General features: G+C 47.5%; 1 long non-coding RNA gene across 6 annotated transcripts; it reads right to left on the reverse strand.

The window, feature by feature from the left end:
* Positions 1–10596: 10596 nt before the first annotated feature.
* LOC123615014 (uncharacterized) lies at positions 10597–59977 on the reverse strand. 6 transcript variants are annotated; one of them, XR_012507171.1, is made up of 8 exons: positions 57941–58265; positions 39216–39428; positions 37687–37811; positions 24738–24829; positions 18499–19843; positions 15851–15983; positions 14618–14695; positions 10597–10734 (listed from the first exon to the last, which is right to left on the reverse strand). It is a non-coding gene; the product is annotated as an uncharacterized LOC123615014 (long non-coding RNA). The 6 variants fall into 6 exon arrangements; XR_012507168.1 differs by having other exon boundaries at positions 18499–24829; positions 57941–59977; XR_012507167.1 differs by having other exon boundaries at positions 18499–25110; positions 57941–59977.
* Positions 59978–60948: the final 971 nt, after the last annotated feature.

The following is a 60948-nucleotide window of genomic DNA, read 5'->3' on the forward strand; positions in this document are numbered from 1 at the left end:
TTTGAAAAATAAGTACACACTGTTTCTTTTTTCCTCTCCAATATATATCATTCTTTAGAGACTGTAGCATATACAGAATAACCTTGATCCCTTGTCCAAGGGGAAAGCCCTTTAAATATTGCAATAGCTCACTGTCATTGCCTCTAAGCACCAGAATGGCTCTTGGGGAGCCTCTGCCTTACAGGACCCACACTCCAAGGCATCCTTTGCCACTTCTGTCCCACCCGTGCCAGTCCCAGGAGCTGCAGAAGAGGCTCTTTTGTGGTTGGTGTCAGCATCCTTCAATAACATCCTATCCACTTACTGGGAACCCTGAGAACCCCAGCACTCAAATGTTCTGGACCTTCTAGCACATTTTATTGTCAATTAAGAGAAACTGAAATATTGAGGTGAGGATAGTGTTCAAGTTACAATGAAAAAACTTAAGTCAATCAGGCTTCTTGAAGCCACTTCTGACCCAAATCTAAACAGCCAAAAGCCTCCAAAACAAATGTTCTTGTCAGGTTTCCAACAGAGCCCTGGCTCCATGGACCTCAGCAGTGGGACAGTGGTCAGAGGCTGCTGGCTTCCAGAATGTGCCACGTGGAGCAAACAGCAAATGCACTGAACTTGGTCTTCGGGTCTGATGGGGAAGGTCACCATCCCCACCACAGGAGATGGATCAGGCCAGTGGCAGCAGCCCCATTCTCAACCAGACACAGAGGGAAGTGGTGTTGTGGGCCATGGGTGCTATCTGTGGATTTTCTGGCAGAAAACTTTGCTGCAGAGTGTGCTGGTTTCAAACAAGCCCTTGCAGCTTGATTTCCTGTTTTTCATTTGCACTCCCCGTGTGTTACGGCACACTTATTCCGGGATACGTCCTCAAAATGGACCTGGTCACCAATTTTCTTTCCCTAATAACAGTGCAGGAAATAGGGGTGAGGGAGGCAGAGAGAGAGAGAAACCCCAAACCTCAGAAAAGGATGAAAACATTTCTCAGCTCAATTTCAAAAATAAGACAATTGAGTTCGCCAAGTCACCGTACACAGCCCTCTAACTCATTCAATTCAGTCCCCTACTCTGGGCAGATTGCAGAAGAGACTATTTCGGGGAGTGAGGAGTGTCCCTCTGCTTTCGCGGCATCAAGGAGATTTTGAAATTTCCTTCCCAGAAAGCCTAAAACTCATCAGTGTGGCATCGGTGACCACAGGGTCAAGTGGCTGGTGGCAGGACTCCTGGAAAGATGCCATCCACCAACAACTGTTTTTCAACCACCTAAGTGATGCTGGCCATGGCTCAAGACAGAACAAAGAAAGGAAAACTCTCTCTTCCAACTCTTTTCTCTCTTCCACCAGACAAATGTGTCAGCCTCAGTCTCTAATTCCATTCTGATTCATGGCCATGAAAGAAGGTTGGCGTCTAGAGTATGCATAATTTAATCGTCTTTGGAGCTGTCTTGCTTTTGGATTTTGGATTAAAAGATAAGGATACATGTGTGTGCGTGCTCCTGTGTGTATAAGCCTGAATGTATCTGTCCTTTTATCCACGTGTATGTGTCCGTGAGAGTGCCTGTGGGTTTACCTAAATAAATGCATCCAGAACACGCAAACTTGGTACAAATGCCATTCTGAGCCCATGAGTGTGTGCACTTGGAGGCATGCATGGAGCTGTTGTGTGTGCACATGTGCATGTGTGCGCGTGTGCATGTGTGCACGTGTGCTCATCATATATTTCACCCCAGCACATCTGAGGTATGTGTTCCAGGTAGGGCTGCATGCGTGTAAGTACGTGCACACCAGCCTGTGAGATGTGCATGTGTCCTCTACACAAGCAGGGACCCTCGTCAGCCCATCTCCTCCTCCCTTCCCACAAGCCCACAGCAGCCTTTGTCCACATTTGGGGTCTGCCAGCTGAAGGCAGGGGCCTCTCTCCTAGGAAACAACACTCCTCCCCCACTCACTTGCGTCCCATTGGAGGGCTCCAGGCTCCAACCCTTAAACTGCAGCCCCCGATCAATCACAACGGATGACTTTCTTAATTGCCATGATGCTTGCGGGCAGCACAAACACAACGGTAGCTATTAGGCTGCGCGAGCTGTAGCCAGACTGCGTTTTGGGCCTGCGTGAGTTTAGTGTTCCTAGGAGTTGAGAGCGGGAGCGGGTTAGAGCCACCACCGAGAGGCTGTTATTATGGCCTGGCATGAGCCTACTGTTAGCTTCTTGAGACCCTGAAGAGATTTCACCACACTCCAGAGTTGCGACCCACCTAGAATTTCCAAACCAGGGTACCCCCTTGGCAGCATCCTCCCCCACCCCATCCACACACTTTCTCTTTCTCTTTCTTTCCGTGTCTCTTTCTCTTCCTCCACTGCCTTTCTCTCTCCCTTTCCCTCACTCCCTTTTTCCTCCCTTCTCTCTTCTCCTGTCCTCTCCTCTCTCTCTGTCTCTCCTCCAGTTCTTAGCTCCCAGGAGCAGACTTCAAGCTGGACGATGACCAGAGCATCAGTACCCACCCCCACCAGCTGCATCTTCTCTTTCTCTTGCCCACCCCAGCACCCCCAGTCTCTCCCTGTGGTCCCCATCCAGCCGGTTCCTGCAGAGCTCCAGATCCCAAAGGGGAGATGTGCCACTTACACTTACTCCCACATCTTCCACATCTCTATGTGCGGAGGTTGGCGTGCCCAAGCAAAAGGGCTTTCTTGTTCCCTTATTTCCCTCTGTTCACCCCGTTGTAGGCACTTGTGACTGCCAAAGACTAGAAGCTCCTGGTCTCCTGCCTTCATGGCTTCAGCTCACACGCCTGAGCTCAGGGCTCCCAGGTCTGTAGCTGAAGGCACAGAACTGTCTCCCTAGGCACAGATTAAAAGGACATGGGTCTGAATCCTCCAGCTGTGACATTTGAAGGAATTGGGAGTCAACAGTAGCAGACTGCCCGATTTCATCCTAAGAACTGGGAGCAGTGAGTCAGGGAAGAGTCGTGAGGAGGCACTGTTTTATAAATGGCTCAAAATACACTCATTCAAACTGTTCTTCAGAACACGTTGCTTAGCTCAATAAATGTTTATGAGCAAGTGAATGAGTGAATGATGAGAGAGTGAGTGAATGAATGCGAGTCAACTAGGTTCCCTTCCCTAGAGATTCCTAGGACTTCAGTGATACTAAATGTGTGTGATGTCTCCTCAGAGTGAGACAACGTGTGCCGTGACATCAGCTAAGCTTTCCAACAGGAGAAGCTAGCAGTCCTTGGATAAGTCCCTTCCCCTCATTACACCCAAGTTTCCTTGTCTATAAAATGGGCCTCCATTAGTGATCTAATTCATCTTCCCACCAATAAAGTCTTGGAGTTGAAGGAGCTGTGGCATCGTCAGGATGAAGGAGTTTCAGGCTCACGATTTTGATCCCATGAACACAGCATCCTCTCTGGTTCTTATCCCAGCCAGGATCTCTAGAGGCTCCCCGGTGGCTCCTGCCCAGCCTTTTTGGCACCGATGGAAGAGCATGGAGCTGACAAGGCAGATGCTTAACCCTAATGCCCTTCCCGTTTTGCCCTCCTTTGCCCACCTTGCTAGGTGTGAGAGGCATTATCTGATTTACTGGAGAAGAAGTATGAAAGAAAGTCTGGGTCCCTGAACTTCAGTTGGGACAAACTCTGAGGCATACATCTCACTCCTTCATTCCTCGGAGGGAATCAAGCTAAATTCTCCCCCACACATCTTTGCCTGAAATTTCCTGCTTGCTTGACTCCTTCGTCTCTGTCCTGCATGCCCCACTCCCCCTCAAGTTTCTACTGGGAACCTTTTGTTAATAAATCACTTGTGCACTAATGCTTATCTCAGGGGCTGCTTCTGAAAAATCGATCTTGGACAAGAGCTACTCAAACTAAAATGCCACCAGTTAGGTGATGTAAATATGAGGGCTACTGAAAACTCCCGTCCACCTAAAGAGGGTGGCCACTCTCCAGCTGTTTGTCCCTAGCACGAATGGCAGCCATGCTGTAAGATATCCTGATTTTTTTTTTAAGGAATGCATGGTTTTACATGAAATCTCTTGATTCTTTAAGTGTAAGTAAGAAACACATGAGATCATTTTTAAAACACCATGCACAAACAAGACACTTCCACAAACTTGATTCAATATTGTGACCACTAGATACCAGCATCTAATCTATTGGCTCAAAGGCTCCAGTGAAGAAATGATTGAGGTGACTTCTACATCCACACATTCAAAAAAGCAAGAAAAGACTACTCATAATGAGATCTATCAACTTACCGAAACCTGTCTGGAACTGGCACAGATGTTAGAATTAGCAGACAAGGAAATTGAAGCAGTTATTCTAGCTTTAGTCCATGTGTTTAAAAACTTCAGCAGGAATATGTAAGATATTTTAAAAGACTGAAATCAAACTTCTAAAGATGAAAACAAAAATGTCAGAGATAAAAAATACACCAGTTAGTGTCTATGGGAAATCAGGCACTGCAGAAGATTAGTGAACTTGAAGACAGCAATAAGAACTATCCAAAAGGACACCCAGAGAGAGAAAAGATAGTTGTGGGGGGTTTGGTGGAAATTAAGCTCTATTAAAACATCATTCTTTAAGCAGGCCACAGACAAGCTGCACACCAGGCTTTGTCCCTTCAGTGACGGAACAGATAGGCAATAGGATCTATCCAGTCCACATGTCTTTCTGTGATGATATCTAGAGGGATTCTTGAACTTGAAGTTTTTAGGAGGATGACAATGACAACAACAACTTTACAAAAGTAGGACTGACTCCACATGATTGATGAAAACCATTTACATTTGACTATAGACTTAAATCTTTGTGTAGGATTTTCTGTTGGGTTAGTAGCCAAGAGTCCAACTCTCATCTATTCCCCCCAGTCTTACAGGGTCCAGAAGCCTGGAGGCTACATTTTCCAAACTGCTTCGTCATCAGGTGTCTAGTTTAGGTTCCAGGAACAGGAGCCCTCCTTGATATTTAGAACAGAACAAAAGGAGAAGCTATCATTGACACAGCAGCTGTAGGCAAGCATGTAAGCTTTGGCAAAGTGCAGACATGAGGCTTTTCCAGAAGTTTCTAAGTATTCTTTTGACAATCACTAACACTGGTGCTATAGGAAGCTGAGATCATTGGTTCAAGTTTGTTCTAATCCTTGAACTCCCTGATTTTCCGGATGCTATGAAAACCTACCCTGACCTTTATTCTCCTCCCACTTATAATGGTTTTGTGTAAGGGCTCTGATTCTCTGTATTACATCCCCTCCTGCTTGAAATATCTACAGTGCTTTCCATTTTCTTGACCAGACTCTGACTGATACAATCTATATAACCAAGTAGAAAAGATAATGAGGGCTAAAATGTGGTTCTTTGATATGAGATTGTAGTTACTACCCATAAAGGCTCAGATGATTAAAACAGGAATCATTTTTTTCTCATGCTGTCCAAACGCTGCTCATCCTCTAGAAAAGATAGTTTTAGAAAAATGAACAGAGCATCATGAGTTATGAGACACCTTCAAGCAGCCTAATAAATGTACAATTTGAGTCATAGAATTCAGGGCAGAGGAGACAGAAAAAATATTTGAGGAAATACTGGCTAAAGTTTTTCCAAATTTAATAAAAACTACACCCACATATACAGAATGCCCAATAAATAGGAAGCAAAAGAAATATGAAGAAAAATCACACCACATAATTAAATTGTTCAAAACTGGTGACAAAGAGATAATCTTAAAAGCAGTCCAAGAAAAAAAAAAAGACACATTATAAACAAAGGAACAAAGACCACAATGTGAGTAGATGTCTCATCCAAAACAGGCAAGTGAGAAGGCAGTAGAACATCCTCAAAGTATTGAAAGGAAAAACTGGAATTCTATACCCAGTGAAAATCTTTTTTTTTAATGAAAATGGTGAAATAAATATGTTTTCAGGCATAAAAAGCTGGAAGAATCCATAACCAGTGGACTCATACAAGGAGAAATGTTAAAGAAAGTCCATTAGGCAGAAGGAAAATAAAACTGGATGGAAAATGAATTTCCCATAAGAATAAGAAGCACCAGAAACAGTACCTCACACCATGCAAAAAGATTAACTCAAAATAAATTATAGACCTACATGTAAAATACAAAACTATAAAACCATATATAGAGAAAATATAGAAGAAAAACTTTATGATTACTTACATGCAATACCAAAACTACAAATGATAAAAGAACAAATTGATAAACTGGGCTTCATCAGAATTAAAAATATCTGCTCTTCAAAATCAGGATTAAAAAGATAAGCCACACATTGGGAGAAAATATTTGTTAATTATTTACCAGCTAAAGAACATCAGTACAGATTTATACCAAGAACTCTGAAAACTCAATCATAAGAAAACAAACAACCCAATAAATAAAACAGGCAAAAGGACTGAACAGACACTTCCCCCAAAGAAGACACATGGATGACAAATAAGCACATGAAAAGAAGTTTAACATCATTAGTCATTAGGGAAGTGCAAACTAAAACCACAATGACAATCACTTGTTATTGTCGTATGGGAAGTTGAGTCTGGCATGGAAGGAAAGGAGTCCACCAGACTATGGCGGCTCTAACACCCTAGAAGCCTATGCAAGCAAATCAAAATCTAAGCCTGTAAATGCCTCAGGGTCACGAATTCCAAATGCTAAAGGACAGCCAATCACACCAACAGCCAACTAGCGTTTAAACTATAGGCAATTCCTTTCCTCATTCTGCTTCAAATCATTTCCTCACTCTGCTTCAAATTTTTCTCTATAAAAGTCTCTCCCTGAACTCCTATCAATGGAGCACTCTGAACCACTTCTGATTTGATGCTGCCCAAATTCAAATCAGTTTTTGCTCAAATAAACTGTTAAAAATGATAATATATCTCAGGACATCTTTTAACATACCGAACAACTGTTAGGATGGCTAAAATCGAAAAGATCAACCATGTCAGGTGTTGACAAGGATGTGGAGGAACTGGAACTCCCCTAAACTACCAGTGGGATTGTAAAACAGGACGAGCACTTTCAAAAGCAGCTTGGCAATTTCTTCAAAAAATTCAATATATATACCCAGTGATCCAGCTATTCCACTCTTGGGTATTTACCCAAGAAAAATAAAAGCATATATTCACGTGGATTGTCCATGGATTTTCACAGCAGCTTTATTTTTAATAGCCAAAAACTTGAAACAATCCTTCAGCAGGTGAATGGATAAGCAAACTGTGGTATATCCATACAGCGGCATGCTACTAGCACTTACAAGGAACAAACTATTGATATGAAGTACATCAGGGATGAATCCCAAAATAAGTAGGCTGAGTGAAAGCAGCCAGACAAGAGTATATGTAATGTATTATTCCATTCACATAAAATTCTAGGGAATTCGAACTAACCTATAGAGACATGAAGCAGATCAGTGATTGCAGTGGGGAGAGGAGCCAGAGAAAAGGCTTGCCAAGGGCCACAAAGAAACCTTCAGGGATTATGGTCATGTTTACAACTCGATTATGGTGGTGGTTTCACAGGTATATACATGTGTCAAAACTTGCCAACTTGTACACCATAAATGCATGCAGTTGATTGTATGCAATTATACTTCAATAAAGCTATTTTTAAAAACAGTGTCTGACAGATGGTGAGCACTCAGTAAGTATTTGTTGAGTTAAAAACAAAAAGAAAAGCAGAAATAAGCCAGAAAGAGAAAGAAAAATACCGTATGATATCACTTATATGTGGAATCTTTTTTTTAAAAAAAGACAAATGAATTTATTTATAAAACAGAAACAGACTCACAAACATAGAAAACAAACTTATGATTACCAGTGGGGAAGAGGGTGGGAAGGGATAAATTGGGAGTTCGAGATTGGCAGATAATAACTAATATATATAAAATAGATAAACAACAAGTTCATACTGTATAGCACAGGGAGCTATATTCAATACCTTGTAGTAACTTATGTGAAAAAGAATATGAAAACAAATAAATGTATGTTCATGTATGATTGAAGCATTATGCTGTACACCAGAAATTGACACAACATTGAAAACTGACTACACTTCAGTAAAATATATATATGTTTATATATATATATATGTATATATACACAAAAAAAGAAAAGAAAACAAAAAGAAAAGCAATGGTTAAAAAGAGTGAAGGGTTTCTCACGCAGACATCCTTGTGGGGAGGGAGGAGTGATACCACTGCCCATACGCCAGCCCCACAGTGGTCCCAGGCTTCCTTCATCCCTCTCCACAGGCCTTCACAGGGAACCAGCTGACAGTACATTTACTCCAAGCTCATTTAATTAATATCCATGAGGAAATGAGATTGTATATGAATTTCCACCAGGGACCAGAGCTGCATCAACTATTTATTTTGTATAACCTGCATAAAAGTTAGCCTTCTATCAAGACATAATACCTTACTTAGGCTGAAAAATAAGTGCTTATCCTTTACAATAAATCTACTATAAGCCAAATGCCACATGAGTGAGACATTTGTTCATAATGGCTCTGCATCATCATCTCCCCGGCGTTTACTAATAACCTAATAGTGAGTGTTCAATTTATTTCTGTTAAACTGCCTTTTCCTCCAGGTAGAAACCCTCAAATGACCACTTGAGGGTCTAATTCACGACCCTGTAGCCAATGGCGACCTTATTTTTGTTCCTTCATATTTAAAGCATTTCCCATTCATCTGCACGTTTCTTATCTCACAAGGATTTCACGGTGTCCCTGCAAGAGTAAGTAAAGAGGACACATTATCCCCTCCTCACAGATGAGAAACCCAAGCACCAAGGTGAAGAGATCTGCTCACCAGGACACAGCCAGCCCTAGACAGACAGAGCTGCAGGCCGACGGTCCACATGGCCGAGCGGCAAAGTGAGGGAGAAAGCCCCATCTCCGGCCCGTGCCTCACAGAGGCCGTGACCCTCCCCAACCCTCTGGGGTCAGAGGGGCTGTTCTGTGAGGTCACCCCAAACATTCCAAGCCCTATCAGCCAGAAAGACTAACCTCCAGTCTTTACTCAGTCATCAGCTGAAAAAGGATATGAATCTGATGGCCAAAGGGGCCAGGAGATTCCATGGGTCTGGAAGCCAAAGTGGATGCCTTTTGTCCAACTCGGCTCTGTCCCCAGAGCCAACAGGTGATTTAAATAGATCTCAGAGCAACTGTGCTGGGAGCCCAAGGTCAGGGAAAAACGCAGCCACAAGACCTGTTGCCTGGGGCTGGGGTCTCAGAGATGGAGGTGAAGTGGAGCAGGAGTTCTCCAAGGAAGAAAGAGGGAAGAGGAGGGCTGATCTCACAGCTTGAGCCCTGGACACCTTGTCCCCAGCCTGGCCTTCCGTCAATACACACTCTCTCCCCTGCAGTAAGGCCGCAAGCCCAAGAAGTCGGCTAAAATGCCAAAGGCCAGCACCTTACATGCCAGAACCCTTATCTCCAAACGGTTTTAAAGTCAGCCAGCCAGACACCAGCAGGGATCTGCAGCTCCAGAACTCAAGATGGGGAAGTAATTCAGGATGTTGATGGAGTGTGGGGGACAAGATCACCAACTGTGATGTCGGACAGAACTGCTTTCAGACCCAGCTCTTCAGATTCCCAGCTGAGCAACCTCAGGCAAGTTACTTCACCTCTCTGAGCCTCCCGTCTTTATTTAAAGAGTGGGGAGGATGGAAAGGTTTACCTCACTGGGTTTCCATGAGGATTCAATGGGTTAATGCTTGAAAGAGCTTAGTAAAATGCAGGGTACACAGTCAGTGCCCACTAAAGGTTACTTGTATTATTGTAGCTCTGACTGGAGACAGAAGTAAAGGAAGGGGAGAGCCTGGCCTCTTGGAGCTTTGCTGGATGAGTCCCTATGGAGGAGGGAGGTAGAATGAGGACCTAGGAGACGTAAGGCAAAGGGAGCCGGAACAGAGCATGTGGATGCTAAAAGTGGACATGGGAGGCCACCAGATCCTCTGGGTCCTGTCCTTCTTCTGTTGTCAAAGTATTATTCTCATTTGACAGATGACGAAATTGGTCTCAGCTGGTTGCATGGCGCCCTCCCCTCTCTTCCCAGCAGCTCCGGTTTCATCATGGGCCCCATTCCTATGGTCTCTCCTCCACGCTTTGTCGACACTGGGTCTCTTCCCATCTGGAGAGCCACCGGGGACAGGATGTGCCTTTCAACAAGCCTCTTCCAGCGCAGCTCAGAAAATAGCTGACCTGCCCGGGATCACTCCTGGCCTCCATGTCATGGCACCTGTGGATGTGCGCTGGTGCTGCACTGTGAGGCCCCAGTGAATATCCCCCTGCCATCCATGGGGAGAGCCCCACACCCCAGCAGCCAACCCACCCTGCGTTAGAAGCACAGGACACAGACCTTCCAGCCTTCATTCCACTTACGTGCGCTGCAAGCCAGACCCAGGCAGCTCAGTGCTAAATAGGCCCTTGGGATGAGAGTGTAGAAAGGTGCACAGAGATAAATCACTGTGGCTCTACTCACCAGGAGAACAAATGTCGCCCAAGTCACAAGGTTGGCTGCGACAAGTGTCTTAGAGGCAGTGGCACCAATAAAAGTCTCCAGGAGTTCCAAGAAGGGAGTAGAGCCTTCCAGCTGGAGAGCAGGGAGCAGGCATTTGACCCAGGTGGCATTTCTGTGTCCCAGACAGCCAAATCCATGGGGATTTAGCTCCTGACTTTCCCGGATGAGACGTGGAAACAGGTGACAGAGGCGGCTAAGAGCATTTCTCTGAAGACCTTGAAGGGGAGCCAGAGCTAAAGCGGGGGCCTGCCTCCTCCAACCCTGCTGCACCCTCCCGCACCCCTGGGAGCTCCCAACAGAGCCTGGCTGGATTTGCACACAGAAGGGGTCTCACTCAGCACCTGCAGGTGACTGTGCAGCCAGTGTGACTAGGAGGGAGCTCTGAGATCTTCTCCCCCGCTGCCCTCAGCTCACCGCGAGGCCCTCCCTCGTCCCTCCCTCATCCCTCAGCCATCCAACAAGCATGAGCGACACTCCTCTACTCGAGCCCTGGGATAAGTGCTGGGAATTCATTTAGAAGGTGGGAAGAGATGGAGGACACAGGACTGAATGGGAAACAGACTTCATGTCTCTCTAAAACCTCTCCTGGATGACTCCAGGCTTCTCAAATCCTCTCTTTAATTCATTCACACCTTCATTCATTTAGCAGCTATTTCTTGAGCCCTAGCTCCCGGTTAAGGCTATGACCTCCCCCTTCCTTACAGGTTTGCTTTCTTTGCAGCAGCGCTTCTCAGATTAAGACGGGTTGACCCTCTGCTGCAGAAACACAAGGGGGTTATAAGATAAGGACTTCTGAGGGTCCCTCTCATGCCCACCCCAGGCAGCATCAGAACCTCACCCATAAATCTGGGACCCCAGACTTACACAGTGGATCCCCTACGTCCTGGGTGTGTGACCTGTGCAAGCACATGGGGGTCTCTGAGCTCAGCTCACATGGGCTCCACAGAGGGTCTGATGCTCTGCTGTCAACTTCTTAAAATTTTTTTTGAAGTATAGTTGCTGTATGATATTATATAGGTTAACAATATAGTGATTCACAATTTTTAAAGGTTATACTCCGTTTATAGTAATTATAAACTATTGGTTATATTTCCTGTGTTGTACAATATATCCTTGTGGCTTATTTTATACTTAATTGTTTGTACCTCTTACTCCCCAATCCCACATCACCCCTCTCCCCACTGGTTACCACTCGCTTTTTCTCTATCACTGTGAGTCTGCTTCTATTTTGTTATATTTACTAGTTTGTTGTATCTTTTAGACTCCATACAGTAAGTGATGTCATACAGTATTTGTCTTTGTCTGATTTACTTCACTTAGCATAATGCCTTCTAAGTCCCTCCATGTTGCTGACAATGGCAAAGTTTTATTCTTTTTTATGACTGAGTAGTATTCCATTGTGTATATATACCACATCTTCTTTATCCATTCATCTGTTGATAGACACTTCAGTTGCTTCCATATCTTGACAATTGTAAATAATGCTGCTATGAACATTGAGATGCACGTATCTTTTCGAATTAGTGTTTCTGTTTCTTTTGGATATCTACCCAGGAGTGGGACTGCTGGGTCATATGGTAGTTCTATTTTTAGTTTTTTAAGAAACCTCCATACTGTTTTCCACAGTGGCTGCACCAATTTACATTCCCACCAACAATGTAGAAGGGCTCCCTTTTCTTCACATCCCCACCAACATTTATTATTTGTGTTCTTTTTGATGATAGCCATTCTGACAGATGTGAGGTGATGTGCTTTTGATTTGCATTTTCCTGATGATTAGCCATGTTGAGCATCTTTTTATGTGCCTGTTGGCCATCTGCATTTCCTCTTTGGAAAAATTCTTAATTTGAAATTCTTAGTAGTTTTATGTTTGGGTTTTGTAGTTGAAGCCCAGTGGGACACAGGGGTGTGCTCGTGAGTGGATCAGATATGGGTATAATGCGTGTCTACTATTCTTTGCCTCCCCGTTTGCGTATAGCATTTGCAATTCCTATGAGCACAGAACTCCAGTGGACTCACCCTGCATGGCAGCTCAGCAAGACTCAAAGCAAATACAAGTAATCGAATTACGCTGACAGCTAAGTAACATGGGAGCTGACAGCCTTGACAAGCTACCTTTTCCATTCAAACCAGAACTTGCTTTGAATACAGAAAGAAGGAAATGGCTTCTAGGAAACATGAACAACCCAGAAGCAGGGAAGACAGAGGAATTCATAGACCTCTTTCCTTTCTGCCTTTCCTTCTTCACCAGTAAGAAGGTAGAGAGAGCTGGTAGAGAAGCAAGAAAAACAGTAGGTTTCATTTTGTGAGAGTTTCCACTACCCACATATGAGCTAAGAAACACAATTGTGTAACTGTGTTGGCTCCACTAGTTAAACACTCACACCTTCATCCCAAACTGGCATTATACAATATTAATATAAAATTCATGCTAATCTTTTAATTTTTAAATTGGCATTTAGTTAGAACTATATAGCAAATTAAAAACACCTTGATATATATGCAATGAAATACTACACAGCTATAAAAAAGAATAAAATAATGCCATTTGCAGCACCATGGATGGACCTGGAGATTTGTCATACAAACGAAGTTAGCCAGAAAGAGAAAGAAAAATACTATATGTTATCACTTATATGTAGAATCTAAAAAAATGACACAAATGAACTTATTCACAAAACAGACTCACAGACAGAAAACAAACTTATGGTTTGGCCTTTGGTTATGGGGTTTGGAGCAGGGGTGGAGGGATCAGGATTTGCAGATACTAACTACTATATAAAATAGATTAACAACAAGGTCCTATTATATAGCACAGGGAACTATATTCAGTACCTTGTAATAACCTATAATGAAAAAGAACGTGAAAAGGAATCTATATATATAAATGAATCACTATGTTGTACACCAGAAATTTTTAATACAACATTGTAAACTGGCTACATGTCAATAAAAAATAAATTTTTAAAAATTAAAAAATTAAAATTAAAAAACACCTTGAGAGCTTTATGTTTTAGTAGCTCCCCTGGCATGTTTTTTTCCTGCTGTTTGAACAAGGGGCCCACATTTTGCACTGGGATCCACAAATTATGTAGGCATCCCTGGGTATACTGCACACGTGCACAGCAGATGAACGTAGGGTAACATGCCACTGGATAACAGTGGCAGAACTCTGTAGGTGCCAGAGTCAAAAGCAGCGATGTGCAGGGCTGGCTCTCACAGCTCATACCAGTTATCAACAGTCCATGCAGCATCTCTTCCCAAGTCTACATTCAATGACGTAACATTGAAATCTGCCAGAGTGGGAGTATTTTCATCACAGAAATGAGCAGATGCTGTAGATCCGGGCTTTTTCCCCCCAAAAAGCTAGTGCTAAACTTTCACCAGTACACAACTGGTCAACCTCCTTATGCTACTGAAATCATAGGGAATATGATCATCCAAGGTACCACTGTTCCAGCTGAGGAGCCTATCATATTCTGTGTCTGAGGTCTTAACATGGAAAAGAGTGATACCAGAGAGTCCATTGGAAACCAAGGGCCAAAATCCTGACAGATATCCCAGTGCCAGGGATCGTGCAGGCTCTCCTGAGATACTATAGGAGCTAACTAGGATTGATGGTGGCCTCCCTGGGCTGTCCTGTCACCAAGCAGAAAAGGTAACCTTTGCTTGTAAATGCTGAGTCTTACTCCAGAACATGCCCCCCAGCACATAATTACTTTCAGAGCATGCTGTTTCCACTTAGGGAAACCTGAGCTTCCTTCCAAATGGCACCGGGCATGACCTGAAATTACATGTTTGCCTTCTGAAATGGACACACAAGTCAAGCCCACTGTCCCAGAGTCACAGCGGACCGGGCTGCAGGAGATGCTGGAGGGAACTGGCTGGAGCCCGAGCAGCCATGAGACCACTGAGGCCAAACTAGGAGCAGGGCCTCCTGCAGGTTCAGCTGCAACTCAAAGACTGAGATCCTTGGCCGTCTCCACCCAGGCCCGGACCCGCCTGAAGCACGGCTCTGCAGCACAGGCTTCTGGGAACAGACTGATGCCACACTCTGCCTAAATTAAGTCTTCATTCCTTAATGCAAAATACACTCACCAATTGCCCATCGTGTCCCAGGCGTTGGAGAGGAAATCCTGAAGGAAATATTTATCCTGTGCTTACGGGGCTCAGATTCTGGTCAGTGAAACAGAAGTGAAAGCAAATAATTACATTTTAAAGGAGACTGTGATGTGGTCCTTGGGAGAAGGAAAAAACATAACATGATTACTTCCAGCCTGGAGGAGGAGGGTGGGGTCCAGGGTGGCTGGACCGAGGAGATGGTATCTGATCTTGACATTGAAGGACAGATAGGATTGAACCCTTCATGGTTTCAAAGTACTCACTTGAACTTCAGTTAATTTGATCTTCTTAACCATGCTATCAATTAGAATAAGAAAGATAGTATCCACTTTGGACACGTGGAAATTGGGGTTCAAGGCGACTTGCCCATGATCAAATGACTGCGAAGGAGATTAGACATTAGTTCCCACATCTAACAAGAGGAGAAGCTAGTCTTCGAATTCGATGTGGGAGGGGGCTGACTCTCTTTTCCCCGGATCCTGATACAAAGTCGACCTCCATTTCCTTCCCGTGGGGTGTTATTGCCGCTGACCTCTCTGCCCCTCTGGCCTCTCTCTTCCCTACAAAATTTTTGGCCACCAGCAGCCCCTGACTCCTGGGCTCCTTCAGTCCCGATTGTGCCTCCAGCCCCACCTCATCCCCACAGGCCAGTGCCAGCATGTGGAAATGTGGAGCTGGGGGATGCAGGGCTTGGGGGCTATCAGATGTAACCCCAGCATTGGCTCTGTCCATAGGTGTGCCCCATCCCTCCGGCTGCACAGAACCATCTGGAGAACTGGCAAAACAGAGTCCTGGGCCCCACCTCTGGTGATTCTGGTTTAGGTGCCTGAGTGACGGCTGAGTTGCCTTGCTGAAAATGAGAGGAATGCATGGGTGCTTTTAATTCTACCAGGACTGTTAGTAATATCTGTAAGTACAAAGATGCTCACTATGGCGTTTTGCAATTTCATTAGCATAAAATGGGGAGGAAAAATTTTAAAGCTCTCCAGGTAATCTGATGTAAGCAGATATGGGGACTAGCCTTCAAGGCCCCTGGGAGTCATTTCATCAGCTCTGTCTTCAAGTAGAACTGCCTTCTTGTCAAGCCTTAGAGACTGTAGCCCATTTCTTACCCAGATTTCTGGGAAAGAAGTGATGACATCCCTCTTTCCCAACTGTCCCCACTGCCTCACCTCCCTCCCTGACGGACAGCCCCTCCCAATGGCTCACCTCCATCCCGCCGACTGCACTTGTATCCCAGTGGTTAACTGAATCCTGACGCCAACGAAGAGCCATTTCCCTTTTACACTCAAAGGGGATGGAGGCTTGCAAAGTTGAAGGCATACAAGTGATGATACGTTTTCTAGATGAAAATAATACAGATCTTTGAATTGAGCTTGTTAGGATGATAGAAGAATGGGTGTGGGGAGACAAGAAGGGGAAGACAGAAGGGAACAAGGATTCACTGACACCTCCCGGGTGAGAAGAGACAGGAGACAGTGAATCACCTTCCTTGGTCTGGAGGCTAAAAGTCTAGGTCCAGGTGTCAGCAGGGTCAGTTCCCTCAGAGGGCTTCGAGGGAAGGATCTGTCCAGGCCTCTCCCCTTGGCTTGCAAGTGCCCATCTTCACATCAGCTTCCTTCTACTTGTGTCTCTTGCCCAAACTGCCCCTTTTTATCAGGACCCCAGTCACACTGAATCAGAGCCCCCTCTAACGGCCTCACTTTAACCTCATTGCCTCTATAAAGGCCCTAATTCCAAATAATAACTCATATTCTGAGGTCCTGGGGGGTTAGGACTTCAACATGTGAATTGGGGGTGGGGACACAATTCAACCCATAACATCAAGTTAAAATTACATCTGTTCTCACAGCGCCCGATGACCCCAGCCCCTCCGCCTGTTTCACAGCAGCAGGCTGCCCATCCATCGGAGCTACAGTGAATCATCGGCGGGAGCCAGAAGCTGACCCAGCAACCCGGACTCCCAGCCCAAGTGGTCACCACAGGCTCCTGTGAAGCCAGAAAGCAGAGGCTTCCGAACTGGAAGCTGAGTGCATCCAATACTGTGTGGTTTGCTCGGAGAGCCTTTTATTTACTTTAAAATACAGACGTATAGGGAGCTGCATGCCCTCCAACATATGTGCAACCACCTCAGTTCAGATGATCTGCAAAACCCCAAATTGTCCCCGTTAGGTTCCCAGGAACCTCTTTGCTGAGCACAACGGGACCTCAAACCCCACCACCTGGACAATATCCAGTTAGTCATTCCGGTCACTCTGGAGCCTGAAAATCCCTCACATGACCCCCGTCCCTGCCCCTCCTTTGCCACATCATGAGTTCACTAAGTCCATACTCAGTTCAAATTCAAAAATCTTTTTTTTTCCTTTTTTTCCATATCCTGAATTATCTTCTAGATCACAGGGGGTAATCATCTCCGAGGTCTCCCATGAGTCATCTAACAAAACAGGGGAAAGGATTCAGACTGGACAGTAGAGAGAATTTCCAGATGCACCCAGCATTGCCGAGACAGCTCTGATCAGCCTCTGAACTGGAATTCAGCAGACTCCTAGCATAGCTGTGCTGGAAGGAAATTATTGGCGGTAGAAATTCTGAAGGTGTACCTAGTTCTCTTGGGAGCTCAACCGAGTCCCTAAATAATGACCTCAGCTTCCTGTGGGTTCCCCATGTGGGCATAAAGGCATTGAAACATGTATGGGGAGACTCAATTCATTCTTCCAAGAAAGAAGAACTCCTCGGGGATGGCCACCGGAATCGCTATCATCACCAGTGCTCTGCAGGGAAATTTTGGGGTATGGTCCAGTTCTCTACCTGCAGCTGGGGACTCTCAGCTACCTGGGGTTCACAGTCAAAAGCACACACAGTGGAATAAACTTACTCTCTAACCACCAGTGTGTCTGTCCTTTACCTGTTCACTCCGCATTCTCTGTCTCCTTGCTCTAGGTTGCAGGAAACCATGTTCCCAGGCTCTCTTGCCCTCTGACTTGGGGACAGCTTTGACATGGGAGGCAAGGCAGTCTGAGGGGTAAGAGGAAGTGGGGGACCTCACTATTTCTGCACCTCCCTTTCTGCTTTGGGTAGATCTCAAGCAGCCTCCACCCCACATCTCCAGCTCCCACCGCATGGGCTGCCCATGGTTTCAGCTTCTGCTGGTGGCCCCCATCCTGGCTGCCAGTAATGCCACCCTTCTCCCCCTCCAGCCCCAGAGGTGTTAAAAGCTTCCTGGTGTCGCTAATTCCCATTTGGTTTCTCAACCCTCCCATCTCTGTGTAACTGATTCCCTGTGCTCAACTCTCTCTCTGTACAGTAAGCAGAGTGGTTTCTGTTTTCTGTCTGGCCCCTGACTAATACAGCAGATGGCAGATATCCAATGCAAACCAGCCAGGAAAGAGGAGGAATGTCCTGCCTCACAGAAGGAAACCGCGGGCAGGGCAGGGATGCGTCTGCATCTCAGGAGCGATGGGATCCAGAATCCTCTTGTGGCCCCTCTGCTCCTCCCTGCAAGCTGGCTCCCTTCCCCTAGAAGCATTTCCTCCATGTTCCATGGGAATGGCCCCCAGCAGCTCCCAGACTCACATCTTCAGGTTCATGGCCACAACAGCTGTTGATCCTTCAGTCTGAATTAAAAAGACACCAGGGAAGGGCTTCTGTTGGCCTAGCTGGGGACAGGTGTCCACCTCTGCGGCCAGGGACAAGAAGCTGGTTGGCAGAACCCACTAGAACCACACAACTGGAGGGCACCTAAGAACTGAAGCCTGAGGCACCCCTTACAAGATCAGGCTGATTGGGAGGTGTAATCTCAAGGAAATGAGAGGTCAGGAAAAGAGAAGTAAAAGAAGCAAGTTCAAGGAGTGTGTTACCAGATAGTCCACAGCTTCATGAAAGGCCACGCCAGCTTCTCATTCACACAGGATGGCTTGACACACGCGAGGCATAATCACTGTACCTGAGAACAGTGATCAGGTGGAGGGTGGGAGAGAAATGTGTCTGCTGGAGCCCTCTCACCTCCTGTCCCTTGTAGGTCAATGTTGTCCACACAGGGCATCACCTCCCCCACATCACTGGGATGCTGCATCACTTGGCCTCTTGGGGGAGCCCGTGGCAAAGCCAGATGCCATGCTCTGCTGTGTGACACTTCATCAGGAACCAGAGCTGGGGAGATGAGGGCCTCTGTGGATCAGGTCCACCATGGCAGGACGAGGGAGGCCATGCTGGAGCCCAGACTCATCCCAGGGGAGGGGACCACTGGCAGTACTTGTAGTGTGGCTGCAATGGGTGAGGATCCCCATGGGCAAGCGGTGAGGGCCTAGGAGAGACGAAAGGCCCTGAAGCAAACTTCAGGGGATGCAGGCAGCAGGGATTCAGGGCACAGATCCCAGGAGAAGGAAGCACTGTCCCAACAAGGAAGGGGTCCTGGAGGGACAAAACAACAGGTTTAGGAATAGGAGATGCTAGGTTGGACCCATACAAGGTATTTCTATTCCACACTCATCAGGGTAAACAAAAGAGGTGTGGGAGATGCAGAGAGAGGCTCAGAGGCGAGCTTTCTGGAGCTGTGCGCACTCTGAGCTTCTCTCCTGGCCCCTGACCTCCCACAACGGTGCTCCCCTCTCATTCCTTCCCTATCTGAACACCTGCCCTGTGCCAGATACCATTTCAGTGTCTAAAACACGGTCTGTGCCACACACAGACACCCTAAATGTAGGCATGTCTCCCCTCTTCCACTCTGACCGAGCCAGCATCATCTCCCTTGGGTTTCCCATACTAACCTCCTAACTGGTCCACCTGCTTCTTTGTCTTTGCATCACTTCACTCTCTCCTACCACAGCAGCCCAATGGTCCTTTTAAAACCCAAATCAGAGCATGTTTGTTTTACGCCGTTCTTCAACCCCCCAAAATTTTCCATCCATTTCAAACAAAAGCTATACTCATCAGGCCCGTACAGGACCCGCCCACTAGGCCTCGGGCTGCCCACCTGCCATCACCCCTTCTTCCACCCTGGTTTCAGTGCACCTGCCGTTTGGCTGTTCCTAGAGCCCAGCCAGCATGCTCCCACGTTTGGGCCATTGCTCTGGTCGTTCTCCATCCACAGCTCTCCATCCAGGTAGTTTAGTGAGCTGATGGCCAAGCCCATTGTGATGGATTTTTAGACACTCTCGGTCTCTTAGTTGTTTAAAGGCATTGGTCCTGGGGACGCATCTCCTCCTATCAGACAGAAGACTAAGAAATTATCACTCCAGTTATTACTAAGGGGATACTTGGCTATTAAAAGAAGCCTCACTGTATTTAAATTTAAAGCAATAGAATGCTTTGCACTGAGATTGAGCACTCTCTTACTCTTTAAAAAAAAAAAAAAAGATTTTGTAAATATCATGAGGGTCAGGACCACACCTGTCTGATTTCCCCCTTGCACTCCAAGTGCCAACCAGGTGCCCGGCACATGGTCATACTCAATAATTATGGTTGATGTAATTGGCTAAGGAGACTGGAAAGTCATTCCTCTGGAGGAAAAAAGCCAGGCACGAAGTTTGGAATTCTCTTCATTTTGCATCCATATAGGGGGAAGGTGCCGAGAAGCTGAAATTTCAGGCGGGTGCTGAGAGTGTTAGAAAGACAAACCAAGAGATTTCCCTGATTCAAAAAAATATTCAGTTATGGATTAAAAAGCAGCAACTTTCACCAGACCTCATGGTGTTCTCTTCTCAACGTAGGGAGTAAGAAGAGTTGGTGTGAAACTTGCAAGTCATTCATACCCTTGTAGACTTTGACTGCACTGGGCGTGTCACAAGAAATGTCCCACTAAAGCTTTAATTATAAAATTATCAACATTTTCCAGTTGCCATCAATATCAGGGAGAAAGCTACCTTACTGTTCTTAGGGATCTACCTCTTTTTCAACTTGATTTTCAAGAGTTCAGTTTACTCATAAATGGCTTGAATGAAGAGTTTTGTTGATTTCCAGCACATGGGAGTCAATCGCTGGGCCATCACAGCCACGTGCCCAAGGATCAGCTCACTTTGTTTTTAAACAGGAACAAACTCTTACAAACTGAGTCGTCGAATCTGAATAGATAGCCAGACAGCGAGCAATCCAGTGGAAGCTGAGGACAGCACCACCCTCAGGGCCAGGCAGGAGGGGACCCCGCTCTGGGCCATTCTTTAAAGGCCCTCTGGGATTCCCCAAGGCTGGGTCGGGCGGGCAGGACCAGTACTCCCTGCTCTGAACTTCCCAAGTACTCCTGAGTCTGAAGCTCTAAATTAGAAGCTGATATTCTAGATCGTTATAAAGGGATTTTTGTCAAGGAAGAGGGAAAGAGCATACAAGTTTGCAGCTCTATTTGCAACTTTTGAATATTAGCCATACACTTGGTGGGCCTACCCTGTTTCCCACTGATATTAGGGCTAGGCTTGGCTGGGAAGGCGTCTCTCCCCATCAGGGCCCTGGGTACAAAGCCTGCAGATGGGGGGCTGCACTGGGCATGCAGGAGCAGCAGGGCCCCGGGGAATTCTAGGAACACAAGCCTGTCTGGGCCGCCCCGTCACTCACAGCACAGCACTCAGGGCCAACGTCTCCATGAGGCTCCGTGCCTGGGGCCCGAACTATTCTGGGGGCCCCTCAAAAGTGTTTTTGTTTTAGCTTCTTTTTAAAATCACAAGAAGAAAATGAATATCATGAAAATGAATATGTAAGCACGAATCCAGTCTCAAGTATATTTGTCTTTATACTGATGTAGTCATACAGTATAATTTTTAACGTTTTTCTCTGGAGGAAGGGGCCTTCGAGGGCGAAGTGCCTCGGGTCCACAGAAATCATACTGGGGCTCTGACAGCAAGGGGCCCTGAGCGGGGCTGCAGCTCCACAGGATGACGTGGCTAGGATCTGAGGACCAAAGTTCTCTGTGTCGATCAACCAAAGCTGGGCACAGAGCAGAGGCAGATTGAATGTGGGGTCCCAGGTAAAGCACTTGGCATCATCACAAGCCGCTAGGGACTACTGGTGACTCTTCTGACCACTGACGCCCAAGAAATGGCTGACCACATGGGTTAAGATCATAGGCTTGGGGTCAGAGAAATCTAGATCCCAGTCCCCACTTGGCATCTCACCAAAGGTGTGGTTTTGGGCAGGAACCTCAGTTTCCCAAGCTGTCAGATGTGCATAATACCCTGAGGGGGCAGGACTGAGCCCCACACGTAATAGCTGCTCAGCTCACAGTAAGGATGAACTCTGACTGTTTCGGGCCCAGGGGACAGGCAGGGACACACAGGGTAAAAGAGAGGCACCTTCCATTCCAACATATCTCCCCTTAGAGCTTCCAATCTGCCATTTAAACTCCAGTTTGCTAAAAGGTAGACAAGCATCTCAGGGGCCAGGTAAGCTCAGAGGGAAGAGGTGTAAGAACAGTCATGGCAGAGCCTCCCAGTGTCTATCAACTCAGCATCCAAAAGGCATACAAAGCACTGAGTGAGGGTCTCTGGGATAATCTGAACGGAGTCCCAACCTAGGACTGGAGAGAAAAGAGAAGGGAAGGAAATAGTGGAGCCCCCGCCCGAGGGAGAGACAGGTGGGAAGACATCCACTCCAGCAAGTGGGGGCTGTCATCTTGCAGAGTCACCAGAGGGGCTGGTCAGCCTCCCTGTTGGCATCAACATGCTCTCCCGAGGCCATTTCATCCACCCCTCAGCCTCCAGGCAGGGCCACTAAGAAACCCCAAGGACACCAGGGAACCTTCTTGCTTTTAAGGGATCTAGGGAAGGGGGACTTTGCAGCCCCTTCCTCTCTCCCTGAACATTTTAGACAGGTTACAAATAGGTCTCAGAAACGAGGTCAAAGCCACAGAACTTTCTGATGATCTGAAAATCCCACACTGGGCTCTGCCCCCTCCCCCTTTCCCATCACCCTCCTCTCATCTGACTTACAGCTTTGAGCTCCCACCTACAAAAGACCCTCTTGGCAAGAACTTAATTCATAGAGGTCATTTTACGAAACTTCTTTTTCATATAATGGCTGATATTTTTAACCTTTTTGTGTTAGAGTAAAAAACAGAAATCAGCTAAATGCAGCCCAACAACCTGTCTTTCCAAAAAATTACTTTGTTGGACAAAAGTCAACCAAATATTTTGTTTTTAATTTCCCAAACCAAACAACACGTGTGGATCCAGGCTCTAAGTTTCATACCCTTCTCCCAACCAACTCATTCCTGACGCAGAACACAAGTCAAACCAAACAAACGAGAGAGGAGGGGTGAGCAGAACAAGACTCATTCCTTCCGGGCCAGCTGCCTGGTTTCCATCAGGCCAAGCCTGAGACCTCTGTGGCCTAGCCACGTGGTCGATTGTGATCTGGAGGCTTCCAGGGCTGCAAGGGCATCTGCAGAAGCTAGAACCTTCTGATAACAGCCCACACATGGAAGGAAGCAGGACTCGTTGCAAACAAAAATCGTACCAAGAGACTAAAGCATCAATCAGCCAGCATCAGGGCTGTGCACCAGGAACCTTAGAAATGATTTATTCGAAAGAGCCAGCTTTAGAAATTAACAAACAGGTTCAGAGAGATCAAGCACCTTAACCAGCAGGGCGGCAAGGCAGGACTCGTCCTAGCTAGGGCTGGAAGCCGAGGGGTCTTGACCCCACCCCCACTATAAACTGTTTTCACTACCCCATTTTCCCCCATCATCCCAGCTGAGACCCTGAGCAGCCAAGAGGAAAGTTCTGGGTCTCACAGAGCTTTCATTTGATGTATCCAAAACCAGCAGGGCCCAGAATGTCTCCCCCACCCACCTTCTCCCACTCAACAATAGCAAAAGGAGCTCAGCTGAAAGTTTCCAAAGAATTTCACTTTGGGGCCAAGCCCAGAGATGGAAACTTTTAGCCTGGGAAGGGAATTTAGCAGGAAGCAAAGCAAGTGAAAACATAAGGCGGAATTGGAGGTGACAAGAGAGACATCACAGCTTCCGCTTACCCGGCCCATGTGGCCCACTGCCCAGCCTGGCCCAGCCTGTGATTTGCCCCCAAGTAGGGCATCCAGCTGCTGGTTGCCGGGCGTCTATACCAGGCCTTGCCTTTGTCCTCTGGACCTAACCAGCTCACTATCACCCTGGACCTTTTCCTTCGGAGATATCACTGAGGGCTCTGAGCTGGGCTTCCTCTGGGGAGGCTAACTGGGCCTGCAGGGTTTCTCGCTGGCACCAAGAGGAGTCACTCAAGTGACCAAATTCTTTCAGGGGCAGGAAACCCCAGTCTAAGTGGAAGGATGGAGACTAGAGGGGGAGTCTCTCATTACTGGGGCCTCCAAATCTCCCTCTCATGTCCCCAAATAGACATAGGCATCTCCCCATCATAAAAATGTCTCTCCGAAGAAGGGTGAGAGCCCAACAGCACTCACGACAGCTGCTGGCAGAATTAATGAAACTAATGCACAGGAAGCTTTGAGCTTGGAGGCTGGCACTCAAAACTGACCATTGGCTATTAGAACAAAAGCCCCTTGGAGGCAAGGCACCACCTGCCTCTGTATCCCGAGTGCCTGGCCTCTACCTGGCACACAGCAGTGCCTTGTTAATCCCAGACAATGCCCAGACCCTCACTGGGAGCAAGTGGAGTGCCTCGGGGACCCGGAGGGCCATACACACACTTCACCTGCAGCCAGGCCCCCAGGCAAGGAAGGTGGAGGAGACAGGGCATCTCTGTGACTTGAGGCTGCTTCCTAGAATGGCTGTGGACTCCAGTGAACTCCCCTAGAGAGGCTGGCCAGGGAAGAGGGTTAAAAGCAATAAGGTTGGCCATTTACGGGTTCACTGCCAGGCCCAGTTCCAGAAGTCAAACTGAGGTTAGGAGCTGCTCTTCCAGCCACACTGATTTGCCTCAAACATCCCCATCTCAGCCTCCTCCTGGGGAAGCTTGGAAATACCCAGCTGGGGGAGTTTTCATTCACCAGGGCCATTCCGGACACGACCCATTCTGTGGCCTGGAAACAGCTGTGTAAGCACAAAGCATCATAACACAGTGGGCAGGGGTTGTTGCCATCAGTACCACTGGCAAATGAAGTGTGATCTGCACTTTGCACATGAGGAAACTGAGGCACAGAAGTTCCTCCACTTACCCACCTTCTCGTAGCTTCTGAGTAGCAGAGTTTGGATTCAAGCCTATCCAGCCCGTCGGCCCAGAAGTTAGGCCTCTCATGACCACGCTCTTCTCCCTAAGAGAATGAGAGCTTAACTTGATAGGCGTTAGATGGATTCAGTGCCATTGGCTTAGCCCAGGAGGGCATCCTAGAGGAGGCAGGCCCTGCTGCATTCTGAGAAAGCAGAGGTGGGTCTCTCAGGTGCCAGAGAAGAACAAGCTTTGTGGAGCAGGACTGTCAGAGGCAGTGGCCCAGCAGGGAGTAGACAGCCCACGACCACCTTCGAGGTGAGAAGTAACAGTCTTGAACGTCCTCCAAGCATCACCCACAAGCTGGTCCCGGGACCTGGAACTGGCCTATTAAAAAAAAATAATAGTAAATCAAACAAAAACCAACCTTGCATTTTTTTGGCTCCAGAGCAGCAGTGCTCTTGGATCTGAGGAGAGAAGAGGAGTCTGCACATCAGCCATCAGTCTGGTCCACAGACCTTCAGAGATGTCAGCTCCCCTGGCGTGGCCCCCAGAGGTCTCACAACCTGACCCCAAACTCCCTTTCCAGTATCACCTCCTCCACCTCCCCCAGCTTCCTACTGCCCAGCCACATGAACGAACTGATGTCCCTCAACCCTTTAACTTCACACTCCCCAGGGCTTTACTCATCTTTCCCATCAGCCTGAGCTGAAAACTCCTATTCATCTTTCAAAGCCCAGCTCAAATGTCACCATCCTGCTCCAGGCACACTTTCTAACTTCCCCAGGGCTCCCCAGAAATTAGTCCTCAGGACTAGAATGTGTCTTTCATGTGTTGCACGATGGTTATTGTCTACGAATCTACCTCTTGCCCTAAATTCCCTCCAGGAACACTATCTCACCTTCAGGGCCCCACAGGGATGAGCCCCTTACTTTGAATGTCCCTGTCAAAGGGTATTGAAAGGGAAATTTTTAAAATTATTATTGACATATTTTTTTATTTCTGCCTTTTTTATTGTGGTAAAATATACATAACATAAATTTCCCCCTTTTAACCATTTGTACGTGTATTAAGTACTTCACATTGTTGTGCAACCATCACCATCATTCTTCTCCAAAAGTGTCTCATCATCCCCAGCTGAAACTCTGCCTGTTAAACAATAAACCCCTCATTCCTCCCTCCCTCCCAGGGAGCCCCTGGTAACCACCACTCTCATTTCTGTCTCTGAAGGTGACAACTCTCAGTACCTCGTATAAGTGGAATCACACATTAATTTGTCCTTGAGTGTATGGCTTATTTCATTTAGCATCAATCACGTCTTCAAGATTCATCTACATAGCAGCATTGTCAGAATGTCGTTTTTTTAAGGCTGAATAATATTCCATTTGTGTGGAATAGTAAGCAAATGAGGTACCATATAATATGTATAAATAGGATAAATAACATACCACATTTTATGGGTCTGTTCATTTGCTGATGACATGTGGGTTGCCCCCACTCTTGGCGATTATGAAGAGCGCTGCTGTGAACATGGGTGTGCAAACAGAAAGGCACTTTCTGGGGCGGATGAGAAAGAGCTCTGGGTCAGGAGGAAAGGAAGAAAGCTGAGGAAAGGAGCCCTGAACTTGCAGGGACGGGGTGAGAAGCAGCCACGACTCCCTCATCCTGTCTCAAACCCCCACTGCCCGCTAAGAGGGTCGGGCTGGGCTGACAACTGGAAGGGCTAGAAGCACTTGTCATATACATGCACAGGAACACAAGGAAACACGCTGTGACGCTTATTCCACACCAGATAACGTTCTAACCACGCCACATATGTTAACTCCCCAATTCTCACTGCAGCCTTCCAGGCAAATACCGCTAACATGCCCATTTAGAGGAAAAGCAAACAACGCAGGGAGAGGGCACGAGACCTACTCACATCACAGCAGCCCGCAAGAGGCAGAGTCAGGATCAGAGCTTAGAAATCCTGCTTCAGGTCCACATGGAGACCCTCACAGAGACCTCCCCATGCTCCGGGGAAGGCAGGGGAAATGCTCTCAGGCCCTGATTCTGCCTCAACATCTTCCCCAAACAGAGAGAAGTAGGAATTGAAACCACAGGAGAGGAGGGAGAATCTGGTGGTGACACGTCTGTCCCACCTGGGCTGAAGTCTGTGGGACTTGAGAAGCTGAGGGGCACAACAGGGAGCTGGGGGCAGTGGATGGTCCCCAGAGGAGGAAGGGTGTAATTTTGAGGCCAAGAGGACTCCTGCACAGGGAGCCCTCTTGGCAGCCTAGGTTTCTGCAGGCCCCACTTGCCTTGGGAACCACAAAGCCAAAATGTAAAGGAATCTATTTTCTAAGCAAAACACATACTTATACATTCTGAGTAATTTCCCGTGGAACTAGGAAAGAATAAACACAACACCCCAAATGGTTTTTTGCTTACAAATGGTTTCAAGCAAAGAAAAGTGGGAGAAGAAAATATAGGGTCGGGGGAAACTCTCCGCTGGTTCCAAACCTCAGAAACAGCCTGGAGGCTGGAGGGGCCCGGAGGGATGGGGGGGATGGGAGTACAGGAGAGCCAGGCTTGGGGTGAGGTGCCCAGACCCAGGGGCCTGCTGGTTTCTCTCCAAGAACCCCTTGCCTGCCTTCCGAGGACTGGTGAGTCGCATCTCACACATGGAAGAGGGTTTGCGGGCTAGAGAGGGAGATGGTGGGACCACGTGCCATAGCTTCACACTGGGTTCAAGGGCCAGGTGCATTGAGCGAATTAGCCAACCAACAGTGGTGCAGACAGGGTTACAGTGAAAGCAGGGGCCGCTTTGCCATAGACTGGATGGTTAGGGAAGAACAGGCTGGGGAAGGCCCTGGGACCAAGAAAGGACAGTTACAAGGGGGGCTGCAGATCACAAGCATCATTCCAAAGAAACCCGGAAAGAGGAAGTGGGTGGGAGAGGACAGTGTCACCGTGGACACACCACTTCCTTTTCCTGGGCCTCACTCAGTCTCCCCTATAAAACAATGGGTGCACTCTGATTTCTAACATCCCCTCCATAGAATTTGAAATTAGACAGGGAGATAATTGGGGGGGGGAGGTTATGGAATTGGGGTCTTGGGGTGGGGTCCTGGAGAATGGGTTCTTGAGAGCCAAGAGGACTTGGAACAGCTAAGAGTCGATCTGACTGTAAATCCGACCCAGGGGGAGCACCCTGACTGGCAGGAGTCCCGGGTTATTGAAAGTTTGGCAGCTCAGCATTCTGAGACTCTGGCCTGGATTTTTCCTAGCAGAGGATTCATACCACATGAGGGTCTCCAGGTCTCCAGGGCCCCAAAGGCCCCATTTTGCCCAGGGGTAGCCTGAGAGTTTGCGTTGCCCTCGCCAGCAGTGATCTACTTGCTCCATCTACACAGCACTTCACTGGCGACAAGTCCTCTGGTCTCTCCTACCTCACGTGACCCTCACAGTAGCCTGGTTAGGAGGGATGAATCCTCATTCCCACTTTACATATGCAGAAACTGAGGCTCAGACCAGCCGCATGCCAAACAGAGCCAACAATGACTCCCAGGACTCCTGCCACTTTCCGAGAGGAGACACCATGTGGGCCCATGAGGGGGTGTCATTGTCCCCCTGATGAGGGGGAGAAAGAATGCTGAGGACAGGAACCCATCTTGTCCTCTGCACATCTCCCACCTCTCTTCCCCAGGGCCCACTGGAAGGAGCTGGAGGCAGGAAGATTCAGTGGCAGGAACATTAGACAGGAGCCAGAGACTTATGTTCAAGGCTACCTGCCCTTGGGCAAGTCACTTTGCCTGCTTGAACCTCAGTTTCCCCATCTTTAAAAACAGAGATTGCACAGGTTAGCAGTTTGCGGTATTTTAGAGTCAAATCCTTGTTTTTCCCAAGTGAGTCTTACTTTAAACCCCAACCTAAAAACAGAAAACCAGGGCCATTCCAAAATGAATCAGACCTGAGGACTGGCAGGGCCAGCTGCTCACCAAACCTCCCTCATCCCCCAAGGCCACCCCGTAGACCAAAGACAACGCGGAATACAAATGGAAACCACTTCATGGTTCTGCACAAGGGCACTGAGGGACAGGACTCCTCAAAGCCCAGCCTGGGCCCCCTTCTTTTCTTACATCTTCCTAAGTGTCAACCACCATCAAAATGCTGTCAACACCCACATTTTAATTTCAGATCACTATAGATGCTTACCAAACACCCACCCTTTGCTGTCTGGACCAGTTGTTTATTTCTGCCTAACACATTACCTCAAAACTTAATGGCTTAAAAACAACCACCATTATCTCACACAGTTTCTAAAAGTCAGGAGTCTAGGAAGAGCAAAGCTGGGTGGTTCTGGCTGAAGATCTCTCGTGAAGAGGCAGTCAAGATGTCCGCAGGGGCTGCAGTCACCTTGAAGGCTTGACTAGGGCTGGCGGATCCACTTCCAGAATGGTCCATGCTCACAGCCATGGGCTGGAGGCCCCGGTTCCTCGCCGTATAGACCTCTCTGGACATGACAGTGACGTCCCCCAAAGTGAGTGGCCCAAAGGAGAGTAACAAGATGGAAGCCACAATGCTTGTTATGACCTACTCTTGAAAGTCACACACTGGCATTATCGCCATATTCTATTTATCAGAAGCAAGTGACTAAATCCAGCCCACAACTAAGGGGAGAAGATTCAAGCTCCATCACTTAAAGAGAGAATATCAGAGAACTCACAGGCCTATTTGAAAACCACTACACTGTCTAAGACCAGACGTGTGAACTCCTCTCCCAAACTCAGTCCCATTCAACTGGTGCCTATTAGAGTAAATAATACCAATTCAGCAAGCCAGGAGCCTCTCCCATGCTAACGCCCCCCTACATCTAATGGAACACCAAGTCCTCCCATGCACACCTCCTAACAGCCTAGCCACTAGGTGGCAGAGCGTGATGGTTAACAGTGTGGGCTCCTGGTCCAAACCCTGGCTCCACCTATGACTAAACCTCCATATGCCTGTTTCCCCATCTTTAAGTGCAGATAACAGTACCTGCCATATTGTAAGGATTGAACATTCCATTTAAAGCCCCCAGAAAAGTGCCTGGCATATAGTAAAGACTAAATAAACATTTGCTATTATATTTCTCAAATTTATATCTCTCTCCTTCTGCACTGGTCTAAGCTAGTATCACCTTTCGCCTGGAGGATTTCCATAGCCTTCTATGGTCTCCTTAAATACACTCTGTTCTCAAATCTGATCTCCACGGAGCAGCCAAAAGGAGCTTTGCAAAATTCACTGCTGATCATGTTCAACAACCACCCTTCACCACCCCTGCATAAAAATCTTCAAGTTTCCCATTGTTCTCAGAATGAAGACAAAGCCTGACTCTGGCCTATACGGTCCTGCACAGCCTGGGCCCTTGCTTGCAGCCCCAGCCTCCTCTCAGGCAACGTCCCCCCTCTCTGCTTTTTAGCTATTCCTTGAACATACCATTCTCCTGCCCACCACAGGACCTTTGCCCATGCTGCATTTTCAGCAGGAAAACACATCCCCCCTCATACCATCAGCCCTCACTAGACAGAGTCTAGCATTTTTCAAGTCTCCACTCAAGTGCCGTTTTCCAAGGAAACCCCCCCGACCTCTGAATTTCCTTAGAACACACATCCCAGTCTGTGATTCCCGGATCCATCCCCCTCTCTCCCGCTTGACACTAAGCTCCACAGGAGCAGAGACCACACCTGCCTTTACTCACCACTGTTTACACAGCTCCTAAGCCAGTACCTGGCACAGGGTTGGTTTTCAGTGTTTGTGAAATGAAAAGCTGGAATGTTCTCTCAGGTACATGCAGCAAGTGTTCCAAGACCCAGGGGTTGGCCGACGAGAAACGGTCCGCCCTCCACTGCTCGCCTCATCCTTCCTCACCCCACCCCCCCGAAGATGCTGACTCACCAAGTCGCCCTTTCACTGGACCACTCCTCACCCCCACAGCCTGTATACAAGTAAACACATTCTGGACCCCTCCTGGGAGCGCCAGGACCAGGGCTTCCTGCCTCACCCGCAGTCTGGTGGGGGTTCTCCACAATTCCGAGAAAGTGATGGATGGCTTTCATCCATGGCTTACTCAGATGCCTGAGAAAGGCTCGTCTGTGTGCTTTGCTTCCCTGAGGCTAGAGCTCCTGGCAGCCCAAACCCCTGACCTCCCTGACTGCCCTCCCTGAAACAGAGATCGGGAAACACATTCACTCTCCACGTAACGGCCTTCTTTGCTTGACTTTAGCCCCAAGATGGGGACTCTCTCTTCCCAACTTTTCCACCCATGTTCTTGGTGAGCCAGCATAATAGGGTGACAGAAAGAGACTGTCACCTAGGTTTCTGCCACCAACTTGCTTATGGCCTCGGGAAAGTCACTTTTTAAGTCTGAAAATAAACTCTTGCCTGCTTCTTCCCCATATTCACTTACTCCTCCTGCAAACGCTCAGTACACAGCATCTGCAATTATCCCCAGGTCACTTCTCTCATGTCTTTCCCCAGCCATTCTCTGATGCTGGGGACACTCTTGGTCACACAGAGAGGACTGCTCCTCCCTGGAAAGACTGTGCCCTCATTCCAAGCTGAGCACAAGAATCCAAGACTAACCCACAGAGAGAAGACAGCCCTCTTGTCACACCCCACAAAGACCCTCCGTTTTGCCCGCGACTTCTGCAGTGCCCCTGTTGGCCTTTCTTGTCCACACAGCTTTCCTACTTATTTGGGGTCTCCTTACCCACCCTCCACCTGTTGCTGGTGGACCCCATGTTAGGATCCTGTCTGCTTCCTAAGGTCTGAGGCTCTCCTGTTCCCACTACTGGAGTCACACACTCCCAATCTGATGCTCGCCCTGTCCCGAGTTCTAGAATGAATTCTAATAGGAAGCCAAGAAGGAGAAGGAGTTTCGGCCTCTCTCCTGGGGACATGGCTTCCTTGCAGCCATCAGCCCTCAGTCATGGGCTCAGGGCTGCTCGCTGGCCTTCCTCCTGCCTCGGGTCCATCCCGAGCCCTGTCTTAGCATCCTGCTTTGAAAGCAGCCCCAGTGGCCTGGATCCTTGTCTCACTCTCACTCCTGTTCTTGCTCCACAGCCCCGCTGTCAGCTGGCAGACATCACTAGACCACCTGAACTTCCGAAGGTCACCTGCTCTGGAGCCCCAGGAGGTGTGCTGACCATCAGTGTGACACCTGACTCCCTACCCTGGTCTATTCCCTCACCTGGACCATGACTGCCTATCACTTGTCCTCTAGCCTGGATTTCCCCCCAGCAGTCAATCTTCAGTTTTCTCTCTGCTTTCTCCTCCAGCTTTAAGCCTCCTTCTGTTTGTTCCTTACAGTGGGATGACACAGAATATTCCCAAAATACCCTTGCAAGCATTTCAAGGACCCCCAAAGGAGATTTGGAAGAGACTTCTAGCTCTTTCCCTAAGATATAATATTCCTTTCCTTAGATTCCTGTGCTCGAATCACTTATTCATTCAACAAACATTTGTTTTTGAGAATCTTATGTGTGCTTGCCTCTATTTTACACACTGGCACTGAAGTAATGGGCAAAATAGACAGGAACCTCTGCCCTCAGGGGTTCGCATCCCAGTGAAAGCCCAGCAGAGAAGGAGCCAAAGTCCAAACAGGGAATTCCCTCTACCTGATCCCGAGGCCACGCCCCCTACCAAGTGGAGTCAGACTTTCCAGTGCTGCCATCTTGAGTCCCAAAGCATGGAGCCCATTATTGTCTCCTTTCAAACTCCACTCCTGTTCTAGCTGTTGCCCTACAGGGCTTCCTTTCCAGGGAGAGACAACTATGCCCCCTGGGGCTTTTCCAATATCTCTATAGTTTTTCCTTGCCCCCCAGCATCAGAGGCCCACTGAGATTTCCTGCCTCTTCTTTCTCTTCCTGGGTCAGACTCCCTAGTCAGCACTTTTAGCCCAGAGGAACATCTGTCTCCTCTCCAGTAACCCGCCTCCCTTTTGTTTTGTCTCATCAGCATAGCAAGCCTGCCCTGCCCTCCACGAGGATTTTCTCCTCCCCAGAGGCTGCTGCTGGAGTCCACAATGACAGGGAAGCAGAGCATTTCCCAGTCCGCTGCCAGCCCTCAGCAGAGCTTGGCCTGGGGCCCGTGCAAGCATCTCAGGAGACGAAAATCAACTTTCCTGGACCCAGCCCCTGGCTTTCCAGCGAGAGCCCACAGCCTCCGCAAGCTGCTGGCATATCCTCTGGAAAGGACATATGGGACGGTACACAGGACTGTGTATGTCCCACAGCCTGCAGGCTCCACAGGGCGGAGGCCTGGCCCTCCAAAGATGACCTGCACATGCACTCTGCCCCTGGTTCCCATACGAACTTGGTGCACACCCATCCTGGGCCAAGGTCTGGCCTTTGGGACTCCAGACTCCCAGGTCAACTAAAGGACCCCTGACGGTACTGTGAGGTTCTGACAAGGGCTGGGGACCTGCAATGCCACATACCACAATGCCACATTCCATCAGCTCTTCCTTCCCCTGCAGGGAACTGTTCCTGCATGGCCTGACCCCTCAGGGTCATCTGGTCCTGGCATGGCCAATGAGAATTGCACTTGTCCCCCATCTCTCCCCCCTCACACACACTCCAAAAGAAAGTCACCACCCTCATAGACCAAGCAACAGCCAGCTGCCAGCGCCCGGTGAGTGGATGACAGGAGCCAGCCTCACTGAAGTCTGGACTTTCCTGGACCTATGCACTACATGAGGGGCCTCCAGACCTAGTTCTGGACCATCACTAGCATCCAGCCACCCTCTGCAGGGGGCTGAGACCCCACATGGGTGGAGAGGACAGACTGGGCAGAGAAGGGTGCCTCTCCCATTCAGTCAAAAGAGCACCCCGCAAGTGAACAAGGTAGATCAAGACAGAGAAGGAAAGAGCTACAGAACTCCAAGTGGGCCTCTGATGCTGGGGGCAAACCCGATCCCCGTAGGACTCTTGCATCTTCCCTCATCAGGTGTCTCCTTCCTTAGTTAGAAGAGTTTTGGACAAAAGGACATGGCTTAGTTCTGGTGCAAACCAGTCGTAAGATGACCCAGAAACAGAGACTCAGGAGAGAACATGGCTTTAGGAGACTAGCTGTAATGAGAGGAGAAAGGGGCGATGTCTTGGGAACACAGCAAGACTCTGTGTTGAAGCTGCCAAGGCAGTGGAGAGCGTTATCAGAAGTCCCAAATGAAATGATGGAGGCCAGGGCACTGGACATGCTTCCCAAGGAGGCAGAGAAGGCTTTCAGAGAGGCCAGCGAGTAGGCATAACCTTTCCTAGAGATCAGTGCCAAAGAGGTCACCATCCAGACCAAGATTCCGTCTGCCAGACTCCAGATCAGGAACCAGGGATGGACCAGTTCTCCCCTCAGCCAAGGCAGTTCCATCATGGAGAGGCTAGGAAGGAGTGAACACCAGCCCAGGAGGAGAGAGGGGCCAACTAGCCCTTTGCTTTTGCCCAACTAGCTTCTGTCTGCAGCCTCAGCGGCCCCCAAGCCCTAGAAGACAGGCCCCAGGGGTACCTCGCAGAACAGACGTCGTCACAGATTGCACAGGCAAGTGGAAGGGATCTGGGGACACGGCTCCGAATGCCCTCCCTTGTCCCTAGCAGGGAAGGATGCACAAGATCAGCATTCTTCCGGCTTCCCCATGCATATTTCAACCAGAACACTTTCCTTTCATCTCCTTTTTTCATCTAGTGGGGTCCTCTTTTAGCTTTCATTTAAAGAAAAAGCTACATGGCTAATGTGAGTCTCTGGACCTGATGATGCCAAGGACCCTTCCATCTCTGATGTGTGCCGTCTCCCCTCCCTAGCATGCCCAGGTCCTGGGAGTAAGAGTCGACCGGCTAAATTCCTCCAGGGTCAGGGCACAAGGGGAGCACACCAACATGCCTTGAAGGCCTCTCAAGGGCCCCCAGAGGGACAGTGGCTGCTGAGGCCCCTGGGAGCAGGGCCTGATGCTCCTGGCATGATCCTAGGGGACTGTTTGGCCTGCTCCCCCAGCTGGAGCAGACACTTCCCAATCAGGAGCCCCAGCCAGTCCCCAGTGTCTGAGGGAGGGGGCCCCCACTTCTCTTTGGACTATAAAAATGAGGGGTTTGGATTCTCAGTGTTTCCCAGAATATGATCTGAGGGGCTCCAATCCCATTAGGTGCTCCACAGAAAGAGGTTTCTTTGGACAAATTATCCTGGGAAATGCTGCACTATACCAACCCTCTTGGAGCTTCCAGGTTCCCCTTAGAATACTAAAGGCATCAGGGATGCTACAGTGAGAAGGGGAGGAATAGAAAAGCAGTTTAGCTTTGGGGGATGTTTCTATGTCGGCTTCCATGCCCAGGTTCTGTTCTAAATGCTTTATCTCAAACCCTTTGGGAAAAGCACCATCTTTAACCACATTTTACAGAGGAGGAGACTGAGTCACAGGTTTTTCAGATATTAAGTGGCAGGGCTAGGATTTAGATCTGGGAAGTCTGGCTCCAGAGTGGGAACCCCTCACCACACTTTGGGCTCGCCGGGGCCCAAATTTCAAAGTGGGATGAATGTGGCTGATGCACTGCCCTCTGGGCTCAGCTCTCTTTCCCCAAACTGCAGGGATCAGAACTTCAGGTTGGAGGCTGGGCTCTTGCGACTTCCAAACTCGAATATTCTCTGATCTTACCCTAGGCAGAGGTCAGGCTCTGTGACAGGCTGTGTGGGAGGGAAGTTTGGGGACAGGTGGCCCATTTCAGCACCTCTCAAATTAGGTTCAAGTGGGTGACTGCTGCTTCCTCTTGGTTGCCACATGGCTGTCACTAAGGTGGCACAGATACAAAGACCCAAAAAAAGCCCCTCTGAAGACAAATGCTCTGGACCAGGGTGAGCTGCAAATTCAAAGATGGAGAGAAAGGGTCCAGCTTCAGGGGATACCGTCCATCTGCTCCTGCCTGGAGGTCTCTACAGCAGGCATCCGGGCTGGAGCCAGGGGTGAGGGTCATGTGGGTGAGCAGGGAAACCCACCACGGGAGGGGAATGAGCACGTTCATAGTCAGCCTGGGTCTCCGTGGTCAGCATGGGTTGCCTCCCCTCCTCCCGTCCTGGCCTGGTTCTCCCTCTCCTGAACCTCCAAGTCCAGAAGCCGTCCCATAGAAAGGGGGCGGAGACTGGGTGAGCCTCCTCCTCACCCAGGCTGAGATGCTTCTATGAATCAAGAGGGAGAAGAAGAGTTAGCTCTGTGTCCTCCACACGGATTTCTCACTCCTGCTGCAAGGGCACTGCCATCCCTAGCTTGTGGATCAAAACATACCTTCCAAGGGTTTCTGGCCTCCCATAGCCAGGTTGGCGAGCTCTCGCTCAGGGCACGTTCCTCTTCCCCTTCAAAGCACTGCTTCAGTGATGAAACTTATCCCAGCTGGGTCTCCCTGGTAATGCAGATGCCCGCTCTCCCTCTCAGTGTCTCTGTCTCTTGGTGTCTCTGTGTGTGTCTTTCTCTCTCAGTGCTGTGTGTATGTGAATCTCTCTCTGCCTGTCTTTCTCAGTCTCTCTTGCAATATCTTTATCTACCCATCTTTCTCTCCCTCAGTCTCTATTTCTCTCTCTTAGTCTCTCTGTCTCCCACTCTCTCTCTACCTCTATCTAAATTAATGGGCCTGTCTCATAATGAGGCGAGGATCCAATTCATCTCAGAGGCCCTCCTGTCCACAGTTTCTCAGGCTGTGTTCCAGGACATTAAGCAGCGTCCCATGACAAGCATCCCAGGCCCAAAGCCAATGCTCTGGAGGTTCTGGGCTGAGAGGAGAGGCCAGAGCCGCACAGTGGGTCCGCGGGTGGGCCCTGCAGGTGGGTGGGCCCTGCAGGCAGATATGGCTGCACTGCCCTGGGCTCCCCTCTTCCCTCCTCTGCACCTTTATGTTCTTAATCTCATAAAACGAAAATAACACTCATAGTACCTACATTGAAAGTCTGCCGTGCACATTAAATAAGGTATGTGGAAGCCACTCAGCACATAACACCCCACATGAGCTCTTATCATCCTTCTGATTCAAGGCCAGGGGAAGCCCCCAGAAAATGACGGTTCTGTTTGCAGACACCCCAGCCTTTGTGATCTGGCCCAAAGACAGGGAGGGATGTTTGAAGCTTCGAGAGAGTGAGGGAAAAGTGTGGCCCCCTCACCAGGCTGAGGGAAGACTCTCTGGGGCAAATCTTTAACAACCCATCTTGCAAATGAGGAAACTGAGGCCAAAGAGACAAGGCCCTTAGCTAGCTAACCTCTTAACTCCAAGTACAGGAATTTCGCCTCTTCAGCAAGCCAACTTGGAGTTTAGCAGAAATGACCAGGGGGTGCTGGGCAGCAGTGAATGGAGAAGGAGGCAGGGGGATTCTGAAACACCCTCTCCACCGACCGGTCCCCGCAGGGGGTCTCCACCTGAACACCAGGCCTCAATGCTGACCAGTCCTGAAGTTCCTCTGGCTTCGAGTTTTTCCAAATTCTGCCTCTCCCCTTCTCCCTCCCCTTGAAAAGCCATCCCAGGCAGGCCTCTCCCAAGCCTCTGTTTACAAAATTATAAGCTTCCTTTGTCCCCAGACTCCTCTGGTTACAATAATATTCATCGGCATGCTGGAGCTTTTGGGGGCATGGAAAATGTGACTTCACTCCTCAAAGATTTTCTGCTTGAACAAAATGGCATTTGGGAAAGAAAAAGGAGAAGAACGACTCTGTCCATCCAGGGAGAAAAGACACCGGGGCTCCCACCTCCCAGCCCAGAGTTAGAACCAGCAGCCCCCAGCAGGTCTGGCAGAGATGGACAAGCGATCTCACTCTCCCCACAGGCTGGGTGGGCTCTGAGGGGCACAGGGAGGGAAAAGGTCACTGAAAAGAAGTTTCGAAAGCAGGAAGTAAACTCATCAGCCTCGCCTTTCTCTGATTTGACTAACTTATTATTTCTGGGCTTTGTTATTTGCTCAGCCAATCGGTCAACTACTTACCTGCTCTAGATGCTTAAAGCGAGGGCTCTGGGGTCGACCACCGGAATTAGTATCCTGGCTCTGCCACCTGCTAGCTTCTTCACTTTGATAATAGATTTCACCTCTCCAAGCCTCAGTCTTCTCATCTGTAAAATGGAGACAGGCTCATAGGCTATTGTGAGGACTCATGAGTTGATATAAGCAAAGGGCTTAGAAGCATGCCCAGCAGATTGTAAGCACTCAATAAACAGTGGCGACTACTGTTGTCGTGTGTTCCAGCCAACCTTCCCCAAGAGGACCGACCTGTCCAATGCTGACGGTTGGGGATGCTGATCTTAGGTGCCTGCCATCTAGAGCCCCGGCCCTGGACTCTTCCAGGAAAGCCCTTGCTTTGGGCCTCGGGCAGTGGGGAGACTTTGACAGGCAGACTGGCACATGAGGAGGGCTCCATGAGCATGTGCTGTGGGCAAGGCTCCATGTGGGAGCGACAGGAAATTCAGAAATAGCAACTATAAATTGTCACCACAATTTCAGGTGTGCAACAAACATCATTTTTAAAAATGTCTTTGAATCAGGTTAAATCTGTCTCTGAGCCTGCGTCCCACCTGGAGGCAGGAAATTCAGTCTCTGTCATTAATGAGACACCCACCCAACCTCTCTCTCACCAGCGTTTATGGGAAGGGGAGTACGTGCGGTCACTGGCCCCTTGTCCCCACTGGTTACTGCTGAGACACTGGATCCAAGGCCACACAGTCCTCAGGAGCCCGGAGGTTCTGCTGCTTCTGAGCCAATTAGTGCCAGAGACACAGTCCCAGACACATCACAGTCCAACTGGGGGTCCTGCCCATACAGTAACAGTGCCATGACTTATGTCGCTATTACTGCTCCCATTTTACAGATGGGACTCAGGTGCAGTCATTAACTGACCAGCAAGGATCAGGAAGGCTGATTCTGCTGCCCGAGGTCTTTATCACTACATTTTTCTCCTCTAGGTGAGGGGCACTTGGTTGCAAAGTTCCAACAGTTCTGAGAATTAGTGGTCAGACAAGATTCCTGAAAATGAGTAGAGCTCTAAAGGGCACTAGTGCCTTTGCATAGGACTTAAAGACTCATATTATTTTGAAATAAAATTTTTATGAGAATGAAAATACAGATTTTGTTTAATCAATTAAAGCATTGCTTTTGGGGAGAAGAAAACAAAACTCCATTCCTCTTTCTCTCCTCCACACCCAGACGCCCCCCTCAAATCAACAGCCTGGAATTCTTAATTCTTTTAAATGATGACAGAGATATCTAAAGAGATGACCCAATGACGCTGAGCAATAAAGGAACACAGATTCTCAGAATGAAGGACCCCTTTCTTGGACAGATGAGAAAACAGGTCCAGAGACCGGAGCAACTGGTCCAGGTGCACACACGCAGGTCACACACGCTCAGGCTGTGGTCTACACAGCCAGCACATGCCCTCAAGCATGCACACACCGGTACACACCACAGCAACCTCTCCTGGAGCCCACCCCTCACCCTCCCTGGGCCACCAATGAGCTCACATGCGGGTAATGGCTGCCCCCTGGTGGGCATCAGAGCCATCTCAAGACCTGAGCTGTGATTAGGTCTTCCTAACATAAATTCCAGGCCTGGGGGCCCGGATTGAGGCTGCTCTGGGGACTGGCCATCCGTCAGCGTGGCTCAGGGTCTTAGGACCATGGAAAGAAGACAGCAGAGACTTGATGTTGTAGGTCAAGTTGTCTGGGAGGCTGACTCTGCAGAGAAAAGCAAACACAAGGTTTATCAGGGAGCTTCCTAGGGATCAATACCTATGCTGGGGAGGGAACTCAAGCAGGGTGAGGCTTTAGCACAGTCACTGGAAGGCTCAGCTGACCCCACGGGAGCACTAAAGTTGGGATGGCCCTTCAGGAGGGCTACCAGATTTAGCAAAGAAAAACACAGGACCCCTAGTTAAAATGGAATTTCAGATAAACAATGAGTAACTTTTTTAGCATAAGGATATCCCATGCAAGGTGAAGATGTCTGGAAAAAAAAGGGTGGGGCTGGGGGCAGGAGCAAAGAGAGTCACACAGAGTGCAATAAATGGGACTACACAGTCAGCCCTCCATACCTGTGGTTCAACATCTGTGAGTTCAACCAACTGGAAATCGGAAATATTTGGGGGAAAAACTCCAGAAAGTTCCAAAAGGCAAAACTTGAATTTGATGCATGCAAGCAACATTTTACATCGGATTTATATTGTAATAGATATTATAATTAATATAGAGATGATTGAAAGTATACAGGATGTTATATGCAATACTACGCCGTTATAGAGACGAGCATCTGCGGATTTTAGTATCTGCAGGGGTCCTGAACTGTACTAGGGATAATGGGAGGTGATTAGGTCATGAGGGTGGAGCACTCATGGATGAAACTGAAGTTCCTATAAGAGACCCCACAGAGCTCCCTCACCCCTTTGGCCATGTGAGGAGACATCGAGAAGGTGCCGCCTATGAACCAGGAAGAGTACCCTCACTGGAACATGACCATGCTGGCACCTTGATCTTGAATTTCCCAACCTCTAGAACTGTGAGAAACAAGTTTCTGTTGTTTATCAACCACTCAGTCCATGGTGTTTGTTATAGCAGCCCAACTGGACTAAGACATGGCTTAAACAATCAAATGGAAAGGCAGAGGTTAGGAGATTGGATTTTTTTTAAGCATAACTTAACACATTTTAAATATGAAGACACAGATACATTAAAATTAAATTAATGGAAAAAACATATACCATATAGAACCATATGAGGGCTTGGCTGGAGTAGTTATATGAATAGTCATTGATAAAATAGACTTCAAGATTGGATATTACCAAAAATAAAGAGGGATATTTTATAAGGACAGAAGGACCAATGCACCAGGAAAACTGATAACTATATATGACTATACAACTATAAACAGAGCCTCAAAATACACAGAGCAAAAGTTGACAGAAAAAGAAGAAGGAAACGATTGCACAAATACTATGGGAGACGACTGCACAAATATCATGGGAGACTCTCTCAGCAATTGATAGAATAACTAGACAGAAACATCAGTGAAGATCTGTAAATGTAAATATATCATTCAAAGATCTGAATGATAGTCTAAACAATGTTAACCTAACTGATAGAGGCACTATATCCAACAACAGAATACACGTTCACTACAAGTGCACATTGTATGTCCACCAAGATTGACCATAAAATAAGCCTCAATAAATTTAAAAGAATTGAAATCATACAGAATATTTCTCTAACAAAACTAAATTAAATTTGAAATTAAAAATAGTAAGACAGAGAAAAAAACCAAAAGGCACACGACAAGGTTCTTAACATATTCATTGCAATGGTTAAAATTAAAACGACTAACAGTACCAAATGTTGGTGAGGATGTGAAGCAAATGGAATCCCCATATATTACTGAAAGAAATGTAAAATAATACAACCACTTCCAAAACCTGTTTGGCAGTTTCTTAGAAAGTCACAAAGATACTGCCCATATGACCCAGCCAGCCCACTTGGTATTTACCTGAGAGAAATAACATCTTATGTCCACAATAAGACTTGTACAGAAAAAGAAGAACAAACAAAACCTAAAGTCAGCAGAAGGAAGGAAACAAAAGATCAGAGAGGAAATAAATAAAATAGAGATTTAAAAACAATAGAAAAAAATCAATAAAGCCAAGAGCTGGTTTTTTGAAAGAGTGAACAAAATCAACAAACCTCTGACCAGGCCCACCATGAAGAAAAGAGTAAGGATCCAAATAAACAAAATAAGAAACAAAAGAGGAGAAATAACAACCAATACTGCAGAAATACGAAAAACCATAAGAGAATAATATGAAAAACTTTATGTTAACAAATTGGACAACCTACCAGAAATGGACATATTTCTAGAAACAAACAGACCACCAAAACTGAATCAAGAAGAAATAAATAATTTGAACAGACCAATCACTACAAGTGAAATAGAACCTGTAATTTAAAACAAACAAACAAACAAAAAAACCAAAAATCTCCCTGCAAACAAAAGTCAAGGACTGGATGGCTTCACTGGGGAATTCTACCAAACTTACAAAGAAGAATTTATACTGGTTCTTCTCAAAATCTTCCAAAAGTTTGAAGAGGAGGGAATACCTCCAAACTCATTCTATGAAGCCACCATCAGCCCAATACCAAAACCAGACCAAGAGACTACCAACAAAGAAAAGTACAAGTCAATATTCTTCATTAATATTGTTGCAAAAATTCTCAACAAAATATTAGCAAACCAAATCCAACAACACATTAAAAAGATCATATACTACAATCAAGTTGGATTCATCCCAGGGTGACAGGCATGGTTCAACATATGTAAGTCAAACAATGAGATACACCATATCAACAAAAGAAAGGAAAAAAATACATTATTATCTCAATAGATGCAGAAAAAGCATTTGGTAAGATTCAACATCCATTCATGATAAAAATTCTTACCAAAGTGGGTATAGAGGGAACATAGCTCGACATAATAAAAGCTATTTATGACAAACCCACAGCCAACATAATACTCAACAGTGAAAAGTTGAAAGCCTTCCTACTAAAATCTGGAGCAAGAAAGGATGCTAACTCTCATCACTTCTATTCAACATAGTATCAGAAGTCCTAGCCCTAGCAATCAGACAAGAAAAAGAAATAAAAGGTATCCAAATTAGAAGGGAAGAGGTAAAAACTGCCACTATATGCAGATGGCATGATATATGTAAGAAAACTCTGAAGACTCCAGACAAAAACTACTGGAACTGATAAACAAATTCAGCAAGGTAGCAGGATACAAGATTAACATACAGAAATCTGTTGCATTTCTGTACACTAACAATGAAATACCAGAAAAAGAAAGTAAAAAAAATTATTTTAAAATTGCATCCAAAAAAAATACTTAGGAATAAACTTGACAAAAGAGGTGAAAAACTTATACACTGAGAACTATAAAACATCGATGAAGGAAACTGAAGATTGTTTAAAGAAGTGGAAAGATATAGCATGCTCTTGGATGGAAGAACTAATATTGTTTAAATGACCATACTACCCAAAGCAATCTATAGATTTAATACAATCCCTGTCATATTATCCATGACATTTTCACAGAACTAGAACAAATAATCCTAAAATTTATATGGAATCACAAAAGACCCATAATTACCAAAGAAATACTGAGGAAAAAAACAAAGCTGGAGTCGAAACCCTCCCAGACTTCATATAATACTATGAAACTACAGTAAGCAAAACAGAGTGGTATTGGCACAAAAAAAGACATGGCTCAATGGAACAGAATAGAGAGCCCAGAAATAAAACCACAGACTTATGGTCAATTAATCTTCAACAAAGAAGGCAAGACTATACAATGGCAAAAAGACAGTCTCTTCAGCAAGTGGTGTTGGGAAAGATGGACAGCTGCATGTAAATCAGTACAGTTAGACCACACCCTCACACCATACACAAAAATAAACTCAGAATGGCTTAAAGACTTGAACATAACACAGGACACCATAAAACTCCTAGAAGAGAACATAGGCAAAACATTCTCTGACATATTGTAGCAATATTTTCCTAGGTCAGTCTCCCAAGGCAATAGAAAGAAAAGCAAAAATAAACAAATGGGACCTAATAAAACTTATAAGCTTTTGCACAGTAAAGGAAACTATAAACAAAACAAAAAGACAGACTATAGACTGGGAAAAGATATTTTCAAATGATTAGACTGACAAAGGTTTAATTTCCAAAATATATAAACAGCTCATACAACTCAATAACAAATAAAAAATAAAAAAATGCACACAAGACCTAAACAGATATTTCTCCAAACAAGACATACATATGGCCAAAAGGCCCATGAAAAGATGCTCAACATCATTAATTATCAGAGAAATGCAAATCAAAACTACAATGAGGTATCACCTCACACTAGTCAGAATGGCCATTATTAAAAAGTCCACAAACAATAAATGATGAAGAGGATGTGGAAAACAGAACCCTCCTACACTGTAGGTTGGAATGTAATTTAGTGCAGCCACTATGGAGAATGTAAGGAGATTCCTTTAAAAACTAAAAATAGAGTTACCATATGATCCAGCAATCCCACTCCTGGGTATGTATCTGGAGAAAACTCTAATTTGAAAAGATACATGTACCCCAATGTTCATAGCAGCACTATATACAATAGCAAAGACATGGAAACAACCTAAATGCCCATCAACAAATGGCTGGATACAGAAGTTGTGTGTATATATATATATGTATATACATACAATGGAATACTACTCAGCCATAAAAAAAGAATGAAATCATGCCATTTGCAGTAACATGGATGGACCTAGAGATCATCATACTAAGTAAGTCAGAGAAAGACAAATATCATATGGTATCATTTATATGTGGAATCTAAAAAATGATACAAATGAACTTATTTACAAAACAGAAAGAGACTCACAGACATAGAAAACAAACTATGGTTACCAAAGGGGAAAGAGGAGGTACGGATAAATTAGGAGTTTGGGATTAGCAGATACAATCTACTATACATAAAGTAAATAAACAACAAGGTCCTACTGTATAGCACAGGAAACTATATTCAATACCTCATAATAACCTATTATGAAAAAGAATATATATATAATTGAGTGACTTTGCTGTACACAATAAACTAACCAACATAGTTAATCAACTATGCTTCAAATAAAAAAAATACATAGAAGAATACATTGATGGTCCTTAGGAATTTCTGAAAAGATATGTAGGAAATGTTGATATAATTATCTATGAAAAGTGAGATATGTATCTGGGTTAGGAATAAAACTCACTTTTTAGTGTATAAACAAAAAGACTTGTACAGAAATGTTCATAGCAGCTTTATTCTCAATGACCAAAAAACTGAAAACAATCTAAATATCCATCATATAAGTGAATGGATAAACAAAAGTGGTATATCCATACAAAAGAACACTATTCAGCAGTAAAAAGGAACAAACTACTGATAAACACCAAAAAAGTTAAATATCAAAATCAATATGCAGAGTGAAAGAAGATAAAACTAAGAGAACATATATGATATTACTCTATCTACATAAAATTATAGAAAATTCAAACTAATATATAGGGTTGCCAGGGGCTAGGAGCAAAGGGAGGGACATACTATAAAGAGCCATGAGGACTCTTTGGGGGTTCATGGAAAAGCACTTTATCTTAATTACAGTCATAGTTTCACAGCTATCTACAACTGACAAAATAGTATGTACACTTTAAGGGGATTCAATTTATTGGGTGTTACTTACACCGTTATGTTGATTTTTTTTTTAATTTCAGCATAAAAAAATTAGAAACATGATCTAATGAGACTATTCTAGGAATACCAAGATAACTCATTGTTAGAAAAGCCATAATATGATTCATCATATTAAGAGATTATTTAACATATACGATTATTTCATAGATCCCAGAAGGACATTGGACCAAATTCTGGATCCATTTGTGACATTAGAATTTTTAATTAAATAAAATAGAAATGTATGAATATTTCCTTTACATGGTAAAATATCTTTAGCAGAGAGCCACGGAAGACATCTGTGATTAAGTCAGTGATACGACAAGGATTAATAAATTCACTTCCCATTGCTGCTATAACAAATGACCACAAACTTCATGGCTTAAAATAACACAAATTTATTATCTTACAATTCTGAAACCTGAAATGAGTCATGCTGAGCTAAAATCAAGGTGCTGTTGGGTCCATGTTCCTTCTGGAGGCTCTAAGAGATAGCCAGCTATCACCTTTTCCAGCTTCTAGTGGCCACCTGTACTCCTTGGCTCATGTAATCACATCACTCTGACCTCTGCTTCATACTCACATCTTCTCTGACTCTAATCCTCCTGCTCCTTCTTTCTGGGCCCACCCAGAGTATCCAGGATAATCTCTCTCTGATCTTTAACTTAATCACATCTTCACCATCCCTTCTGTCATGTAGGGTAACACATTTACAGATTCTAAAGATCAGGATATGGACATCTTCAGTGAGTCATTCCGGCTACAAAACTTACCAAACGTGTTCTCTGCAGGTGAGGCTTCTGATGATTGGGTGGACAAAGATGACTTGTTCAGGATATCAGCCAGCCTCTTTACGCAGACAACCCAGTGCTTACTCAATGGGTTTGTGAACAAAGTGGCCGTGGTGGCAGGGGTGGACTTCATGCAAGTGCTCAGATTTCCCTTCCCTGAGATTAATCTGGCTTTGGCCATTGCTGAGTATGCAATAGCAGAGACCAAAATACTGAGCACCTAGTGCAAGAGTTCACCACTCTACTAGACATCTTCCATCATGGAAGGTGAAGAGACTTGTCCTTCCTGGAACATACACTTTCTGGGATTTGTCATCTCTGCTTGTTCCCCCGCCAGCAGCAGAGTCTACGGATTTTCTGAATACTTGATTTGCCCTTACACTCTCCCTCTCAAGATTGTCTCTGTCCTGGAAAATCATCTTAGAGCAAATATAGGCTTATTTCCACAGGATACAGTTGACTTACCATGGATCTCATCACCCAAAGAGGCTGGAGTAGTAGAACAGCGAACTAATGTGCTAAAGCTTTCATTACAACTTTAACTTGGAGTCAACACCTTAAGGGAGTGGGATATCTCTTGCAGAATTCAGTATATGCTCAGAACTGGGGACTAAGATGGAGTGCTATTGCACTTATGGCCAGAAATATGCATATGCAGGAACTAAGGAGTAGAAATAGGAGAGGTGCCTTTCACTATTAACCCTAATGGTCCCTTACAGACATCTCTTCCCATTCCTTGGGCTAAGCTGACAGGGATCTAAGTACCCAAAGGAGAAAATCTTCCCTTAGGAGACCAAAAATGGATCCACTAAACATAGGAATTGGGGGAGGGGAAGTACAGCTCAGTGGTAGAGCACATACTTGGCACACATGAGGTCCTGGGTTCAATCCCCAGTACCTTCATTAAAATAAATAAATACATATTTTTAAAACATAGGAATAGGAACCTGTTTCCTAGCCATTTGGATCTTTATATGCCATTAAATCAACAGGCAAAGGCATAAGAATAAGGTAAAGGGGGGGGATAAGGTCGCTATATCTCGTATGGTAGAAGGGAAAATAGGTCGAGAATCCAAGGGATCTTCTGGAGCATCTCCAAATATGGCCATGTTCAGTGGCAAATAAATGGAACATTCTAACAACCCAGTAGGAATAAGACCATCAAAGACTTAGAACCCTTTGGGTTGGTTTTGGGTCATTCCACCAGGAAAATACCCAAATGACACTACAACCTCATGACTAGTTACAGAAAGGAGGGCTGTAACAGCCACCTATAGTCTCTTACTTTCTTTGTTATTTAAAAATAATAATAATAGTTTCCTGTTTTTCCCCCTTTTCTTTTCCCTATCATTTTTATAGCCTGTGTCCTGGTGGTTAATTTCATCATTCAATCCATGGGCTACAAAGTGTCAAGATGGAATGGTAACTAAACAAGAGAGAGAAGGCTCATCACCAAGTGATGACTGAAATAACTGATGCAACTTTGGGTATCTCATCAGCTTTGAGGGAGATAGTGAATGTGTTTTGGTTTATAAGAGATTACTGTATTATATTCAGAGGGAGAACATTGTTGCTATAGAGGTTGTTTGTAAATTTAAGTATAGGTAAAACTGATGATGATTAGTCAGAGGGATGCAGTTGGATGGATGGGGTGGGTTGGTGCTCAGCCTCCATTCCCACCCCCTGCTCCCCATGTGCTTTTCTGTGTGGCAGAGGCTGGACAGTTGAGAGCTACATTCCCCAGGCTCCCTTGCAGCTAGAGTCCTAGATGTGATTTATGTTCTATTAGTCAAATACTCAAGGTTTTTGAAAGCAGAGGTGGGGTTTTTCCACTTGTGCTTTTTCCTGCTGGCACACACAGCCATGGAGGTACTGGTGTTTTTTAACAGTAGTCTAGGCATCCAGCCACAAGTTTCCAGAGTGTTGAGGCAGGACTTAGAGCAGCCATTCTGCTGGTCAGTTCCAAACAGCTCTGTGTGTGTGGTTCTAGAGCCAGCGGTGATGGCCCCTTCATCCAGGCAGCATCCTGTTCACAGAAGTGGCCAGTGTAGTTCTGGAGATGGTGGGTATCTGACTGGGGAGGAGTCACAGATCTCTCAGGGACTAACTGAAGCAGTTCCTGAAATCTTATCCTAGCATCTGTTCTGTTCTGCCCTTCCAATAATGTTGAAATCCATTTAATAAATTCCTCCCACTCAAACATCCAGAGTGGATTTTGTCCTGCACCAGAATCCTGACCACACAGTTGTGTTCATGTAAACACGGGATGTTGCTTTTCAACTTTCAGATTCAACAAAGACATAAATCACTGAAAAGAACAGGAAAACCACAAACTTGATGGTATACAAGTGACAAAGACCACTAGTTATTAATCAAAATTAATTGTTCTCTTTCCTCTTCTCCCTAGGCCCCTAAGTAGAATGCATTTTCCAAACTCCCTTGCAGTAAAATGTGTCCATATGCCTAAGCTCTGGCCAATGGAATGTGAGTGAAGTACTACGTGCCACTTCCATGTCTGACCCATAAACATCCCCCACGCACTCTTGTCCATGCTCTTTATTCTTTCCAGCTGGCTGCAATGCTGATTGTCACCATGGAAACCACACTGATTTATCGTTGAACTCATAAGGCTTCCATCAGACTAAATCAACAAATGAACTGCCAACCTATTCATCTCCCAGTGCCATTACATGAGCAGTAAATAAACTTTTATTGTCCTTGAGACATATTTGTTTTATTCGTGTTTGCATCTAGTATCAGCCTCACAAATATAGTAAGTAAAAGCATACATTAAAAAAACAGTTAAATGCGAATGGGGAGAGACTAGGCGAAGGACATGGGCTCAAATACCCTCAGTTTACAAAATGGCGGAATCAAGATACATCTTTATAACTTATGTACCAAGCAATAAAGGTGCATTTTATAGAAAGTTGCAAAATAGACCAAAGAGGAACAAAAAGTAAAGATGTGGTAGGAAGTGGGATTGTATGAGTTAGCAGTCATAGAATCTCTCTCATAGCAGAAAAAGACTGGATAATCTCTGAAATGGATCATTGAGAGAGGGAATCACAAACAAACCAGAAAACATAAAGTTAAAAGACGTAGAAAACAAACTTATGTTTACCAAAGGGGAGAGAGAGGGAGGGAGGGACAAATTAGGAGTATGGTTTTAACAGACACAGACTACTCAACATGAAATAGATAAGCAACAAGAATTTACTGTAAAACAAAAAAAGAATTTAATGTATAGCACAGGGAATTATATTCAATATCTGTAATAACCTACAAATAATTACATATAATCTGAAGAAAAAATAACTGAATCACTATGCTGTAGACCTGAAACTAACTCAGAATTATAAATCAACCATACTTCAATTGAAAAAAAAAACAGAAAGTTTAAGTTCCATCTGGGTGAAGGGCTCCAGGGCCAGCTTCCTGAGCATATGATCTGAATGATGGCAGAGGGCCCTGCACTCAAAAGGGACCCATCATGCCATTCTTGATGAGGGTATCTTCAAACTTGTGTTTTGTAAGTCCAGTCAAGTGGGCCCGTGGAGCACGCCCATGAGCAGAGAAGACTCAGCAGGAAGCTTGTCCCCTGCTCCTTGCTGTTCACACACACACAACCATTGGCAGTGCCCCGTGAGTGCAGAATTCAGTGGGTGCCCTATACGTGGAATCCAGCAAGACGAAAAGCGTGGGTTATGTCTATGACCGGGTAAGCAGGACACCGACAGCCACAAGGGCCCATGCTTTGCATTTGAACCGGAACATATTTTTAACTCAGAAAAAAGGCTATGGTGTTCTAAGAAACACAAGCAACCGAGGAACCAATCACATTTCTTCCGGCTTGTGCCTCCTGTATAACCAACTATCTATGCTGAAAATGAGGACATAGAAGGAAAGTAAGAGATGAGAGATGAATCCATCAAAGGCATTCTTCATTTCTGTTACTGTAGTTTCTGTTCCTAGCATTTCCCCTGATGTTTCCCATAGTTTCCATCTCACTTTTGAAACTAGCCATTTGCTCATCTGTGCAACACGTCAGATGAATCCCAAAGACGTACTGCTAAATAAAAGTGGCCAGGCTCAAAAGGCCACATAATTTATGATTCTATTTACATAGCATTCCAGAAAAGGCACAACTATGAAGACAGGAAACAGATCAGTGGCTACAAGAGACTAGGGGTGACAGGAGAGGATTAACTACAAAGGGAAATTTGGGGGTGAGGAAATATTTTTTTTTATTACAAAAACGTATAGGTTAGTGAAAGTCCATAGACTTATAGACCTAAAACAATGAATTTTACTGTATACAAATTATATATCGACAAACTTTATTTTTAAAGAAACATGTGGAAATGCCTGTCATTACACATACCCCAGAAGTGCTAGAATTTAAGAAACTGACAATGTTAGGTGCTGATAAAGACGGAGAGCAATGGGAATGAGATTACACTGTTGGTAGGACTGTAGATGCCTACAAGAGGTTTGGAAAATCATTTGACAGTATCAACTAAAGTTGAATATGTGAATACCCCATGACCCTGCCTTTCCATCCCTAGGTTTACACCCAGAAAGGAACTCATAAGCATGAACAACAAGAGACATGTACAAAGATGTATATAGAGCTTTATTCATAGTACCTTCAAACTGGAAGCAATGCCATATAATTAATAATTTATTGAGCTCTACATTTATTTGCACTTGTGTTCTGTGCTCTTTTCTGAATGCATTTTGTGCCTTTCTATGCTTTATAAAAGCACACTTGATAGCAAAGTTTGCAAGGCCCTTCATGTTTGGCCCTGCCCTCCTCCACAGCCCAAGCTCCCTGTTCACAGCCCCTGCCCCGGCCATGCTCACACACGGGCACCACAGCTCTCACCCTCACACCTTTACTCACTCTTCCCGCTGCCTGGAGAGTCTTCCACCTGCCTCACTCTAAACTCTTCACCTGTGTGGAAATCTTCACTTTATACTTCAAAACCCAAATTAGATATTGAAGGCTTCTTAACTCCCACACCACACAATCTACTCCACAAGGCTGAATTAGGCACTTCTATTTTACTGTCTCATTAACACCCTACACTTATCAGGGTCAGGGTTTATCAACCTTAGCACTATTGACAATTTGGGTTACAAAATTCTTGTGTATTTTAGGAATTTTTTTAGCATCCCCGGTCTCTAAAAGATGCCAGAAGCACCACTCCCGCCCCCCAAGTTGTGACACAGTTCACCGGGGCAGGCAAAACCACCCCTGGTTGAGAACAGCTGCTCTAGGGCTTTAGAGAATCCACAAATAGCATCCTCTCCCTACACCTGAATTCAGAAGCTATTGAGAGATTGGCCCAGAGTCCAGAAGATGAAAATCAAAATGTTAGTGAGAGAGCTGACTGGAGAATGTGACTTTAGATTCATGGCCACAAGAACTTGCCCATATATCACCCAAAATGAGACCCTCCCATCCCAGAGATGAGTAGCGCTAAGCAGCCGCAGGCCCCCTGCACGTGGGGGAGGAGACTAGGGTGCAAATGTCCAAGAACATGCTGGCTTGGAGGGGGAGAGAGCAAGCAGAAGGCTCTGGACCACTTGCTCGACTTCTCCTCCCAAACTCCCAAGCTGATGAGTCACTCGTTCTGACATGAAGAAGACTGAGGGGTAAGGAGAGCGGCCAGGGTATTACCCAGAAACTTCTCCACTGGAGAAAAGTCTATGCTCCTACCACTGGTGGCTCCACCTTGGAGACGGCTGCATCCTTGTCACCAGGTCACTCATCTGAGTCCTGCACAGATCATGGAGGGCATGGGGAGGTCCTGTTCCTCTCTGCAGCCTCGGGGGCTAGCACAGGGCCCGGCTCGTGCTTGGAGGTCAGGACAGGTCCTTCTGCTCCTCTGTCCCTGCCATCACCACTAATGTAGTGTTCCCGGGACCCTTATAGCCCTAAAGGATCTCCAGAGAAAACCACACTCACTTCTTTGAATCTTTAAAGCCACCACTCTATCCCCCATGCACCCTGTCCCTGGGCATCGCTCACAAAGGGGCACTAGGAGGAGCTCAGAATTATTTCATCAGCTGGGACGTCGACCGCCTGCACCGGGCACTTCCTCTGGCCTTTCAGCCTCGGCTCGTGTAGGCCACCAGGGGGCGACATCCCCTTTCAAATGCCTCTAGAGCCTCCATGCTTAAACCCCACCTCTCCCCCAGGACCAGGGCAGAGGCAGCCGGGAGGCCAAATGTCCACTTCCCTCTTCTAAACGAGAGAGAGGATTCTGGACCCGGCGACTGGCCTCACTGGCCGCAGCTGAATGTTGGGCTGACCCAGAGACAAAATGTGCCGCCCTTGGGCGTGAGCTCCCTCTCTGTGGCTTCTCTTTCCCTGCGTCCCCACGGGGTTGGCTCTCTCCTGTTGAGTCCAGGCACATCCCCAACCCCTCCAGTGTCAGGGGAGGTGACTCCTCCCCTCAGTGCTGTCCCAGGGCTCTCCTGGCTTGGGCTGGGCAGGAAGACCCCATACTGACCTTCTGGCTTCCAACCACCCACTGCCCTCTGCAGGTCTGCTTCCCTGTGCTGTCCACAGCCAGGCCTGGATTCTTCCCAAATGCATCCTAGACACTGTCTGGCCTTGCCAGCCTCTTGGTGACTGTCGGATCTCTGTTACTGGATCTTTGAACCAGCAGGCTCTAAGAGATCAAGTGGTCTCTGAAAAGTCCCTTCCCTTCTCTGAGCTCAGCTGTCTTGCTTGCAAAGGGCTCAGTGAGATGAGATGGTGACCAGATCACATGAGCCCTGGGTCTCCTCCCCCACTCCCTCCTTCCCTCCTGCCTGGCTCTTCTCTGATCTCACAAGGGCTCCCGCCTTCTCCCTTCGCAGGCCCCTGCCCTCCGTGGGCTCCTGTCTCCACCCCATCGACAACTTTCTAGATATGCCCAGTCTTTAGAAGCAGATAGACGTGGGTTCAAAACCTATGCCAGCTCTTTTTAAATGAATGTCACCTTCTCTGAGCCTTGGTTTGCTTCTCTGTGAAATGAGGTGGTAGAGGCCACCTTGTTGGGTTTTTGTAGATGAGAGGCTGTGCCCCTCCCAAAGGACCCAGCATATCAGAGGCCAGGTCCTGTGGGGAATAACTGTCACTTCACGCCCAGCATTCCACATGGGCACGGGGCTAGATACTCTACACACATACTCACGTATATTCACATAGCTTTGTCAGGCAGTTATTTGTAGCCCATTTTATAGGCAAGGAAACTGAGGCACAGAGAGGTCAAACAACTGGCCTGGGGATCGTGAACTGAAGCTCAGGCCCAGATTGAAAGGACTTACAGGCTCCTCCTCCCCAGCCACGTGTTCTGCCTCCACGTCTCCCGTGTGGGTGAAAGGAGAAAGTTTTCTCATCTGTTTCCCAGTTGGTTTATCAGAGCTTTGGTCCTGCCTGGGCAAAGGCACCCACCATCCCTCCTTTGAGGGGGAAAGAGGCTTATTCACTGATTTATTTTTCTTTTCAGTAAGATTTAGCTTCTCTTTCATAAAGCCCTGGGGCACTTTGGTGAGATCAGAGGCCTGAGGGTGCGGGGAGAAGTGTGCCTGCTTGTTCTCACACTTTTCATGGGGGCCATTGACGGTGAAGAGCAGGGACGTGAACTAACCAAGTCCGGGGGATACTGACACCTCCTTCCGGCTCCTCAGACCCAGATCCCCGAGGACAGGAAGCAGCTGTTTCCTGTCCCCATAGGGGCTGGACCCTCCAGAAATGTGCTCGCACAGGAGGAGGTGAGCAGAATAGAATTTCCAGAGTGTTGGATGGTTTTAAAGGGCAAAGGGAACAGAATGCTGCTTCACTGGCCTGGAGAGCTTGACAGAGGGCTTGAACAGTGGGCCCAGCCGCAGGGGGATGGACAGACCCAGGGAGTGAGAACACAGGGTTAGGTCGTTCAGGGCTGTGAGCAGGCACCCAGAGACATCACCGGTGTCGGAGGCCTAGGTTAACGGAGAGGACACCGAGGCTTTGAGAGGGGAAATCTCTCGGCCCGCTCCTTGTGTACCCCAATCTCCTGGCTGCTGGTCCACCCAGCCACACCCTCGGACCAGGGCCTCCCTAGCTCCTGCCACCACTGGCCACCTGTGTAGCCTTCGGCCCTGCCCCCAGGGAACTCACTGACAAGCTTGGGACCAGCTCCAATCTGCCAGGAGGGCTGACTGATGATGGGGACAGAGGCCATTAGCTCTCCATCCCCGCCACTGCCCTGGAGCTTTTAATAAACAGCCTGCCTATAAGTGCCCAATTACCCTCAGCTTCCAACTCTTAATCCACCGTGTCCCTTAGGCCCTTGAGATTTGACCCAGCCAGCTGCCCACTGCGACCTCTTCCAGAAGGCATGCCGAGCCCCTGCAGTGCTTCTGGTGGCCACTAGAGAGAGCCTTAGGCCCACAACTGTCCTGGGAAGCCATTCCCCACGGTGTGGACCCAAGGTTGAAAGCGAAAGCTGCAGATCTCAGAATCCCAGCCCTGGCTGGACTTTCCAAATTCCCCCCTCAGCCTAAGCCCCTCCTGTCTCCCGAGATCCCTGGGAAGGGAAGTTCCCCTGGTCTCCATCCCCCAGGAGGAACCACCATCAGTAGCTACAGCCAAAACCTTGTCCCCTGGTGGCTTCTTGGGTGGGGACTGAGAGACAGAAACGAGGGGACAGAAAACAGGGACAGAAGAGGGAAAGTGCAGGTAGGAAGGGAAAGATGAAGGAGCTAATCAGGGAAGTCCAGCCTCCTCCAGGCCATCCCCCAGGGATCCAGACGGGGGCCTGGCACCCTCCTCTGGTGTCTGCGTCTGCTCCCTCCTGCCTGTTTACCTGGCCCAGCTGGTGTCCTCAATACCAGCCCAGGATCTGGGGTTATGAGAGGCTGGGCAGCTCTGGGAGCAGGAAGTCGAGAGGAGGAAGTGGGTGAGGTGGTGTAATGCCACCCTGCGCCCACACAAAGGCTCACACTGCAGCTCACCTGGTTTTCACCTCTCTTATCTCCACGTGGGATAGAGTTCGCAGGTGTTAGTCATCTGAAGGCGTGTCATTCAGAAAAGGCTTCTGCCTCCCTGGCTGACACCTGCTGATACAGCCACTTAGCTATCAGGCAGCTGCTCCTGAAAGGCCAGCCCCCCGGGGGCTTCAGATTTCCAAGACAAATCACCTTCTTTCCTGGTCTCTGCCTTCCCCACCCCAACACTGGATGCAGGGGACACCTAGGCCAACATGATCGGTGGAAAACAAAGAGTAAAGCTCAGAAGAAGAAGTTAACTGCAGTGGGCAGAAGTCAAGGTTTTTTCAAGGCTGTCTCTCTCCCCTTCCTAGCCGCTCCTCCAGCCACCAGTTCCACAGACAGTGTGAGCCTTCTAGAGCCAGGCGCTGTGCTAAGCCTCTTCCTCAGCCCTCAGCCCCACCACCCAGCCTTCGCTCTTTTCCCAAGGGAAAAGGGGCCACCTTGTCATCAAGTTAAAGACCTTCTGTGAGGCTCATTCGACTTGATCCCTACAGGGAGCTGAATTGTCGACCAGCCGTTTCCTCCTTCCAGAAGCTCTCACTCCCCTCACCTGCTAAGATGTCAGTCCATCCCCTTTCTCCTCCCTCCTGAGAACTCTGTCTTCCTCACAGCACCCTGTTCCTATCACCATCCCCACTGAAGGGGCAAGAAACTTTAATTTGTGTCCAATCCTTGGAGCTTAGGGAATGCCCAGCCATTGAGACAGGCCCACTTGAACCATAAGTCCTCTGTCCCCAGGGCTCAGCCTGAGATGTCCATCCTCAGGTCTGGTAGCCTGGGAGCTAGGCTGTTCTCCCTCTGCTACACAGAGCACAGGCGCTTGGCCCTGCTGCCCCGGTCCTCATCCTCTGGGTCTTGTCATCTCCATGGATACAATGTTGAGAAGCCCAGGCAGCCCCCCACCTCCACCCATAGGTCCTTTCTTCCCTCCTCTCTCCAGTCCAGGGGAGAACTTGGACTGTTCCAGCTTGAGTCAGACAACTCGCCCCGGAGCAGCCTGCCACCGTGCGGGAGGAAGTGGTCAGGGTGCCCCAACACACAGACATGGACACTGGGGGCCACCCCTGTAGGTCAGGTTCTTTCCGAGAAAAGAGGGGGACCCACGTGGTGTCTGCTGTAACTCCCAAACCTTTACCTCCGGCCTTGACCCTTCACTTCTCCTACATAAACATTTGCACCTGGAATTTCCACAGCTGCTGCTCTCAACACGTCCAACTGCAAACACTTCTGCTCAAACTGGTATTTCTCAGTTCAGTGTGTTATCAAGGTGTACACAGTCGTTCTCAATTCTTCTCTTTCCTTCTCCCCTACACTGGATTACTGATTGAGCTTTTCCACTTCTACCAGCTTAGCCTCCCCTGAGTGCAGCCCCAGGAAGAAGCGCACTGGAGGCCCTGCCTCCTGCCACTGGAGCTGCCAAGGGGATCTCCTTCTCGCTGGTGTCAAAATGGGAATCAGAAACTAAGAGTTGCTCCCAATACCCACTCACCTCTTCTTCCTTTAGTAATAAGTTACCAGAAGTATGGTTGGGCTCATGGCTGCACAGCATATGTGACATTTCCCAGCAGACTATTTTGGCCATGACAATCTGAACAGAAACAATGTGCACCATGGAAACAATGTATTTTGTCCTCAAAGAGCAGGGCATGCCCTTCCCTTCTGGTTTTCCTGCTTTCCACTGACTGGAATGCAGATGCAATGGCAGGAGCTGGAGCAACCATAATGGACTATGTGTTGAAAATGGCAGAACAACAAAACAGAAGGACCCAGGATTCCTGAACAATTTCATGAGGAAAGCTATAATACAAGCCAGAGCCTCTACTTGAGAGAGAAATAAACTTCTATCACATTTAAGTGTTTAGTCATTTGAAATCTCTGTTATCAAAGTTGAACCAATATTCTAAATGATATAAAATGAAAGAGATTGTAAGTCCATTTATGCAGAATTTTCCAGCAAACTACTTAATCTTTCTAAGCTTTAGTTTTCTTAGCTGTATACCTATTTCCCAGGATCATTTTATAAACAAATAAATGAGATAATGTTTACTACACCATCTAACTAGTCAGGGTTCAGCAGATGTTGAAACAGACAACCCAGTCATCTTTGCAAAATGCCAACCTGATCCCACCACTCCCTTGATTAAGAACCTTCAAAAACCTCCACTGCTCTTACATCAAACACCAAATGCTTCACATGACCAAACATGCCCTGCCTAACTCCCGCAGCCCAACCTCCCCCTCCCCAGGCTCCAAGGGCGACCCCGACCTTGCCGTTACCTCATTCCTTCCACAAACATTGATAGAGGGCTTCCCACATGCCAGACATTGTGCTGGGGCTTCAGATACAGACCTAGGTCCTTGCTCTCAGGGACTTTACAGTCCAGTGAGGGAGAGGGGAAATGTTAAGTCAATAAATAAAAAACCTGGCTAACATGGATGAGCATTTACTGTTGGCTGGGTGCTGTCCCAAGCTGTTTTTGCAGGTACAGACCCCCAATTCTTACAACAACCTCCCGGGTGAGGTACCACTATTACCATCCCACACTTACAGACGTAGAACCAGAAGCATAGCAAGGTCAAGCAACATGCCCAAAGTCGCACAGCTAGTAGAGACAGAGCTAAAATTTGAACCCTGTGCACTTAACCACCTTTCTACCTATCTTTCAAAGGAGTGTCAAATGACACTGTCGAAAGTACTACCCAGAGGAGGTACATGGGTTCAGAACCGCATGCCCTCCTGCCCCGGGACCTTGGCACCGCTGTCCCCTTGGCCTGAAACACTCTTCCTCTCCTCTTTGCCCAAATTCACTCCTGGTCACTCTTTGGACTCTAACATTCAGAAAGCGTCACTTCCTAAGGGACACAGTCTTTGCCCTCCCAGGCCATCCAGATCCATTTACTACAAATTCTTGCTGCATGAGGCACCCTTCCTCCAGGGCATCCATCGCATTGTGATGGTAAATTGGCTGATTCTTTTAATACTTCCCCACTCTCCCATCCCCGCTGCATTAGACTGGGATGCTGCTAGAGAGAAGAACACCCCAGGATTGCTCAGCACCTCACGTAGTAGAAGCTTAATAAATACTTGCTAATGAATTAATTGATTGATTGGTTGACTGACTTACCCAAGGGAGCCCTGAGGTCTCCAAGGCTAGAGGTTTTCTTCATCTCTCCTGCGGGACTCCTGCCCTCCTCAAGGACCCCTGCCCCACATGCCCCTACTCCTGTTCTCAAATAGCCCAAGCCCCCTGAGGGAGGGCCATGGGACTGCCAGGTCAAGTTCTGCTCAGGTGGGATATGGGGCTGGAAGTGAGCGGGAGCTGGTGACCTTACAGGAAGCCCCTGGTTTCCCAGGACCCGACCCTGGAATGTGAGATTTCCCAGGACCAACCCAGGAGTCAGGGAAAGGAGCAGAGGCTGAGAGGAGGGGCCAGAGCCCGGACATCCTGTCTCGATGGCCAGAGATGATCTTTAAGCCCCATAAAAGCTGGAGCCGTGGAGGCGGCTGTACCACCATCCCCAAGCCCTGCGGTCGGGAGTCAGGAGCCAGCAAGATCAATATCATTCGGGAGGCTTTCAGCTACAAGTTCTTTCTGCTGCCAAGTCTCCCCAGAGGCCCGAGGAAATGGTGTGGCGGAGGCAGGAGGCACAAGAAAAGGAAAAGAAAGAGCATACTCCTTAAGGGCTGACAGCCCAGCAGCTGTGGACTGAGTCACGTGTTCCGTGTCACGTGGCCTCAGTCCTCACACCACCCCTCCAGGGTAAGTGTTAGCCCATTTTACAGATGAGGAACCTGGGGCCCAGAGAGGGAAAAAGCTTTCTTGGGGTCCCAGCAAAGCCAGAACCAAATTCTGCCAAGCCTGACTCTGAGGCCAGTGCACTCCTAGGCCAGGCGCAGTGAGGGGCTCATCTCCCAGCTGCGGGCCGGGCCACATCCTCACTACCAGGTCAGGCTGGAAGAGGGGGCTGGGAGGGGCCTTCTGCAGTCCTCCCCCAACACCCGCAGGGCCCGGAGCTCACGCCTCCCAAAGCATCCCTTTCCATGACCAGCAGCACCTCTGTCCTCTGACCTCCCTGCAGCCCTCACCTACTATGCCAGTGCGGTGCCCACAGAGTGCTGACCCTCTTGTCCAAGGGCAGCCATCACATGCCAGACAGCCAGCATCCCATCCTCCCCATGCCTCCTCTTCTCCAAGCTAAGCTCTCCCGGGCAGTCCCTTCAGGTTTCTGGAGGCTCCAGCTGACTGGCCCTTTTCCACCCACTGCAGCTTGCTCACATCCACACGCAGTGGGCACCAGGGCCCCCCAGTGGGTCTGCTCTGCAGAGCTCGAAGGGCCGCTCTCCCCCTCCTCTGATGGTACCACTCTGCTAATTGATGCAGCCAAGGGTCTGCTCACTGCGGGAGCAGCTCTGCCCCATTGCTGGCCTGATACCCCCAGGGCCTGAACTCCACCAGAATGTTGCCAGGAAGGAGGAAGGAATGGAGATGCCTCCTGGAGACTCAGCACCACCCAAGGGGCCAGGCCTCCTGTGTGTGTGTGGCAGTTGGGGGGTGTCCTACACCTACCTTCAGTGTTTTTAGAAGCAGCCATGTTCTTCCCCTATTTTGAACTGCTTAGAAACTGCTGAGACTAATAGTCATTTCTACCAACTAATGAGGAAAATCCAGTTCTTTAAAAGAGGAAGGCAAAATTTGATCTAAGACCCATGAGGAGAAATTCCAGAGCCCCTGGACCTGGATGTTCCAGGCCCTTCCCTTCCCACCATGGCCTGTCTCTAGGACCTCGCAGGCATGAGCCCGAGAGAGACGGGCCCTGAGATGGTTGGTAGAGCCCCGCCTGGGTGCAGCGGGAGGAACATTTGGACCCAGAGTCAGAGGGACATGGGGAAAGGCTGGCCTTGGGAAGCAGATGGCTCTGCTCCCCGCCATCTCTGGGGCACACACACTGGCTGTGGAAGAGTCAGTGTAAGTTCCTCTGAAGTGCTTTGTGCCCTGGCTGCCCCTGAAATCTCTGAGGAGAGATGGAAAATCCCAGCGCCCCAGCTGGACCTCAGACTGATTCACTCAGAACCTCTAGGCAGGACCCAGGCTTCGGTACTTTTTAGCCAAGTCTGAGACTGAACGAGACTCCATCCCTCCAGCCCCAACCCTACCCCCCTACACCCCCCCTCCCCCGCCCCCTGCCTTCCCCCTAGCTGATGTTTCGGCCTCTTCCCAGGTGGGACTGTGTTCACGCCCTGCACATCTGCTGTACCCAGAGTTCCTGCTCACCAGGGCCAGACCCCACCCCTACCTGGCCCCACCCCTACTGGCCCCAGCCAGCCCCAGGCTGTAGAGATGCCACGACCTTGTCAGCAGGACTGGCCCCAGGGTGAGGCTCTGGGCTGCTCATCTCTAGTGGAGACCCAGACAAGAGTGCTGCAGTCCTGACCTTTAAGGGGGAGCTGAGGCAAGCCCCCGATCAGCATCTCAGGCCCCGGCCTGGAGCCCCAGCTGTGTGATACCCGCCAGGCTGCTCAGACTTCAGTGCCCGCGCAGGCTTCCTGGGGGCCTTGTTAATGTGCAGACTCTGATCTACAAGTCGGAGGTGGGACCAGAGGCGCTGCCTTTCTAATAAGCTCCGGGGAGATGCTGATGCTGACGGTGTGGGGACCACATTTTTTGCAAGAAATGGAAGGGCCCTTTGGCCCTTCATATAATAAGGTGGGTCATGAGCACTCACCTCCTTAATCCCCCCCCTACTGCTGTTCCAACCCGTTTCCCCCTCCTCAGGGCACTGGGAACACAGTTGGCCTCAACCTGCCTCACTCTTCCGTCCCTTCAAAGACAGGCTAGATCAACCCAGCACACAGGCCCGGTCTCACTCCTGGCACCAGCCTGAGGTATCCACATCACTCCACAGCTGGGTGGCATCAGAGGATGCCCTCCCCGTTCATGCACCAGGAGCCCTGGGCCACCCCCCAGGAAGCCAGCACAACTGCCTGGCCCTTGACTCCCTGTCTGACCAATGCCATCAGTTTGCTCTCCTGCCTGCCCGTCACTCAGGAGTCTGAGTGCACCCTTTGGATGCAAACCCTGAGTGCAGAGGAAGAGGTATGAGCCAGGAAGGACCTGGACTGGGAGGTCAGCTC

This window comes from Camelus bactrianus, chromosome 5, assembly GCF_048773025.1.
Source record: "Camelus bactrianus isolate YW-2024 breed Bactrian camel chromosome 5, ASM4877302v1, whole genome shotgun sequence".
NCBI lineage: Eukaryota > Metazoa > Chordata > Mammalia > Artiodactyla > Camelidae > Camelus > Camelus bactrianus.